A 72,089-nucleotide genomic window follows, 5' to 3' on the forward strand; every position below is an offset into this window, starting at 1 on the left:
CAAATATATCTTATATACTGTACATAAAATATCAAAAAGTACAGTAAATATAATTCATATATTGTACATATAATATTAACTAAAAGTTCACCAAATACATTTTATATACTGTGAATAAAATATCAAAAAGTACTGTAAATGTATATTACATACTGTACATAAAATATCAAAAAGTACACCAAATATGTGTTATATATACTGTAAATAAACTATCGAAAACTACAGTAATTATATTTAATATACTGTACATAAAATATCAAAAATTACACCAAATGTACATTATATACTGTAAATAAAATATTAAAAAGGACAGTAAATATATATGACACACCCTATGTAAAATATCAAAATCTACAACACATATATATTATATAATTTACATAAAATATAAAAAGTACACCAAATATATATTATATACTGTACATAAAATATCAAAATTTACAGTAAATATATTTCATATATTGTACATATAAAATTAACTAAAAGTACACAAAATACATTTTATATACTGTAAATAAAATATAAAAATACAGTAAATATATATTACATACTGTACATAAAATATCAAATAGTACACCAAATATGTGTTATATATACTGTAAATAAACTATCATAAAGTACAGTAATTATATTTAATATACTGTACAGAAAATATCAAAAATTACACCAAATGTATATTATATACTGTAAAGAAAATATCAAAAAGGACAGTAAATATATACTACACACCCTATGTAAAATATCAAAAACTACACCAAATATATATTATATAATTTACATAAAATATCAAAATGTCACCAAATATATCTTATACACCGTACATAAAATATCAAAAAGTACAGTAAATATATTTCATATATTGAACATATAATATTAAATAAAGTACACCAAATACATTTTATATACTGGAAATTAAATATCAAAAAGTACAGTAAATATATATTACAGACAGTACATAAAATATCAAGAAGTACTCCAAATATGTGTTATATATACAGTAAATAAACTATCAAAAACTACAGTAATTATATTTCAAATATTGTACATATAATATTAACTAAAAGTACACCAAATACATTGTATATACTGTAAATAAAATATCAAAAATACAGTAAATATATATTACATACACTACATAAAATATCAAAAAGTACACCAAATATGTGTTATAGATACTGTAAATAAACTATCAAAAACTACAGTAATTATATTTAATATACTGTACATAAAATATCAAAATTTACACCAAATGTATATTATATACGGTAAATAAATATCAAAAAGTACAGTAAATATATACTACACACCCTATGTAAAATATCAAAAACTACACCAAATACGTATTATATAATTTACATAAAATAACAAAAGGACACCATATATATTTTATATACTGTACATAAAATATCGAAAAGTACAGTAAATATATTTCATATATTCTACATGTAATATTAACTAAAAGTACACCAAATACATTTTATATATTGTAAATAAAATATCAAAAATTACAGTAAATATATATTACTTACAGTACATAAAATATCAAGAAGTACACCAAATATGTGTTATATATACTGTAAATAAACTATCAAAAACTACAGTAATTATATTTCATATATTGTACATATAATATTAACTAAAAGTACACCAAATACATTTTATATACTGTAAATAAAATATCAAAAAGTACAGTAAATATATATTACATACTGTACATAAAATATCAAATAGTAAACCAAATATGTGTTATATATACTGTAAATAAACTATCAAAATCTGCAGTAATTATATTTAATATACTGTACATAAAATATCAAAAATTACACCAAATGTATATTTTAGACTGTAAATAAAATATCAAAAAGGAAAGTAAATATATAGTACACACCCTATGGAAAATATAAAAAACTACACCAAATTTATGTTATATAATTAACATAAAATATGAAAAGGACACCAAATATATCTTATATACTGTACATAAAATATCAAAATGTACAGTAAATATAATTCATATATTGTACATATAATATTAACTAAAAGTACACCAAATACATTTTATATACTGTGAATAATATATCAAAAAGTACTGTAAATGTATATTACATACTGTACATAAAATATCAAAAAGTACACCAAATATGTGTTATATATACTGTAAATAAACTATCAAAAACTACAGTAATTATATATAATATACTGTACATAAAATATCAAAAATTACACCAAATGTACATTATATACTGTAAATAAAATATTAAAAAGGACAGTAAATATATATGACACACCCTATGTAAAATATCAAAATCTACACCAAATATATATTATATAATTTACATAAAATATCAAAAGTACACCAAATGTATATTATATACTGTACATAAAATATCAAAATTTACAGTAAATATATTTCATATATTGTACATATAAAATTAACTAAAAGTACACAAAATACATTTTATATACTGTAAATAAAATATCAAAATACAGTAAATATATATTACATACTGTACATAAAATATAAAATAGTACACCAAATATGTGTTATATATACAGTAAATAAACTATCATAAACTACAGTAATTATATTTAATATACTGTACATAAAATATCAAAAATTACACCAAATGTATATTATATACAGTAAATAAAATATCAAAAAGGACAGTAAATATATACTACACACCCTATGTAAAATATCAAAATCTACACCAAATATATATTATATAATTTACAAAAAATATCAAAAGGTCACCAAATATATCTTATACACCGTACATAAAATATCAAAAAGTACAGTAAATAGATTTCATATATTGTACATATAATATTAAATAAAGTACTCCAAATACATTTTATATACTGTAAATAAAATATCAAAAGGTACAGTAAATATATATTACATACAGTACATAAAATATCAAGAAGTACACCAAATATGTGTTATATATACTGTAAATAAACTATCAAAAACTACAGTAATTATATTTCATATATTGTACATATAATATTAACTAAAAGTACACCAAATACATTTTATATACTGTAAATAAAATATCAAAAAGTACAGTAAATATATATTACATGCACTACATAAAATATCAAAAAGTACACCAAATATGTGTTATATATACTGTAAATAAACTATCAAAAACTACAGTAATTATATTTAATATACTGTACATAAAATATCAAAAATTACACCAAATATATATTATATACTCTAAATAAAATATCAAAAAGACAGTAAATATATACTACACACCCTATGTAAAATATCAAAAACTACACCAAATACATATTATATAATTTACAAAAAATAACAAAAGGACACAAAATATATATTATATACTGTACATAAAATATCGAAAAGTACAGTAAATATATTTCATATTTTCTACATGTAATATTAACTAAAAGTACACCAAATACATTTTATATACTGTAAATAAAATATCAAAAAGTACAGTAAATATATATTACATACTGTACATAAAATATCAAATAGTACACCAAATAAGTGTTATATATACTGTAAATAAACTATCAAAATCTACAGTAATTATATTTAATATACTGTACATAAAATATCAAAAATTACACCAAATGTATATTTTAGACTGTAAATAAAATATCAAAAAGGAAAGTAAATATATAGTACACACCCTATGTAAAATATAAAAAACTACACCAAATTTCTGTTATATAATTAACATAAAATATGAAAAGGACACGAAATATATCTTATATACTGTACATAAAATATCAAAAAGTACAGTAAATATAATTCATATATTGTACATATAATATTAACTAAAAGTACACCAAATACATTTTATATACTGTGAATAAAATATCAAAAAGTACTGTAAATGTATATTACATACTGTACATAAAATATCAAAAAGTACACCAAATATGTGTTATATATACTGTAAATAAACTATCAAAAACTACAGAAATTATATTTAATATACTGTACATAAAATATCAAAAATTACACCAAATGTACATTATATACTGTAAATAAAGTATTAAAAAGAACAGTAAATATATAAGACACACCCTATGTAAAATATCAAAATCTACACCAAATATATATTATATAATTTACATAAAATATCAAAAGGTCACCAAATATATATTATATACTGTACATAAAATATCAAAAAGTACAGTAAATATATTTCATATATTGTACATATAATATTAATTAAAGTACGCAAAATACATTTTATATACTCTAAATAAAATATCAAAATACAGTAAATACATATTACATACTCTACATAAAATATCAAAAAGTACACCAAATATGTGTTATATATACTGTAAATAAACTATCATAAACTACAGTAATTATATTTAATATACTGTACATAAAATATCAAAAATTACACCAAATGTTTATTATATACTGTAAATAAAATATCAAAAAGACAGTAAATATATACTACACACCCTATGTAAAATATCAAAAACTACATCAAATATATATTATATAATTTACATAAAATATCAAAAGTTCACCAAATATATCTTATACACCGTACATAAAATATCTAAAAGTACAGTAAATAGGTTTCATATATTGTACATATAATATTAAATAAAGTACACCAAATACATTTTATATACTGTAAATAAAATATCAAAAAGTACAGTAAATATATATTACATACAGTACATAAAATATCAAGAAGTACACCAAATATGTGTTATATATACTGTAAATAAACTATCAAAAACTACAGTAATTATATTTCATATATTGTACATATAATATTAACTAAAAGTACACCAAATACATTTTATATACAGTAAATAAAATATCAAAAAGTACAGTAAATATATATTACATACACTACATAAATTATCAAAAAGTACACCAAATATGTGTTATATATACTGTAAATAAACCATCAAAAACTACAGTAATTATATTTAATATACTGTACATAAAATATCAAAAATTACAGCAGATGTATATTATATACTGCAAATAAAATATCAGAAAGACAGTAAATATATACTACACACCCTATGTAAAATATCAAAAACTACACCAAATACGTATTATATAATTTACATAAAATAAAAAAAGGACACCAAATATATATTATATACTGTACATAAAATATCGAAAAGTACAGTAAATATATTTCATATATTCTACATGTAATATTAACTAAAAGTACACCAAATACATTTTATATACTGTAAATAAAATATTAAAAAGTACAGTAAATATATATTACATACTGTACTTAAATATCAAATAGTACACCAAATATGTATTATAAATACTGTAAATAAACTATTAAAATCTACAGTAATTATATTTAATATACTGTACATAAAATATCAAAAATTACACCAAATGTATATTTTAGACTGTAAATAAAATATCAAAAATGAAAGTAAATATATAGTACACACCCTATGTAAAATATCAAAAACTACACGAAATTTATGTTATATAGTTAACATAAAATATGAAAAGGACACCAAATATATCTTATATACTGTACATAAAATATGAAAAATTACAGTAAATATAATTCATATATTGTATATATAATATTAACTAAAAGTACACCAAATACATTTTATATACTGTGAATAAATTATGAAAAAGTACTGTAAATGTATATTACATACTGTACATAAAATATCAAAAATTACACCAAATGTACATTATATACTGTAAATAAAATATTAAAAAGGACAGTAAATATATATGACACACCCTATGTAAAATATGAAAATCTACACCAAATATAAATTATATAATTTACATAAAATATCAAAAGGTCACCAAATATATATTATATACTGTACATAAAATATCAAAAAGTACAGTAAATATATTTCATATATTGTACCTATAATATTAACTAAAAGTACGCAAAATACATTTTATATACTCTAAATAAAATATCAAAATACAGTAAATATATATTACATACTCTACATAAAATATCAAAAAGTACACCAAATATGTGTTATATATACTGTAAATAAACTATCATAAACTACAGTAATTATATTTAATATACTGTACATAAAATATCAAAAATTACACCAAATGTATATTTTAGACTCTAAATAAAATATCAAAAAGGAAAGTAAATATATAGTACACATCCTATGTAAAATAACAAAAGCTACACCAAATTTATGTTATATAATTAACATAAAATATGAAAAGGACACCAAATATATCTTATATACTGTACATAAAATATGAAAATCTACAGTAAATATAATTCATATATTGTACATATAATATTAACTAAAAGTACACCAAATACATTTTATGTACTGTGAATAAAATACTACAAGTACTGTAAATGTATATTACATACTGTACATAAAATATCAAAAAGTACACCAAATATGTGTAATATATACTGTAAATAAACTATCAAAAACTACAGTAATTATATTTAATATACTGTACATAAAATATCAAAAATTACACCAAATGTACAATATATACTGTAAATAAAATATTAAAAAGGACAGTAAATATATATGACACACCCTATGTAAAATATCAAAATCTACACCAAATATATATTATATAATTTACATAAAATATCAAAAGTACACCAAATATATATTATATACTATACATAAAATATCAAAAAGTACAGTAAATATATTTCATATATTGTACATATAATATTAACTAAAAGTACACAAAATACATTTTATATACTGTAAATAAAATATCAAAATACAGTAAATATATATTACATACAGTACATAAAATATCAAGAAGAACACCAAATATGTGTTATATATACCGTAAATTAACTACCAAAAACTACAGTAATTATATTTCATATATTGTCCATATAATATTAACTAAAAGTACACCAAACCCATTTTATATACTGTAAATAAAATATCAAAAACTTCAGTAAATATATATTACATACAGTACATAAAATATCAAGAAGTACACCAAATATGTGTTATATATACTGTAAATAAACTATCAAAAATTACAGTAATTATATTTAATATACTGTACATAAAATATCAAAAATTACACCAAATGTATATTATATACTGTAAATGAAATATCAAAAAGTACAGTAAATATATAGTACACACCCTATGTAAAATATCAAAAACTACACAAAATACATATTATATCAATTACATAAAATAACAAAAGCACACCAAATATATATTATATACTGTACATAAAATATCAAAAAGTACAGTAAAGATATTTCATATATTCTACATGTAATATTAACTAAAAGTACACCAAATACATTTTATATAGTGTAAATAAAATATCAAAAATTACAGTAAATTTATATTACATACTGTACATAAAATATCAAATAGTACACCAAATATGTGTTATATATACTGTAAATAAACTATCAAAATCTACAGTAATTATATTTTATATACTGTACATAAAATATCAAAAATTACACCAAATGTACGTTATTTACTGTAAATAAATTATTAAAAAGGACAGTAAATATATATGACACATCCTATGTAAAATATCAAAATCTACACCAAATATATATTATATAATTTACATAAAATATCAAAAGGTCACCAAATATATATTATATACTGTACATAAAATATCAAAAATTACACCAAATGTACAATATATACTGTAAATAAAATATTAAAAAGGACAGTAAATATATATGACACACCCTATGTAAAATATCAAAATCTACACCAAATATATATTATATAATTTACATAAAATATCAAAAGTACACCAAATATATATTATATACTGTACATAAAATATCAAAAAGTACAGTAAATATATTTCATATATTGTACATATAATATTAACTAAAAGTCCACAAAATACATTTTATATACTGTAAATAAAATATCAAAATACAGTAAATATATATTACATACAGTACATAAAATATCAAGAAGTACACCAAATATGTGTTATATATACTCTAAATCAACTATCAAAAACTACAGTAATTATATTTAATATACTGTACATAAAATATCAAAAATTACACCAAATGTACGTTATTTACTGCAAATAAATTATTAAAAAGGACAGTAAATATATATGACACACCCTATGTAAAATATCAAAATCTACACCAAATATATATTATATAATTTACATAAAATATCAAAAGTTCACCAAATACATATTATATACTGTACATAAAATATCAAAAAGTACAGCAAATATATTTCATATATTGTACATTTAATATTAACTATAAGTACACCACATATATTTTATATAATGTAAATAAAATATCAAAAATTACAGTAAATGTACATTACATACTGTACATAAAATATCAAAAAGTACACCAAATATGTGTTATATATACTGTAAATAAACTATCAAAAACTGCAGTAATTATATGTAATATAATGTACATAAAATATCAAAAATTACACCAAATGTATATAATACTGTAAATAAAATATCAAAATTACAGTAAATATATATTACATACACTACATAAAATATCAAAAAGTACAACAAATATGTGTTATATATACTGTAAATAAACTATCAAAAACTACAGTAATTATATTTAATATACTGTACATAAAATATCGAAAATTACACCAAATGTATATTATATACTGTAAATAACATAGCAAAAAGTACAGTAAATATATACTACACTCCCTATGTAAAATATCAAAAACTACACCAAATATATATTATATAATTTACATAAAATACAAAATGGACACCAAATATATATTATATACTGTACATAATATATCGAAAATTACAGTAAATATATTTCATATATTCTACATGTAATATTAACTAAAAGTATACCAAATACATTTTATATACTGTAAATAAAATATCAAAAAGTACAGTAAATATATATTACATACTGTACATAAAATATCAAATAGTACACCAAATATGTGTTATATATACTGTAAATAAACTATCAAAATCTACACTAATTATATTTAATATACTGTACATAAAATATTAAAAATTACACCAAATGTATATTTTAGACTGTAAATAAAATATCAAAAAGGAAAGTAAATATATAGTACACACCCTATGTAAAATATCAAAAACTACACCAAATTTATATAATATAATTTACATAAAATAACAAAAGGACACCAAATATAGATTATATACTGTACATAAAATATCAAAAAGTACATTAAATATATTTCATATATTGTACATATAATATTAACTAAAAGTACACCAAATACATTTTATATGCTGTAAATAAAATATCAAAATACAGTAAATATATATTACATACTCTACATAAAATATCAAAAAGTACACCAAATATGTGTTATATATACTGTAAATAAACTATCAAAAACTACACTAATTATATTTAATATACTCTACATAAAATATCAAAAATTACACCAAATATTTGTTATATATACTGTAAATAAGCTATCAAAAACTACAGTAAATATATTTAATATACTGTACATAAAATATAAAATATTACACCAAATGTATATTATATACTGTAAATAAAATATCAAAAAGGAAAGTAAATATATATGACACACCCTATGTAAAATATCAAAAACTACGCCAAATATATATTATATAATTTATATAAAATATCAAAAGCACACCAGATATATCTTATATACTGTACATAAAATATCAAAAAGTACAGTAAATACATTTCATGTATTGTGCATATAATATTAACTAAAAGTACACCAAATACACTTTATATACTGTAAATAAAATATCAAAAAGGACAGTAAATATATATTACATACTGTACATAAAATATCAAAAGTACACCAAATATGTGTTATATATACTGTAAATAAACTATCAAAAACTACAGAAATTATATTTCATATATTGTACATATAATATTAACTAAAAGTACACCAAATACATTTTATATACTCTAAATAAAGTATCATAAAGTACAGTAAGTATATATTACATACACTACATAAAATATCAAAAAGTACACCAAATATGTGTTATATATACTGTAAATAAACTATCAAAAACTACAGTAATTATATTTAATATACTGTACATAAAATATAAAAAATTACACCAAAATAATATTATATACTGTAAATAAAATATCAAAATACAGTAAATATATATGACCCACCCTATGTAAAATATCAAAATGTACACCTAATATATATTACATGATTTACATAAAATATCAAAAGTACACCAATTATATATTATATACTGTACATAAAATATCAAAATTTACAGTAAATGTATTTCATATATTGTACATATTATATTAACTAAAAGTAAACCAAATACATTTTATATACTGTAAATAAAATATCAAAATTCAGTAAATATATATTACATACACTACATAAAATATCAAAAAGTACACCAAATATGTGTTTTATACACTGTAAATAAACTATCAAAAGCTACAGTAATTATATTTAATATACTGTACATGAAATATCAAAAATTACACCAAATGTATATTATATACTGTAATTAAATTATCAAAAATTACAGTAAATATATATTACACACCCTATGTAAAATATCAAAAACTACACCAAATATATATTATATAATTTACAAAAAATATCAAAAGGCCACCAAATATATCTTATATACTGTACATAAAATATCAAAATGTACAGTAAATATGTTTCATATATTGTACACATAATATTAACTAAAAGCACACTAAATATATTTTATATACTGTATATAAAATTTCAAAAAGTACAGTAAATATATATTACATACTGTACATAAAATATCAAAAAGTACACCAAATATGTGTTATATATACTGTAAATAAACTATCAAAAACTATAGTAATTATATTTAATATACTGTACTTAAAATATCAAAAATTACACCAAATGTATATTATATACTATAAATAAATATGAAAAAGGACAGTAAATATATATTACACACTATGCAAACTATCAAAAACTACACCAAATGTATATTATATAAATTACATAAAATATCAAAAGGACAACAAATATAGACTATATACTGTACATAATATATCAAAAAGTACATTAAATATATTTCATATATTGTACATATGATATTAACTAAAGTACAACAAATACATTTTATATACTGTAAATAAAATATCAAAAAGTACAGTGAATATGTATTACATACAGTACATAAAATATCAAGTAGTACACCAAATATGTGTTATATATACTGTAAATAAACTATCAAAAACTACAGTCATTATATTTCATATATTGTACATATAATATTAACTAAAAGAACACCAAATACATTTTATATACTGTAAATAAAATATCAAAAAGCACAGTAAATATATATTACATACACTACATAAAATATCAAAAAGTACACCAAATATGTGTTATATATACTGTAAATAAACTATCAATAACTACAGTAATTATATTTAATATACTGTACATAAAATATCAAAAATTACACCAAATGTATATTATATACTGTAATTAAATTTTCAAAAAGTACAGTAAATATATATTACACACCCTATGTAAAATATCAAAAACTACACCAAATATATATTATATAATTTACATAAAATATCAAAAGGCAACCAAATATATCTTATATACTGTACATAAAATATCAAAAAGTACAGTAAATATGTTTCATATATTGTACATATAATATTAACTAAAAGTATACCAAATACATTTTATATAGTGTAAATAAAATTTCAAATGTACAGTAAATATATATTACATACTGTACATAAAATATCAAAAAGTACACCAAGTATGTGTTATATATACTGTAAATAATGTATCAAAAACTAGAGTAATTATATTTAATATACTGTACATAAAATACCAAAAATTACACCAAATCTATATTATATACTGTAAATAAAATATCAAAAACGACCGTAAATATATACTACACACCCTATGTAAAATATCAAAAACTACACCAAATATATATTATATAATTTACATAAAATATCAAAAGGTCACCAAATATATCTTATACACCGTACATAAAATATCAAAAACTACAGTAAATATATTTCTTATATTGTACATATAATATTAAATAAGTACACCAAATACATTTTATATACTGTAAATAATATATGAAAAAGTACAGTAAATATATATTACATACAGTACATAAAATATCAAGAAGTACACCAAATATGTGTTATATATACTGTAAATAAACTATCAAAAACTACAGTAATTATATTTCATATATTGTACATATAATATTAACTAAAAGTACACCAAATACATTTTATATATTGTAAATAAAATATCAAAAAGTACAGTAAATATATATTACATACACTACATAAAATATCAAAAAGTACACCAAATATGTGTTATATAGACTGTAAATAAACAGTCAAAAACTACAGTAATTTTATTTAATATACTGTATATAAAATATCAAAAATTACACCAAATGTATATTATATACGGTAAATAAAATATCAAAAAGACAGTAAATATATACTACACACCATATGTAAAATATCAAAAACTACACCAAATACCTATTATATAATTTACAAAAAATAACAAAAGGACACCAAATATATATTATATACTGTACATAAAATATCGAAAAGTACTGTAAATATATTTCATATATTCTTCATGTAATATTAACTAAAAGTACACCAAATACATTTTATATACTGTAAATAAAATATCAAAAAGTACAGTAAATATATGTTACATACTGTACATAAAATATCAAATAGTACACCAAATAGGTGTTAAATATACTGTAAATAAACTATCAAAATCTCCAGTAATTATATTTAATATACTGTACATAAAATATCAAAAATTCCACCAAATGTATATTTTAGAATTTAAATAAATATCAAAAAGGAAAGTAAATATATAGTACACACCCTATGTAAAATATCAAAAACTACACCAAATTTATGTTATATAATTAACATAAAATATGAAATGGACACCAAATATATCTTATATACTGTACATAAAATATAAAAACTACAGTAAATATAATTCATATATTGTACATATAATATTAACTGAAAGTACACCAAATACATTTTATATACTGTGAATAAAATATCAAAAATTACTGTAAATGTATATTACATATTGTACATAAAATATCAAAAAGTACAACAAATATGTGTTATATATACTGTAAATAAACTATCAAAATCTACAGTACTTATATTTAATATACTGTACATAAAATATCAAAAATTACACCAAATGTACATTATATACTGTAAATAAAATATTAAAAAGGACAGTAAATATATATGACACACCCTATGTAAAATATCAAAATCTACACCAAATATATATTTTATAATTTACATAAAATATCAAAAGGTCACCAAATATATATTATATACTGTACATATAATATCAAAAGGTGCTGTAAATATATATTACATACAGTACATAAAATATCAAGAAGTACACCAAATATGTGTTATATATACTGTAAATAAACTATCAAAAACTACAGTAATTATATTTAATATACTCTACATAAAATATCAAAAATTACACCAAATGTATATTATATACTGTAAAAAATATATCAAAAATTACAGTAAATATATACTACACACCCTATGTAAAATATCAAAAACTACACCAAATACATATTATATAATTTACATAAAATAACAAAAGGACACCAAATATATATTATATACTGTACATAAAATATCGAAAAGTACAGTAAATATATTTCATATATTCTACATGTAATATTAACTAAAAGTACACCAAATACATTTTATATACTGTAAATAAAATATCAAAAAGTACAGTAAATATATATTACATACTGTACATAAAGTATCAAATAGTACACCAAATATGTGTTATATATACTGTAAATAAACTATCAAAATCTACAGTAATTATATTTAATATACTGTACATAAAATATCAAAAATTACACCAAATGTATATTTTAGACTGTAAATAAAATATCAAAAAGGAAAGTAAATATATAGTACACACCCTATGTAAAATATCAAAAACTACACCAAATTTATGTTATATAATTAAGATAAAATATGAAAAGGACACCAAATATATCTTATATACTTTACATAAAATATGAAAAAGTACAGTAAATATAATTCATATATTGTACATATAATATTAACCAAAAGTACACCAAATACATTTTATGTACTGTGAATAAAATACAAAAAGTACTGTAAATGTATATTTCATACTGTACATAAAATATAAAAAGTACACCAAATATGTGTTATATATACTGTAAAGAAACTATCAAAAACTACAGTAATTATATTTAATATACTGTACATAAAATATCAAAAATTACAATAAATGTACATTATATACTGTAAATAAAATCTTAAAAAGGACAGTAAATATATATGACACACCCTATGTAAAATATCAAAATCTACACCAAATATATATTATATAATTTACATAAAATATCAAAAGTACACCAAATATATATTATATACTGTACATAAAATATCAAAAAGTACAGTAAATATATTTCATATATTGTACATATAATGTTAACTAAAAGTACACAAAATACATTTTATATACTGTAAATAATATATCAAAATACAGTAAATATATATTACATGCTGTACATAAAATATAAAATAGTACACCAAATATGTGTTATATATACTGTAAATAAACTATCATAAACTACAGTAATTATATTTAATATACTGTACATAAAATATCAAAAATTACACCAAATGTATATTATATACTGTAAATAAAATATCAAAAAGGACAGTAAATATATCCTACATACCCTATGTAAAATATCAAAAAATACACCAAATACATATTATATAATTTACATAAAATAACAAAAGGACAGCATATATATATTATATACTGTACATAAAATATCGAAATGTACAGTAAATATATTTCATATATTCTACATGTAATATTAACTAAAAGTACACCAAATACATTTTATATACTGTAAATAAAATATCAAAAATACAGTAAATATATATTACATACTGTACATAAATTATCAAATAGTACACCAAATATGTGTTATATATACTGTAAATAAACTATCAAAATCTACAGTAATTATATTTAATATACTGTACATAAAATATCAAAAATTACACCAAATGTGTATTTTAGACTGTAAATAAAATATCAAAAAGGAAAGTAAATATATACTACACACCCTATGTAAAATATCAAAAACTACACCAAATTTATGTTATATAATTAACATAAAATATGAAAAGGACACCAAATATATCTTATATACGGCACATAAAATATCAAAAAGTACAGTAAATATAATTCATATATTGTACATATAATATTAACTAAAAGTACTCCAAATACATTTTATATACTGTGTATAAAATATCAAAAAGTACTGTAAATGTATATTACATACTGTACATAAAATATCAAAAAGTACACCAAATATGTGTTATATATACTGTAAATAAACTATCAAAAACTACAGTAATTATATTTAATATACTGTACATAAAATATCAAAAATTACAAAAAATGTATATTATTTACTGTAAATAAAATATCAAAACGTACAGTAAATATATATGACACACCATATGTAAAATATCACAATCTACACCAAATATATATTATATAATTTACATAAAATATCAAAAGTACACCAAATGTATATTATATACTGTACATAAAATATCAAAATTTACAGTAAATATATTTCATATATTGTACATATAAAATTAACCAAAAGTACACAAAATACATTTTATATACTGTAAATAAAATATCAAAATACAGTAAATATATATTACATACTGTACATAAAATATAAAATATTACACCAAATATGTGTTATATATACTGTAAATAAACTATCATAAACTACAGTAATTATATTTAATATACTGTACATAAAATATCAAAAATTACACCAAATGTATATTATATACAGTAAATAATATATCAAAAAGTACAGTAAATATATACTACACACCCTATGTAAAATATCAAAAACTACACCAAATATATATTATATAATTTACATAAAATATCAAAAGGTCACCAAATATATCTTATACACCGTACATAAAATATCAAAAAGTACAGTAAATAGATTTCATATATTGTACATATAATATTAAATAAAGTACTCCAAATACATTTTATATACTGTAAATAAAATATCAAAAGGTACAGTAAATATATATTACATACAGTACATAAAATATCAAGAAGTACACCAAATATGTGTTATATATACTGTAAATAAACTATCAAAAACTACAGTAATTATATTTCATATATTGTACATATAATATTAACTAAAAGTACACCAAATACATTTTATATACTGTAAATAAAATATCAAAAAGTACAGTAAATATATATTACATGCACTACATAAAATATCAAAAAGTACACCAAATATGTGTTATATATACTGTAAATAAACTATCAAAAACTACAGTAATTATATTTAATATACTGTATATAAAATATCAAAAATTACACCAAATATATATTATATACTGTAAATAAAATATCAAAAAGACAGTAAATATATACTACACACCCTATGTAAAATATCAAAAACTACACCAAATACATATTATATAATTTACAAAAAATAACAAAAGGACACCAAATATATATTATATACTGTACATAAAATATCGAAAAGTAAAGTAAATATATTTCATATATTCTACATGTAATATTAACTAAAAGTACACCAAATACATTTTATATACTGTAAATAAAATATCAAAAAGTACAGTAAATATATATTACATACTGTACATAAAATATCAAATAGTACACCAAATAAGTGTTATATATACTGTAAATAAACTATCAAAATCTACAGTAATTATATTTAATATACTGTACATAAAATATCAAAAATTACACCAAATGTATATTTTAGACTGTAAATAAAATATCAAAAAGGAAAGTAAATATATAGTACACACCCTATGTAAAATATAAAAAACTACACCAAATTTCTGTTATATAATTAACATAAAATATGAAAAGGACACCAAATATATCTTATATACTGTACATAAAATATCAAAAAGTACAGTAAATATAATTCATATATTGTATATATAATATTAACTAAAAGTACACCAAATACATTTTATATACTGTGAATAAAATATCAAAAAGTACTGTAAATGTATATTACATACTGTACATAAAATATCAAAAAGTACACCAAATATGTGTTATATATACTGTAAATAAACTATCAAAAACTACAGTAATTATATTTAATATACTGTACATAAAATATCAAAAATTACACCAAATGTACATTATATACTGTAAATAAGTATTAAAAAGGACAGTAAATATATATGACACACCCTATGTAAAATATCAAAATCTACACCAAATATATATTATATAATTTACATAAAATATCAAAAGGTCACCAAATATATATTATATACTGTACATAAAATATCAAAAAGTACAGTAAATATATTTCATATATTGTACATATAATATTAATTAAAGTACGCAAAATACATTTTATATACTCTAAATAAAATATCAAAATACAGTAAATACATATTACATACTCTACATAAAATATCAAAAAGTACACCAAATATGTGTTATATATACTGTAAATAAACTATCATAAACTACAGTAATTATATTTAATATACTGTACATAAAATATCAAAAATTACACCAAATGTTTATTATATACTGTAAATAAAATATAAAAAAAGACAGTAAATATATACTACACACCCTATGTAAAATATCAAAAACTACACCAAATATATATTATATAAATTACATAAAATATCAAAAGTTCACCAAATATATCTTATACACCGTACATAAAATATCTAAAAGTACAGTAAATAGATTTCATATATTGTACATATAATATTAAATAAAGTACACCAAATACATTTTATATACTGTAAATAAAATATCAAAAAGTACAGTAAATATATATTACATACAGTACATAAAATATCAAGAAGTACACCAAATATGTGTTATATATACTGTAAATAAACTATCAAAAACTACAGTAATTATATTTCATATATTGTACATATAATATTAACTAAAAGTACACCAAATACATTTTATATACAGTAAATAAAATATCAAAAAGTACAGTAAATATATATTACATACACTACATAAATTATCAAAAAGTACACCAAATATGTGTTATATATACTGTAAATAAACCATCAAAAACTACAGTAATTATATTTAATATACTGTACATAAAATATCAAAAATTACAGCAAATGTATATTATATACTGCAAATAAAATATCAAAAAGACAGTAAATATATACTACACACCCTATGTAAAATATCAAAAACTACACCAAATACGTATTATATAATTTACATAAAATAAAAAAGGACACCAAATATATATTATATAGTGTACATAAAATATCGAAAAGTGCAGTAAATATATTTCATATATTCTACATGTAATATTAACTAAAAGTACACCAAATACATTTTATATACTGTAAATAAAATATCAAAAGTACAGTAAATATATATTACATACTGTACTTAAATATCAAATAGTACACCAAATATGTATTATAAATACTGTAAGTAAACTATTAAAATCTACAGTAATTATATTTAATATACTGTACATAAAATATCAAAAATTACAACAAATGTATATTTTAGACTGTAAATAAAATATCAAAAAGGAAAGTAAATATATACTACACACCCTATGTAAAATATCAAAAACTACACCAAATTTATGTTATATAGTTAACATAAAATATGAAAAGGACACCAGATATATCTTATATACTGTACATAAAATATGAAAAAGTACAGTAAATATAATTCATATATTGTATATATAATATTAACTAAAAGTACACCAAATACATTTTATACACTGTGAATAAATTATCAAAAAGTACTGTAAATGTATATTACATACTGTACATAAAATATCAAAAAGTACACCAAATATGTGTTATATATAGTGTAAATAAACTATCAAAAACTACAGTAATTATATTTATTATACTGTACATAAAATATCAAAAATTACACCAAATGTACATTATATACTGTAAATAAAATATTAAAAAGGACAGTAAATATATATGACACACCCTATGTAAAATATCAAAATCTACACCAAATATATATTATATAATTTACATAAAATATCAAAGGTCACCAAATATATATTATATACTGTACATAAAATATCAAAAAGTACAGTAAATATATTTCATATATTGTACCTATAATATTAACTAAAAGTATGCAAAATACATTTTATATACTCTAAATAAAATATCAAAATACAGTAAATATATATTACATACTCTACATAAAATATCAAAAAGTACACCAAATATGTGTTATATATACTGTAAATAAACTATCATACACTACAGTAATTATATTTAATATACTGTACATAAAATATCAAAAATTACACCAAATGTATACTATATACTGTAAATAAAATATCAAAAAGACAGTAAATATATACTACACACCCTATGTAAAATATCAAAAACTACACCAAATACATATTATATAATTTACAAAAAATAACAAAAGGACACCAAATATATATTATATACTGTACATAAAATATTGAAAAGTACAGTAAATATATTTCATATATTCTACATGTAATATTAACTAAAAGTACACCAAATACATTTTATATACTGTAAATGATATATCAAAAAGTACAGTAAATATATATTACATGCTGTACATAAAATATCAAATAGTACACCAAATATGTGTTATATATACTGTAAATAAACTATCAAAATCTACAGTAATTATATTTAATATACTGTACATAAAATATCAAAAATTACATCAAATGTATATTTTAGACTGTAAATAAAATATCAAAGAGGAAAGTAAATATATTGTACACACCCTATGTAAAATATCAAAAACTACATCAAATTTATGTTATATAATTAAAATAAAATATGAAAAGGACACCAAATATATCTTATATACTGTACATAAAATATCAAAAAGTACAGTAAATATAATTCATATATTGTACATATAATATTAACTAAAAGTACACCAAATACATTTTATATACTGTGAATAATATATCAAAAAGTACTGTAAATGTATATTACATACTGTACATAAAATATCAAAAAGTACACCAAATATGTGTTATATATACTGTAAATAAACTATCAAAAACTACAGTAATTATATATAATATACTGTACATAAAATATCAAAAATTACACCAAATGTACATTATATACTGTAAATAAAATATTAAAAAGGACAGTAAATATATATGACACACACTATCTAAAATATCAAAATCTACACCAAATATATATGATATAATTTACATAAAATATCAAAAGTACACCAAATATATATTATATACTGTACATAAAATATCAAAATTTACAGTAAATATATTTCATATATTGTACATATAAAATTAACTAAAAGTACACAAAATACATTTTATATACTGTAAATAAAATATAAAAATACAGTAAATATATATTACATACTGTACATAAAATATCAAATAGTACACCAAATATGTGTTATATATACTGTAAATAAACTATCATAAAGTACAGTAATTATATTTAATATACTGTACAGAAAATATCAAAAATTACACCAAATGTATATTATATACTGTAAATAAAATATCAAAAAGGACAGTAAATATATATGACACACCCTATGTAAAATATCAAAATCTACACCAAATATATATTTTATAATTTACATAAAATATCAAAAGGTCACCAAATATATATTATATACTGTACATATAATATCAAAAGGTGCAGTAAATATATATTACATACAGTACATAAAATATCAAGAAGTACACCAAATATGTGTTATATATACTGTAAATAAACTATCAAAAACTACAGTAATTATATTTAATATACTCTACATAAAATATCAAAAATTACACCAAATGTATATTATATACTGTAAAAAATATATCAAAAATTACAGTAAATATATACTACACACCCTATGTAAAATATCAAAAACTACACCAAATACATATTATATAATTTACATAAAATAACAAAAGGACACCAAATATATATTATATACTGTACATAAAATATCGAAAAGTACAGTAAATATATTTCATATATTCTACATGTAATATTAACTAAAAGTACACCAAATACATTTTATATACTGTAAATAAAATATCAAAAAGTACAGTAAATATATATTACATACTGTACATAAAGTATCAAATAGTACACCAAATATGTGTTATATATACTGTAAATAAACTATCAAAATCTACAGTAATTATATTTAATATACTGTACATAAAATATCAAAAATTACACCAAATGTATATTTTAGACTGTAAATAAAATATCAAAAAGGAAAGTAAATATATAGTACACACCCTATGTAAAATATCAAAAACTACACCAAATTTATGTTATATAATTAAGATAAAATATGAAAAGGACACCAAATATATCTTATATACTTTACATAAAATATGAAAAAGTACAGTAAATATAATTCATATATTGTACATATAATATTAACCAAAAGTACACCAAATACATTTTATGTACTGTGAATAAAATACAAAAAGTACTGTAAATGTATATTTCATACTGTACATAAAATATAAAAAGTACACCAAATATGTGTTATATATACTGTAAAGAAACTATCAAAAACTACAGTAATTATATTTAATATACTGTACATAAAATATCAAAAATTACAATAAATGTACATTATATACTGTAAATAAAATCTTAAAAAGGACAGTAAATATATATGACACACCCTATGTAAAATATCAAAATCTACACCAAATATATATTATATAATTTACATAAAATATCATAAGTACACCAAATATATATTATATACTGTACATAAAATATCAAAAAGTACAGTAAATATATTTCATATATTGTACATATAATATTAACTAAAAGTACACAAAATACATTTTATATACTGTAAATAATATATCAAAATACAGTAAATATATATTACATGCTGTACATAAAATATAAAATAGTACACCAAATATGTGTTATATATACTGTAAATAAACTATCATAAACTACAGTAATTATATTTAATATACTGTACATAAAATATCAAAAATTACACCAAATGTATATTATATACTGTAAATAAAATATCAAAAAGGACAGTAAATATATCCTACATACCCTATGTAAAATATCAAAAAATACACCAAATACATATTATATAATTTACATAAAATAACAAAAGGACAGCATATATATATTATATACTGTACATAAAATATCGAAATGTACAGTAAATATATTTCATATATTCTACATGTAATATTAACTAAAAGTACACCAAATACATTTTATATACTGTAAATAAAATATCAAAAATACAGTAAATATATATTACATACTGTACATAAATTATCAAATAGTACACCAAATATGTGTTATATATACTGTAAATAAACTATCAAAATCTACAGTAATTATATTTAATATACTGTACATAAAATATCAAAAATTACACCAAATGTGTATTTTAGACTGTAAATAAAATATCAAAAAGGAAAGTAAATATATACTACACACCCTATGTAAAATATCAAAAACTACACCAAATTTATGTTATATAATTAACATAAAATATGAAAAGGACACCAAATATATCTTATATACGGCACATAAAATATCAAAAAGTACAGTAAATATAATTCATATATTGTACATATAATATTAACTAAAAGTACTCCAAATACATTTTATATACTGTGTATAAAATATCAAAAAGTACTGTAAATGTATATTACATACTGTACATAAAATATCAAAAAGTACACCAAATATGTGTTATATATACTGTAAATAAACTATCAAAAACTACAGTAATTATATTTAATATACTGTACATAAAATATCAAAAATTACAAAAAATGTATATTATTTACTGTAAATAAAATATCAAAACGTACAGTAAATATATATGACACACCATATGTAAAATATCACAATCTACACCAAATATATATTATATAATTTACATAAAATATCAAAAGTACACCAAATGTATATTATATACTGTACATAAAATATCAAAATTTACAGTAAATATATTTCATATATTGTACATATAAAATTAACCAAAAGTACACAAAATACATTTTATATACTGTAAATAAAATATCAAAATACAGTAAATATATATTACATACTGTACATAAAATATAAAATATTACACCAAATATGTGTTATATATACTGTAAATAAACTATCATAAACTACAGTAATTATATTTAATATACTGTACATAAAATATCAAAAATTACACCAAATGTATATTATATACAGTAAATAATATATCAAAAAGTACAGTAAATATATACTACACACCCTATGTAAAATATCAAAAACTACACCAAATATATATTATATAATTTACATAAAATATCAAAAGGTCACCAAATATATCTTATACACCGTACATAAAATATCAAAAAGTACAGTAAATAGATTTCATATATTGTACATATAATATTAAATAAAGTACTCCAAATACATTTTATATACTGTAAATAAAATATCAAAAGGTACAGTAAATATATATTACATACAGTACATAAAATATCAAGAAGTACACCAAATATGTGTTATATATACTGTAAATAAACTATCAAAAACTACAGTAATTATATTTCATATATTGTACATATAATATTAACTAAAAGTACACCAAATACATTTTATATACTGTAAATAAAATATCAAAAAGTACAGTAAATATATATTACATGCACTACATAAAATATCAAAAAGTACACCAAATATGTGTTATATATACTGTAAATAAACTATCAAAAACTACAGTAATTATATTTAATATACTGTATATAAAATATCAAAAATTACACCAAATATATATTATATACTGTAAATAAAATATCAAAAAGACAGTAAATATATACTACACACCCTATGTAAAATATCAAAAACTACACCAAATACATATTATATAATTTACAAAAAATAACAAAAGGACACCAAATATATATTATATACTGTACATAAAATATCGAAAAGTAAAGTAAATATATTTCATATATTCTACATGTAATATTAACTAAAAGTACACCAAATACATTTTATATACTGTAAATAAAATATCAAAAAGTACAGTAAATATATATTACATACTGTACATAAAATATCAAATAGTACACCAAATAAGTGTTATATATACTGTAAATAAACTATCAAAATCTACAGTAATTATATTTAATATACTGTACATAAAATATCAAAAATTACACCAAATGTATATTTTAGACTGTAAATAAAATATCAAAAAGGAAAGTAAATATATAGTACACACCCTATGTAAAATATAAAAAACTACACCAAATTTCTGTTATATAATTAACATAAAATATGAAAAGGACACCAAATATATCTTATATACTGTACATAAAATATCAAAAAGTACAGTAAATATAATTCATATATTGTATATATAATATTAACTAAAAGTACACCAAATACATTTTATATACTGTGAATAAAATATCAAAAAGTACTGTAAATGTATATTACATACTGTACATAAAATATCAAAAAGTACACCAAATATGTGTTATATATACTGTAAATAAACTATCAAAAACTACAGTAATTATATTTAATATACTGTACATAAAATATCAAAAATTACACCAAATGTACATTATATACTGTAAATAAGTATTAAAAAGGACAGTAAATATATATGACACACCCTATGTAAAATATCAAAATCTACACCAAATATATATTATATAATTTACATAAAATATCAAAAGGTCACCAAATATATATTATATACTGTACATAAAATATCAAAAAGTACAGTAAATATATTTCATATATTGTACATATAATATTAATTAAAGTACGCAAAATACATTTTATATACTCTAAATAAAATATCAAAATACAGTAAATACATATTACATACTCTACATAAAATATCAAAAAGTACACCAAATATGTGTTATATATACTGTAAATAAACTATCATAAACTACAGTAATTATATTTAATATACTGTACATAAAATATCAAAAATTACACCAAATGTTTATTATATACTGTAAATAAAATATAAAAAAAGACAGTAAATATATACTACACACCCTATGTAAAATATCAAAAACTACACCAAATATATATTATATAAATTACATAAAATATCAAAAGTTCACCAAATATATCTTATACACCGTACATAAAATATCTAAAAGTACAGTAAATAGATTTCATATATTGTACATATAATATTAAATAAAGTACACCAAATACATTTTATATACTGTAAATAAAATATCAAAAAGTACAGTAAATATATATTACATACAGTACATAAAATATCAAGAAGTACACCAAATATGTGTTATATATACTGTAAATAAACTATCAAAAACTACAGTAATTATATTTCATATATTGTACATATAATATTAACTAAAAGTACACCAAATACATTTTATATACAGTAAATAAAATATCAAAAAGTACAGTAAATATATATTACATACACTACATAAATTATCAAAAAGTACACCAAATATGTGTTATATATACTGTAAATAAACCATCAAAAACTACAGTAATTATATTTAATATACTGTACATAAAATATCAAAAATTACAGCAAATGTATATTATATACTGCAAATAAAATATCAAAAAGACAGTAAATATATACTACACACCCTATGTAAAATATCAAAAACTACACCAAATACGTATTATATAATTTACATAAAATAAAAAAGGACACCAAATATATATTATATAGTGTACATAAAATATCGAAAAGTGCAGTAAATATATTTCATATATTCTACATGTAATATTAACTAAAAGTACACCAAATACATTTTATATACTGTAAATAAAATATCAAAAGTACAGTAAATATATATTACATACTGTACTTAAATATCAAATAGTACACCAAATATGTATTATAAATACTGTAAGTAAACTATTAAAATCTACAGTAATTATATTTAATATACTGTACATAAAATATCAAAAATTACAACAAATGTATATTTTAGACTGTAAATAAAATATCAAAAAGGAAAGTAAATATATACTACACACCCTATGTAAAATATCAAAAACTACACCAAATTTATGTTATATAGTTAACATAAAATATGAAAAGGACACCAGATATATCTTATATACTGTACATAAAATATGAAAAAGTACAGTAAATATAATTCATATATTGTATATATAATATTAACTAAAAGTACACCAAATACATTTTATACACTGTGAATAAATTATCAAAAAGTACTGTAAATGTATATTACATACTGTACATAAAATATCAAAAAGTACACCAAATATGTGTTATATATAGTGTAAATAAACTATCAAAAACTACAGTAATTATATTTATTATACTGTACATAAAATATCAAAAATTACACCAAATGTACATTATATACTGTAAATAAAATATTAAAAAGGACAGTAAATATATATGACACACCCTATGTAAAATATCAAAATCTACACCAAATATATATTATATAATTTACATAAAATATCAAAGGTCACCAAATATATATTATATACTGTACATAAAATATCAAAAAGTACAGTAAATATATTTCATATATTGTACCTATAATATTAACTAAAAGTATGCAAAATACATTTTATATACTCTAAATAAAATATCAAAATACAGTAAATATATATTACATACTCTACATAAAATATCAAAAAGTACACCAAATATGTGTTATATATACTGTAAATAAACTATCATACACTACAGTAATTATATTTAATATACTGTACATAAAATATCAAAAATTACACCAAATGTATACTATATACTGTAAATAAAATATCAAAAAGACAGTAAATATATACTACACACCCTATGTAAAATATCAAAAACTACACCAAATACATATTATATAATTTACAAAAAATAACAAAAGGACACCAAATATATATTATATACTGTACATAAAATATTGAAAAGTACAGTAAATATATTTCATATATTCTACATGTAATATTAACTAAAAGTACACCAAATACATTTTATATACTGTAAATGATATATCAAAAAGTACAGTAAATATATATTACATGCTGTACATAAAATATCAAATAGTACACCAAATATGTGTTATATATACTGTAAATAAACTATCAAAATCTACAGTAATTATATTTAATATACTGTACATAAAATATCAAAAATTACATCAAATGTATATTTTAGACTGTAAATAAAATATCAAAGAGGAAAGTAAATATATTGTACACACCCTATGTAAAATATCAAAAACTACATCAAATTTATGTTATATAATTAAAATAAAATATGAAAAGGACACCAAATATATCTTATATACTGTACATAAAATATCAAAAAGTACAGTAAATATAATTCATATATTGTACATATAATATTAACTAAAAGTACACCAAATACATTTTATATACTGTGAATAATATATCAAAAAGTACTGTAAATGTATATTACATACTGTACATAAAATATCAAAAAGTACACCAAATATGTGTTATATATACTGTAAATAAACTATCAAAAACTACAGTAATTATATATAATATACTGTACATAAAATATCAAAAATTACACCAAATGTACATTATATACTGTAAATAAAATATTAAAAAGGACAGTAAATATATATGACACACACTATCTAAAATATCAAAATCTACACCAAATATATATGATATAATTTACATAAAATATCAAAAGTACACCAAATATATATTATATACTGTACATAAAATATCAAAATTTACAGTAAATATATTTCATATATTGTACATATAAAATTAACTAAAAGTACACAAAATACATTTTATATACTGTAAATAAAATATAAAAATACAGTAAATATATATTACATACTGTACATAAAATATCAAATAGTACACCAAATATGTGTTATATATACTGTAAATAAACTATCATAAAGTACAGTAATTATATTTAATATACTGTACAGAAAATATCAAAAATTACACCAAATGTATATTATATACTGTAAAGAAAATATCAAAAAGGACAGTAAATATATACTACACACCCTATGTAAAATATCAAAAACTACACCAAATATATATTATATAATTTACATAAAATATCAAAATGTCACCAAATATATCTTATACACCGTACATAAAATATCAAAAAGTACAGTAAATATATTTCATATATTGTACATATAATATTAAATAAAGTACACCAAATACATTTTATATACTGGAAATTAAATATCAAAAAGTACAGTAAATATATATTACAGACAGTACATAAAATATCAAGAAGTACACCAAATATGTGTTATATATACAGTAAATAAACTATCAAAAACTACAGTAATTATATTTCAAATATTGTACATATAATATTAACTAAAAGTACACCAAATACATTGTATATGCTGTAAATAAAATATCAAAAATACAGTAAATATATATTACATACACTACATAAAATATCAAAAAGTACACCAAATATGTGTTATAGATACTGTAAATAAACTATCAAAAACTACAGTAATTATATTTAATATACTGTACATAAAATATGAAAATTTACACCAAATGTATATTATATACTGTAAATAAATATCAAAAACTACAGTAAATATATACTACACACCCTATGTAAAATATCAAAAACTACACCAAATACGTATTATATAATTTACATAAAATAACAAAAGGACACCATATATATATTATATACTGTACATAAAATATCGAAAAGTACAGTAAATATATTTCATATATTCTACATGTAATATTAACTAAAAGTACACCAAATACATTTTATATACTGTAAATAAAATATCAAAATGTACAGTAAATATATATTACATACAGTACATAAAATATCAAGAAGTACACCAAATATGTGTTATATATACTGTAAATAAACTATCAAAAACTACAGTAATTATATTTCATATATTGTACATATAATATTAACTAAAAGTACACCAAATACATTTTATATACTGTAAATAAAATATCAAAAATACAGTAAATATATATTACATACCGTACATAAAATATCAAATAGCACACCAAATATGTGTTATATATACTGTAAATAAACTATCAAAATCTACAGTAATTATATTTAATATACTGTACATAAAATATCAAAAATTACACCAAATGTATATTTTAGACTGTAAATAAAATATCAAAAAGGAAAGTAAATATATAGTACACACCCTATGGAAAATATAAAAAACTACACCAAATTTATGTTATATAATTAACATAAAATATGAAAAGGACACCAAATATATCTTATATACTGTACATAAAATATCAAAAAGTACAGTAAATATAATTCATATATTGTACATATAATATTAACTAAAAGTACACCAAATACATTTTATATACTGTGAATAAAATATCAAAAAGTACTGTAAATGTATATTACATACTGTACATAAAATATCAAAAAGTACACCAAATATGTGTTAGATATACTGTAAATAAACTATCGAAAACTACAGTAATTATATTTAATATACTGTACATAAAATATCAAAAATTACACCAAATGTACATTATATACTGTAAATAAAATATTAAAAAGGACAGTAAATATATATGACACACCCTATGTAAAATATCAAAATCTACACCGAATATATATTATATAATTTACATAAAATATCAAAAGGTCACCAAATATATATTATATACTCTACTTAAAATATCAAAAAGTACAGTAAATATATTTCATATATTGTACATTTTATATTAACTACAATACGCAAAATACATTTTATATACTGTAAATAAAATATCAAAATACAGTAAATATATATTACATACTGTACATAAAATATCAAAAAGTACACCAAATATGTGTTATATATACTGTAAATAAACTATCGAAAACTACAGTAATTACATTTAATATAGTGTACATAAAATATCCAAAATTACACCAAATGTATATTATATACTGTAAATAAAATATCAAAAAGGACAGTAAATATATACTACACACCCTATGTAAAATATCAAAAACTACACCAAATATATATTATATAATTTACATAAAATATCAAAATGTCACCAAATATATCTTATACACCGTACATAAAATATCAAAAAGTACAGTAAATATATTTCATATATTGTACATATAATATTAAATAAAGTACAACAAATACATTTTATATACTGTAAATTAAATATCAAAAAGTACAGTAAACATATATTACAGACAGTACATAAAATATCAAGAAGTACACCAAATATGTGTTATATATACCGTAAATTAACTATCAAAAACTACAGTAATTATATTTCATATATTGTACATATAATATTAACTAAAAGTACACCAAACACATTTTATATACTGGAAATAAAATATCAAAAAGTACAGTAAATATATATTACATACAGTGCATAAAATATCAAGAAGTACACCAAATATGTGTTATATATGCTGTAAATAAACTATCAAAGGCTACAGTAATTATATTTAATATACTGTACATAAAATATCAAAATTTACACCAAATGTATATTATATACTGTAAATAAATATCAAAAAGTACAGTAAATATATACTACACACCCTATGTAAAATATCAAAAACTACACCAAATACATATTATATAATTTACAAAAAATAACAAAAGGACACCAAATATATATTATATACTGTACATAAAATATCGAAAAGTACAGTAAATATATTTCATATATTCTACATGTAATATTAACTAAAAGTACACCAAATACATTTTATATACTGTAAATAAAATATCAAAAAGTACAGTAAATATATATTACATACTGTACATAAAATATCAAATAGTACACCAAATAAGTGTTATATATACTGTAAATAAACTATCAAAATCTACAGTAATTATATTTAATATACTGTACATAAAATATCAAAAATTCCACCAAATGTATATTTTAGACTGTAAATAATATATCAAAAAGGAAAGTAAATATATAGTACACACCCTATGTAAAATATCAAAAACTACACCAAATTTATGTTATATAATTAACATAAAATATGAAAAGGACACCAAATATATCTTATATACTGTACATAAAATATAAAAACTGCAGTAAATATAATTCATATATTGTACATATAATATTAACTGAAAGTACACCAAATACATTTTATATACTGTGAATAAAATATCAAAAAGTACTGTAAATGTATATTACATATTGTACATAAAATATCAAAAAGTACAACAAATATGTGTTATATATACTGTAAATAAACTATCAAAATCTTCAGTACTTATATTTAATATACTGTACATAAAATATCAAAAATTACACCAAATGTACATTATATACTGTAAATAAAATATTAAAAAGGACAGTAAATATATATGACACACCCTATGTAAAATATCAAAATCTACACCAAATATATATTTTATAATTTACATAAAATATCAAAAGGTCACCAAATATATATTATATACTGTACATATAATATCAAAAGGTGCAGTAAATATATATTACATACAGTACATAAAATATCAAGAAGTACACCAAATATGTGTTATATATACCGCAAATTAACTATCAAAAACTACAGTAATTATATTTCATATATTGTAAATATAATATTAACTAAAAGTACACCAAACACATTTTATATACTGTAAATAAAATATGAAAAAGTACAGTAAATATATATTTCATACAGTACATAAAATATCAAGAAGTACACCAAATATGTGTTATATATACTGTAAATAAACTATCAAAAACTACAGTAATTATATTTTATATACTGTACATAAAATATCAAAAATTACACCAAATGTATATTATATACTGTAAATAAAATATCAAAAAGGACAGTAAATATATACTACACACCCTATGTAAATTATCAAAAACTACACCAAATATATATTATATAATTTACATAAAATATCAAAATATCACCAAATATATCTTATACACCGTTCATAAAATATCAAAAAGTACAGTAAATATATTTCATATATTGTACATATAATATTAAATAAAGTACACCAAAAACATTTTATATACTGTAAATTAAATATCAAAAATACAGTAAATATATATTACAGACAGTACATAAAATATCAAGAAGTGCACCAAATATGTGTTATATATACAGTAAATAAACTATCAAAAACTACAGTAATTATATTTCATATATTGTACATATAATATTAACTAAAAGTACACCAAATACATTTTATGTACTGTGAATAAAATACTAAAAGTACTGTAAATGTATATTACATACTGTACATAAAATATCAAAAAGTACACCAAATATGTGTTATAGATACTGTAAATAAACTATCAAAAACTACAGTAATTATATTTAATATACTGTACATAAAATATCAAAAATTACACCAAATGTATATTATATACTGTAAATAAAATATCAAAAAGTACAGTAAATATATACTACACACCCTATGTAAAATATGAAAAACTACACCAAATACGTATTATATAATTTACATAAAATAACAAAAGGAGAGCAAATATATATTATATACTGTACATAAAATATCGAAAAGTACTGAAAATATATTTCATATATTCTACATGTAATATTAACTAAAAGTACCCCAAATATATTTTATATACTGTAAATAAAATATCAAAAAGTACAGTAAATATATAACATACTGTACATAAACTATCAAATAGTACACCAAATATGTGTTATATATACTGTAAATAAACTATCAAAATCTACAGTAATTATATTTAATATACTGTACATAAAATATCAAAAATTACACCAAATGTATATTTTAGACTGTAAATAAAATATCAAAAAGGAAAGTAAATATATAGTACACACCCTATGTAAAATATCAAAAACTACACCAAATTTATGTTATATAACTAACATAAAATATGAAAAGGACACCAAATATATCTTATATACTGTACATAAAATATCAAAAAGTACAGTAAATATAATTCATATATTGTACATATAATATTAACTAAAAGTACACCAAATACATTTTATGTACTGTGAATAAAATACTAAAAGTACTGTAAATGTATATTACATACTGTACATAAAATATCAAAAAGTACACCAAATATGTGTTATATATACTGTAAATAAACTACCAAAAACTACAGTAATTATATTTAATATACTGTACATAAAATATCAAAAATTACAACAAATGTACATTATATACTGTAAATAAAATATTAAAAAGGACAGTAAATATATATGACACACCCTATGTAAAATATCAAAATCTACACCAAATATATATTATATAATTTACATAAAATATCAAAAGTACACAAAATATATATTATATTCTGTACATAAAATATCAAAAAGTACAGTAAATATATTTCATATATTGTACATATAATATTAACTAAAAGTAAACAAAATGCATTTTATATACCGTAAATAAAATATCAAAACACAGTAAATATATATTACATACTGTACATAAAATATAAAATAGTACACCAAATATGTGTTATATATACTGTAAATAAACTATCATAAACTACAGTAATTATATTTTATATACTGAACATAAAATATCAAAAATTACACCAAATGTATATTATATACCGTAAATAAAATATCAAAAAGGACAGTAAATATATACTACACACCCTACGTAAAATATCAAAAACTACACGAAATATATATTATATAATTTATATAAAATATCAAAAGGTCACCAATTATATCTTATACACCCTACATAAAATATCAAAAAGTACAGTAAATAGATTTCATATATTGTACATATAATATTAAATAAAGTACACCAAATACATTTTATATACTGTAAATAAAATATCAAAAGTACAGTAAATATATATTACATACTGTACATAAAATATCAAGAAGTACACCAAATATGTGTTATATATACTGTAAATAAACTATCAAAAACTACAGTAATTATATTTCATATTTTGTACATATAATATTAACTAAAAGTACACCAAATACATTTTATATACTGTAAATAAAATATCAAAAAGTACAGTAAATATATATTACATACACTACATAAAATATCAAAAAGCACACCAAATATGTGTTATATATACTGTAAATAAACTATCAAAAACTACAGTAATTATATTTAATATACTGTACATAAAATATCAAAAATTACACCAAATGTATATTATATACTGTAAATAAAATATCAAAAAGACAGTAAATATATACTACACACCCTATGTAAAATATCAGAAACTACACCAAATACATATTATATAATTTACAAAAAATAACAAAAGGACACCAAATATATATTATATACTGTACATAAAATATCGAAAAGTACAGTAAATATATTTCATATATTCTACATGTAATATTAACTAAAAGTACACCAAATACATTTTATATACTGTAAATAAAATATCAAAAAGTACAGTAAATATATATTACATACTGTACATAAAATATCAAATAGTACACCAAATATGTGTTATATATACTGTAAATAAACTATCAAAATCTACAGTAATTATATTTAATATACTGTACATAAAATATCAAAAATTCCACCAAATGTATATTTTAGACTGTAAATAAAATATCAAAAAGGAAAGTAAATATATAGTACACACCCTATGTAAAATATCAAAAGCTACACCAAATATATATTATATAACTTACATAAAATAACAAAAGGACACCAAATATACCTTATGTACTGTACATAAAACATCAAAAGGTACAGTAAATATATTTCATATATTGTACATATAATATTAACTAAAAGTACACCAAATACATTTTATATAGTGTAAATAAAATATCAAAAATTACAGTGAATATATATTGCATACTGTAAATATAATATCAAAAAGTACACCAAATATGTGTTATATATATACTGTAAATAAACTATCAAAAACTACAGTAATTATATTTAATATACTGTACATGAAATATCAAAAATTACACCAAATGTATATTATTTACTGTAAATAAAATACCAAAAATACAGCAAACATATATTACACACCCTATGTAAAATATCACAAACTACACCAAGTATATATTATATAATTAACATAAAATACCAAAAGGACACCAATTATACCTTATATACTGTACATAAAATATCAAAATGTACAGTAAATATAGTTCATATATTGTACATATAATATTAACTAAAAGTACACCAAATACATTTTATATAGTGTAAATAAAATATCAAAAATTATAGTGAATATATATTACATACTGTACATAAAATATCAAAAAGTACACCAAATATGTGTTATATATACTGTAAATAAACTATCAAAAACTGCAGTAATTATATTTAATATACGGTACATAAAATATCAAAAATTACACCAAATGTATATTATTTACTGTAAATAAAATATCAAAAAGTACAGTAAATATATCTTACACACCATATGTAAAATATCACAATCTACACCAAATATATATTATATAATTTACATAAAATATCAAAAGGACACCAAATATATATAATGTACTGTACATAAAATATCCAAATGTACAGTAAATGTATTTCATATATTGTACATATAATATTAACTAAAAGTACACCAAATACATTTTATATACTGTAAATAAAATATCATAAAGTACAGTAAATATATATTACATACTGTACATAAAATATCAAAAAGTATACCAAATATGTGTTATATATACTGTAAATAAACTATCAAAAACTACAGTAATTATATTTAATATACTGTACATACAATATCAAAAATTACACGAAATGTATATTATTTACTCTAAATAAAATATCAGAATGTACAGTAAATATATGTGACACACCATATGTAAAATATCACAATCTACACCAAATTTATATTATATAATTTACATAAAATATCAAAAGGACACCAAATATATCTTCTGTACTGTACATAAAATATCAAAATGTACAGTAAATATATTTCATATATTGTACATATAATATTAACTAAAAGTACACCAAATATATTTAATATAGTGTAAATAAAATATCAAATATTACAGTGAATATATATTACATACTGTACATAAAATATCAAAAAGTACACCAAATATGTGTTATATATACTGTAAATAAACTATCGAAAATGACAGTAATTATATTTAATATACTGTACATAAAATATCAAAAATTACAACAAATGTATATTATTTACTGTAAATAAAATACCAAAAATTACAGTAGACATATATTACACACCCTATGTAAAATATCACAAACTACACCAAATATATATTATATAATTTACATAAAATTCCAAAAGGACACCAAATATACCTTATATACTGTACATAAAATATCAAAATGAACAGTAAATATATTTCATATATTGTACATATAATATTAACTAAAAGTACACCAAATACATTTTATATAGTGTAAATAAATTATCAAAAATTACAGTGAATTTATATTACATACTGTACATAAAATATCAAAAAGTACACCAAATATGTGTTATATATACTGTAAATAAACTATCAAAAACTACAGTAATTATATTTAATATACTGTACATAAAATATCAAAAATTACAACAATTGTATATTATTTACTGTAAATAATATAGCAAAAAGTACAGTAAATATATATTACACACCCTATGTAAAATATCAGAAACTACACAAAATGTATATTTTATAATTTACATAAAATATCAAAAGGACACCAAATATATTTATATACTGTACAAAAAATATCAAAATGAACAGTAAATATATTCCATATATTGTACATATAATATTAACTAAAAGTACACCAAATACATTTTATATACTGTAAATAAAATATCAAAATTACAGTAAATATATATTACATACTGTACATAAAATATCGAAAAGTACACCAAATATGTGTTATATATATTGTAAATAAAATATCAAAAACTGCAGTAATTATATTTAATACACTGTACATAAAATATCAAAAATTACACCAAATGTATATTATTTAGTGTAAATAAAATATCAAAAAGTACAGTAAATATATCTTACACACCATATGTAAAATATCACAATTTACACCAAATACATATTATATAATTTACAAAAAATATCAAAAGGACACCAAATATATCTTTTATACTGTACATGTAATATCAAAATGTACAGTAAATGTATTTCATATATTGTACATATAATATTAACTAAAAGTACACCAAATACATTTTATATACTGTAAATAAAATATCATAAAGTACAGTAAATATATATTACATACTGTACATAAAATATCAAAAAGTACACCAAATATGTGTTATATATACTGTAAATAAACTATCAAAAACTACAGTAATTATATTTAATATCCTGTACATACAATATCAAAAATTACACCAAATGTATATTATTTACTGTAAATAAAATATCAAAACGTACAGTAAATATATATGACACACCATATGTAAAATATCACAATCTACACCAAATATATATTATATAATTTACATAAAATATCAAAAGTTCACCAAATATATCTTATACACCGTACATAAAATATCAAAAAGTACAGTAAATAGATTTCATATATTGGACATATAATATTAAATAAAGTACTCCAAATACATTTTATATACTGTAAATAAAATATCAAAAGGTACAGTAAATATATATTACATACAGTACATAAAATATCAAGAAGTACACCAAATATGTGTTATATATACTGTAAATAAACTATCAAAAACTACAGTAATTATATTTCATATATTGTACATATAATATTAACTAAAAGTACACCAAATACATTTTATATACTGTAAATAAAATATCAAAAAGTACAGTAAATATATATTACATGCACTACATAAAATATCAAAAAGTACACCAAATATGTGTTATATATACTGTAAATAAACTATCAAAAACTACAGTAATTATATTTAATATACTGTACATAAAATATCAGAAATTACACCAAATATATATTATATACTGTAAATAAAATATCAAAAATACAGTAAATATATACTACACACCCTATGTAAAATATCAAAAACTACACCAAATACATATTATATAATTTACAAAAAATAACAAAAGGACACAAAATATATATTATATACTGTACATAAAATATCGAAAAGTACAGTAAATATATTTCATATATTCTACATGTAATATTAACTAAAAGTACACCAAATACATTTTATATACTGTAAATAAAATATCAAAAAGTACAGTAAATATATATTACATACTGTACATAAAATATCAAATGGTACACCAAATAAGTGTTATATATACTGTAAATAAACTATCAAAATCTACAGTAATTATATTTAATATACTGTACATAAAATATCAAAAATTACACCAAATGTATATTTTAGACTGTAAATAAAATATCAAAAAGGAATGTAAATATATAGTACACACCCTATGTAAAATATAAAAAACTACACCAAATTTCTGTTATATAATTAACATAAAATATGAAAAGGACACCAAATATATCTTATATACTGTACATAAAATATCAAAAAGTACAGTAAATATAATTCACATATTGTACATATAATATTAACTAAAAGTACACCAAATACATTTTATATACTGTGAATAAAATATCAAAAAGTACTGTAAATGTATAGTACATACTGTACATAAAATATCAAAAAGTACACCAAATATGTGTTATATATACTGTAAATAAACTATCAAAAACTACAGTAATTATATTTAATATACTGTACATAAAATATCAAAAATTACACCAAATGTACATTATATACTGTAAATAAAGTATTAAAAAGGACAGTAAATATATATGACACACCCTATGTAAAATATCAAAACCTACACCAAATATATATTATATAATTTACATAAAATATCAAAAGGTCACCAAATATATATTATATACTGTACATAAAATATCAAAAAGTACAGTAAATATATTTCATATATTGTACATATAATATTAATTAAAGTACGCAAAATACATTTTATATACTCTAAATAAAATATCAAAATACAGTAAATACATATTACATACTCTACATAAAATATCAAAAAGTACACCAAATATGTGTTATATATACTGTAAATAAACTATCATAAACTACAGTAATTATATTTAATATACTGTACATAAAATATCAAAAATTACACCAAATGTTTATTATATACTGTAAATAAAATATCAAAAAGACAGTAAATATATACTACAAACCCTATGTAAAATATCAAAAACTACACCAAATATATATTATATAATTTACATAAAATATCAAAAGGTCACAAATTATATCTTATACACCGTACATAAAATATCAAAAAGTACAGTAAATATATTTCATATATTGTACATATAATATTAAATAAAGTAACCCAAATACATTTTATATACTGTGAATAAAATATCAAAAAGTACAGTAAATATATATTACATACAGTACATAAAATATCAAGAAGTACACCAAATATGTGTTATATATACTGTAAATAAACTATCAAAAACTACAGTAATTATATTTAATATACTGTACATAAAATATCAAAAATTACACGAAATGTACATTATATACTGTAAAAAATATATTAAAAAGGACAGTAAATATATATGACACACCCTATGTAAAATATCAAAATCTACACCAAATATATATTATATAACTTACATAAAATATCAAAAGTACACCAAATATATATTATATACTGTACATAAAATGTCAAAAAGTATAGTAAATATATTTCATATATTGTACATATAATATTAACTAAAAGTACACAAAATACATTTTATATACTGTAAATAAAATATCAAAATACAGTAATTATATATTACATACTCTACATAAAATATCAAAAAGTACACCAAATATGTGTTATATATACTGTAAATAAACTATCAAAAACTACAGTAATTATATTTCATATATTGTACATATAATAATAACTAAAAGTACACCAAACACATTTTATATACTGTAAATAAAATACCAAAAAGTACAGTAAATATATATAACATACACTACATAAAATATCAAAAGTACACCAAATATGTGTTATATATACTGTAAATAAACTATCAAAAACTACAGTAATTATATTTAATATACTGTACATAAAATATCAAAAATTACACAAAATGTATATTTTATACTGTAAATAAAATATCAAAATGAACAGTAAATATATACTACACACCCAATGTAAAATATCAAAAACTACAACAAATACATATTATATAATTTACATAAAATAACAAAAGGACACCAAATATATATTATATACTGTACATAAATTATCGAAATGTACAGTAAATATATTTCATATATTCTAATTGTAATATTAACTAAAAGTACACCAAATACATTTTATATACTGTAAATAAAATATCAAAATGTACAGTAAATCTATTTCACATATTGTACATATAATATTACCTGAAAGTACACCAAATACATTTTATATAATGTAAATAAAATATCAAAAATTACAATAAATATATCTTACACACCATATGTAAAATATCACAATCACCTCCAAATATATATTATATAATTTACATAAAATATCAAAAGGACACCAAATGTACCTTATATACTGAACATAAAATATCAAAACCTACAGTGAATATATTTCATATATTGTACATATAATATTAACTAAAAGTACACCAAATACATTTTATATAGTGTAAATAAAGTATCAAAATGTACAGTAAATATATAACACACCATATATAAACTATCACAATCTACACCAAATATATATTATATAATTTACATAAAATATCAAAAGGACACCAAATATATATTATATACTGTATATAAAATATCAAAATGTACAGTAAATATATTTCATATATTGTACATATAATATTAACTAAAAGTACACCAAATACATTTTATATAGTGCATATAAAATATCAAAAATTACAGTGAATATATATTACATACTGTACATAAAATGTCAAAATGTACACCAAATATGTGTTATATATACTGTAAATAACCTATCAAAAACTACAGTAATTATATTTAATATACTGTACATAAAATATCAAAAATTACACCCAATGTATATTCTTTACTGTAAATAAAATACCAAAAAGTACAGCAAACATATATTACACACCCAATGTAAAATATCACAAACTACACCAAATATATCTTATATAATTTACATAAAATACCAAAAGGACACCAAATATACCTTATATACTGTACATAAAATATCAAAAAGTACAGTAAATGTATTTCATATATTGTACATATAATATTAACTAAAAGTACACCAAATACATTTTATATACTGTAAATAAAATACCAAAAATTACAGTAAATATATATTACATACTGTACATAAAATGTCCAAAAGTACAACAAATATGTGTTATATATACTGTAAATAAACTATCAAAAACTACAGTAATTATATTTAATATACTGTACATAAAATTTCAAATATTACACCAAATGTATATTATTTACTGTAAATGAAATATCAAAAAGTACAGTAAATATATATTACACACCATATGTAAAATATCAAAATCTACACCAAATATATATTATATAATTTACATAAAATATCAAAAGGACACCAAATATATCTTATATACTGTACATAAAATATCAAAATTACAGTAAATCTATTTCATATATTGTACATATATTATTAACTAAAAGTACACCAAATACATATTATATAGTGTAAATAAAATATCAAAATGTACAGTAAATATATATTACACACCATATGTAAACTATCACAATCTACACCAAGCATATAGTATATAATTTTTAATAAAATATCAAAAGAACACCAAATATATCTTATATACTGTACATAAAATATCAAAAGGTAGAGTAAATATATTTCATATATTGTACATATAATATTAACTAAAAGTACACCAAATACATTTTATATACTGTAAATAAAATATCAAAATACAGTAAATATATATTACATACTCTACATAAAATATCAAAAAGTACACCAAATATGTGTTATATATACTGTAAATAAACTATCGAAAACTACAGTAATTATATTTAATATACTGTACATAAAATATAAAAAATTACACCAAATGTATATTATATACTGTAAATAAAATATCAAAAAGGACAGTAAATATATACTACACACCCTATGTAAAATATCAAAAACTACACCAAATATATATTATATAATTTACATAAAATATCAAATTGTCACCAAATATATCTTATACACCGTACATAAAATATCAAAAAGTACAGTAAATATATTTCATATATTGTACATATAATATTAAATAAAGTACACCAAATACATTTTATATACTGTAAATTAAATATCAAAAAGTACAGTAAATATATATTACAGACAGTACATAAAATATCAAGAAGTACACCAAATGTGTGTTATATATACAGTAAATAAAGTATCAAAAACTACAGTAATTATATTTCATATATTGTACATATAATATTAACCAAAAGTACACCAAATACATTTTATATACTGTAAATAAAATATCAAAAATTACAGTAAATATATATTACATACACTACATAAAATATCAAAAAGTACACCAAATATGTGTTATATATATTGTAAATAAACTATCAAAAACTACAGTAATTATATTTAATATACTGTACATAAAATATCAAAAATTACACCAAATGTACAATATATACTGTAAATAAAATATGAAAAAGGACAGTACAAATATATGACACACCCTATGTAAAATATCAAAATCTACACCAAATATATATTATATAATTTACATAAAATATCAAAAGTACACCAAATATATATTATATACTGTACATAAAATATGAAAATGTACAGTAAATATATTTCATATATTCTACATGTAATATTAACTAAAAGTACACGAAATACATTTTATATACTGTAAATAAAATATCAAAAAGTACAGTAAATATATATTACATACTCTACATAAAATATCAAATAGTACACCAAATATGTGTTATATATACTGTAAATAAACTATCAAAATCTACAGTAATTATATTTAATATACTGTACATAAAATATCAAAAATTACACCAAATGTATATTTTAGACTGTAAATAATATATCAAAAAGGAAAGTAAATATATAGTATACAACCTATGTAAAATATCAAAAACTACACCAAATTTATGTTATATAATTAACATAAAATATGAAAAGGACACCAAATATATCTTATATACTTTACATAAAATATGAAAAGTACAGTAAATATAATTCATATATTGTACATATAATATTAACCAAAAGTACACCAAATACATTTTTTGTACTGTGAATAAAATACTAAAAGTACTGTAAATGTATATTACATACTGTACATAAAATATCAAAAAGTACACCAAATATGTGTTATATATACTGTAAATAAACTATCAAAAACTACGGTAATTATATATAATATACTGTACATAAAATATCAAAAATTACACCAAATGTACATTATATACTGTAAATAAAATATTAAAAAGGACAGTAAATATATATGACACACCCTATGTAAAATATCTAAATCTACACCAAATATATATTATATAATTTACATAAAATATCAAAAGTACACCAAATGTATATTATATACTGTACATAATATATCAAAATTTACAGTAAATATATTTCATATATTGTACATATAAAATTAACTAAAAGTACACAAAATACATTTTATATACTGTAAATAATATATCAAAATACAGTAAATATATATTACATACTGTACATAAAATATAAAATAGTACACCAAATATGTGTTATATATACTGTAAATAAACTATCATAAACTACAGTAATTATATTTAATATACTGTACATAAAATATCAAAAATTACACCAAATGTATATTATATACAGTAAATAAAATATCAAAAAGTACAGTAAATATATACTACACACCCTATGTAAAATATCAAAATCTACACCAAATATATATTATATAATTTACATAAAATATCAAAAGGTCACCAAATATATCTTCTCCACCGTACATAAAATATCAAAAAGTACAGTAAATAGATTTCATATATTGTACATATAATGTTAAATAAAGTACTCCAAATACATTTTATATACTGTAAATAAAATATCAAAAGGTACAGTAAATATATATTACATACAGTACATAAAATATCAAGAAGTACACCAAATATGTGTTATATATACTGTAAATAAACTATCAAAAACTACAGTAATTATATTTCATATATTGTACATATAATATTAACTAAAAGTACACCAAATACATTTTATATACTGTAAATAGAATATCAAAAGTACAGTAAATATATATTACATGCACTACATAAAATATCAAAAAGTACACCAAATATGTGTTATATATACTGTAAATAAACTATCAAAAACTACAGTAATTATATTGAATATACTGTACATAAAATATCAAAAATTACAACAAATGTACATCATATACTGTAAATAAAATATTAAAAAGGACAGTAAATATATATGACACACCCTATGTAAAATATCAAAATCTACACCAAATATATATTATATAATTTACATAAAATATCAAAAGTACACCAAATGTATATTATATACTGTACATAAAATATCAAAATTTACAGTAAATATATTTCATATATTGTACATATAAAATTAACTAAAAGTACACAAAATACATTTTATATACTGTAAATAAAATATCAAAATACAGTAAATATATATTACATACTGTACATAAAATATCAAATAGTACACCAAATATGTGTTATATATACTGTAAATAAACTATCATAAAGTACAGTAATTATATTTAATATACTGTACAGAAAATATCAAAAATTACACCAAATGTATATTATATACTGTAAAGAAAATATCAAAAAGGACAGTAAATATATACTACACACCCTATGTAAAATATCAAAAACTACACCAAATATATATTATATAATTTACATAAAATATCAAAATGTCACCAAATATATCTTATACACCGTACATAAAATATCAAAAAGTACAGTAAATATATTTCATATATTGAACATATAATATTAAATAAAGTACACCAAATACATTTTATATACTGGAAATTAAATATCAAAAAGTACAGTAAATATATATTACAGACAGTACATAAAATATCAAGAAGTACTCCAAATATGTGTTATATATACAGTAAATAAACTATCAAAAACTACAGTAATTATATTTCAAATATTGTACATATAATATTAACTAAAAGTACATCAAATACATTGTATATACTGTAAATAAAATATCAAAAATACAGTAAATATATATTACATACACTACATGAAATATCAAAAAGTACACCAAATATGTGTTATAGATACTGTAAATAAACTATCAATAACTACAGTAATTATATTTAATATACTGTACATAAAATATCAAAATTTACACCAAATGTATATTATATACGGTAAAAAAATATCAAAAAGTACAGTAAATATATACTACACACCCTATGTAAAATATCAAAAACTACACCAAATACGTATTATATAATTTACATAAAATAACAAAAGGACACCATATATATTTTATATACTGTACATAAAATATCGAAAAGTACAGTAAATATATTTCATATATTCTACATGTAATATTAACTAAAAGTACACCAAATACATTTTATATATTGTAAATAAAATATCAAAAATTACAGTAAATATATATTACTTACAGTACATAAAATATCAAGAAGTACACCAAATATGTGTTATATATACTGTAAATAAACTATCAAAAACTACAGTAATTATATTTCATATATTGTACATATAATATTAACTAAAAGTACACCAAATACATTTTATATACTGTAAATAAAATATCAAAAAGTACAGTAAATATATATTACATACTGTACATAAAATATCAAATAGTACACCAAATATGTGTTATATATACTGTAAATAAACTATCAAAATCTGCAGTAATTATATTTAATATACTGTACATAAAATATCAAAAATTACACCAAATGTATATTTTAGACTGTAAATAAAATATCAAAAAGGAAAGTAAATATATAGTACACACCCTATGGAAAATATAAAAAACTACACCAAATTTATGTTATATAATTAACATAAAATATGAAAAGGACACGAAATATATCTTATATACTGTACATAAAATATCAAAATGTACAGTAAATATAATTCATATATTGTACATATAATATTAACTAAAAGTACACCAAATACATTTTATATACTGTGAATAATATATCAAAAAGTACTGTAAATGTATATTACATACTGTACATAAAATATCAAAAAGTACACCAAATATGTGTTATATATACTGTAAATAAACTATCAAAAACTACAGTAATTATATATAATATACTGTACATAAAATATCAAAAATTACACCAAATGTACATTATATACTGTAAATAAAATATTAAAAAGGACAGTAAATATATATGACACACCCTATGTAAAATATCAAAATCTACACCAAATATATATTATATAATTTACATAAAATATCAAAAGTACACCAAATGTATATTATATACTGTACATAAAATATCAAAATTTACAGTAAATATATTTCATATATTGTACATATAAAATTAACTAAAAGTACACAAAATACATTTTATATACTGTAAATAAAATATCAAAATACAGTAAATATATATTACATACTGTACATAAAATATAAAATAGTACACCAAATATGTGTTATATATACTGTAAATAAACTATCATAAACTACAGTAATTATATTTAATATACTGTACATAAAATATCAAAAATTACACCAAATGTATATTATATACAGTAAATAAAATATCAAAAAGGACAGTAAATATATACTACACACCCTATGTAAAATATCAAAATCTACACCAAATATATATTATATAATTTACAAAAAATATCAAAAGGTCACCAAATATATCTTATACACCGTACATAAAATATCAAAAAGTACAGTAAATAGATTTCATATATTGTACATATAATATTAAATAAAGTACTCCAAATACATTTTATATACTGTAAATAAAATATCAAAAGGTACAGTAAATATATATTACATACAGTACATAAAATATCAAGAAGTACACCAAATATGTGTTATATATACTGTAAATAAACTATCAAAAACTACAGTAATTATATTTCATATATTGTACATATAATATTAACTAAAAGTACACCAAATACATTTTATATACTGTAAATAAAATATCAAAAAGTACAGTAAATATATATTACATGCACTACATAAAATATCAAAAAGTACACCAAATATGTGTTATATATACTGTAAATAAACTATCAAAAACTACAGTAATTATATTTAATATACTGTACATAAAATATCAAAAATTACACCAAATATATATTATATACTCTAAATAAAATATCAAAAAGACAGTAAATATATACTACACACCCTATGTAAAATATCAAAAACTACACCAAATACATATTATATAATTTACAAAAAATAACAAAAGGACACAAAATATATATTATATACTGTACATAAAATATCGAAAAGTACAGTAAATATATTTCATATATTCTACATGTAATATTAACTAAAAGTACACCAAATACATTTTATATACTGTAAATAAAATATCAAAAAGTACAGTAAATATATATTACATACTGTACATAAAATATCAAATAGTACACCAAATAAGTGTTATATATACTGTAAATAAACTATCAAAATCTACAGTAATTATATTTAATATACTGTACATAAAATATCAAAAATTACACCAAATGTATATTTTAGACTGTAAATAAAATATCAAAAAGGAAAGTAAATATATAGTACACACCCTATGTAAAATATAAAAAACTACACCAAATTTCTGTTATATAATTAACATAAAATATGAAAAGGACACGAAATATATCTTATATACTGTACATAAAATATCAAAAAGTACAGTAAATATAATTCATATATTGTACATATAATATTAACTAAAAGTACACCAAATACATTTTATATACTGTGAATAAAATATCAAAAAGTACTGTAAATGTATATTACATACTGTACATAAAATATCAAAAAGTACACCAAATATGTGTTATATATACTGTAAATAAACTATCAAAAACTACAGAAATTATATTTAATATACTGTACATAAAATATCAAAAATTACACCAAATGTACATTATATACTGTAAATAAAGTATTAAAAAGGACAGTAAATATATAAGACACACCCTATGTAAAATATCAAAATCTACACCAAATATATATTATATAATTTACATAAAATATCAAAAGGTCACCAAATATATATGATATACTGTACATAAAATATCAAAAAGTAGAGTAAATATATTTCATATATTGTACATATAATATTAATTAAAGTACGCAAAATACATTTTATATACTCTAAATAAAATATCAAAATACAGTAAATACATATTACATACTCTACATAAAATATCAAAAAGTACACCAAATATGTGTTATAGATACTGTAAATAAACTATCAAAAACTACAGTAATTATATTTAATATACTGTACATAAAATATCAAAAATTACACCAAATGTTTATTATATACTGTAAATAAAATATCAAAAAGACAGTAAATATATACTACACACCCTATGTAAAATATCAAAAACTACACCAAATATATATTATATAATTTACATAAAATATCAAAAGTTCACCAAATATATCTTATACACCGTACATAAAATATCTAAAAGTACAGTAAATAGATTTCATATATTGTACATATAATATTAAATAAAGTACACCAAATACATTTTATATACTGTAAATAATATATCAAAAATTACAGTAAATATATATTACATGCTGTACATAAAATATCAAATAGTACACAAAATATGTGTTATATATACTGTAAATAAACTATCAAAATCTACAGTAATTATATTTAATATACTGTACATATAATATTAACTAAAAGTACACCAAATACATTTTATATACTGTAAATAAAATATCAAAAAGTTCAGTAAATATATATTACATACTGTTCATAAAATATCAAATAGTACACCAAATATGTGTTATATATACTGTAAATAAACTATCAAAATCTACAGTAATTATATTTAATATACTGTACATAAAATATCAAAAATTACACCAAATGTATATTTTAGACTGTAAATAAAATATCAAAAAGGAAAGAAAATATAGAGCACACACCCTATGGAAAATATAAAAAACTACACCAAATTTATGTTATATAATTAACATAAAATATGAAAAGGACACCAAATATATCTTATATACTGTACATAAAATATCAAAAAGTACAGTAAATATAATTCATATATTGTACATATAATATTAACTAAAAGTTCACCAAATACATTTTATATACTGTGAATAAAATATCAAAAAGTACTGTAAATGTATATTACATACTGTACATAAAATATCAAAAAGTACACCAAATATGTGTTATATATACTGTAAATAAACTATCGAAAACTACAGTAATTATATTTAATATACTGTACATAAAATATCAAAAATTACACCAAATGTACATTATATACTGTAAATAAAATATTAAAAAGGACAGTAAATATATATGACACACCCTATGTAAAATATCAAAATCTACAACACATATATATTATATAATTTACATAAAATATAAAAAGTACACCAAATATATATTATATACTGTACATAAAATATCAAAATTTACAGTAAATATATTTCATATATTGTACATATAAAATTAACTAAAAGTACACAAAATACATTTTATATACTGTAAATAAAATATAAAAATACAGTAAATATATATTACATACTGTACATAAAATATCAAATAGTACACCAAATATGTGTTATATATACTGTAAATAAACTATCATAAAGTACAGTAATTATATTTAATATACTGTACAGAAAATATCAAAAATTACACCAAATGTATATTATATACTGTAAAGAAAATATCAAAAAGGACAGTAAATATATACTACACACCCTATGTAAAATATCAAAAACTACACCAAATATATATTATATAATTTACATAAAATATCAAAATGTCACCAAATATATCTTATACACCGTACATAAAATATCAAAAAGTACAGTAAATATATTTCATATAATGTACATATAATATTAAATAAAGTACACCAAATACATTTTATATACTGGAAATTAAATATCAAAAAGTACAGTAAATATATATTACAGACAGTACATAAAATATCAAGAAGTACACCAAATATGTGTTATATATACAGTAAATAAACTATCAAAAACTACAGTAATTATATTTCAAATATTGTACATATAATATTAACTAAAAGTACACCAAATACATTGTATATACTGTAAATAAAATATCAAAAATACAGTAAATATATATTACATACACTACATAAAATATCAAAAAGTACACCAAATATGTGTTATAGATACTGTAAATAAACTATCAAAAACTACAGTAATTATATTTAATATACTGTACATAAAATATGAAAATTTACACCAAATGTATATTATATACTGTAAATAAATATCAAAAAGTACAGTAAATATATACTACACACCCTATGTAAAATATCAAAAACTACACCAAATACGTATTATATAATTTACATAAAATAACAAAAGGACACCATATATATATTATATACTGTACATAAAATATCGAAAAGTACAGTAAATATATTTCATATATTCTACATGTAATATTAACTAAAAGTACACCAAATACATTTTATATACTGTAAATAAAATATCAAAATGTACAGTAAATATATATTACATACAGTACATAAAATATCAAGAAGTACACCAAATATGTGTTATATATACTGTAAATAAACTATCAAAAACTACAGTAATTATATTTCATATATTGTACATATAATATTAACTAAAAGTACACCAAATACATTTTATATACTGTAAATAAAATATCAAAAATACAGTAAATATATATTACATACCGTACATAAAATATCAAATAGCACACCAAATATGTGTTATATATACTGTAAATAAACTATCAAAATCTACAGTAATTATATTTAATATACTGTACATAAAATATCAAAAATTACACCAAATGTATATTTTAGACTGTAAATAAAATATCAAAAAGGAAAGTAAATATATAGTACACACCCTATGGAAAATATAAAAAACTACACCAAATTTATGTTATATAATTAACATAAAATATGAAAAGGACACCAAATATATCTTATATACTGTACATAAAATATCAAAAAGTACAGTAAATATAATTCATATATTGTACATATAATATTAACTAAAAGTACACCAAATACATTTTATATACTGTGAATAAAATATCAAAAAGTACTGCAAATGTATCTTACATACTGTACATAAAATATCAAAAAGTACACCAAATATGTGTTAGATATACTGTAAATAAACTATCGAAAACTACAGTAATTATATTTAATATACTGTACATAAAATATCAAAAATTACACCAAATGTACATTATATACTGTAAATAAAATATTAAAAAGGACAGTAAATATATATGACACACCCTATGTAAAATATCAAAATCTACACCAAATATATATTATATAATTTACATAAAATATCAAAAGGTCACCAAATATATATTATATACTCTACTTAAAATATCAAAAAGTACAGTAAATATATTTCATATATTGTACATTTTATATTAACTACAATACGCAAAATACATTTTATATACTGTAAATAAAATATCAAAATACAGTAAATATATATTACATACTGTACATAAAATATCAAAAAGTACACCAAATATGTGTTATATATACTGTAAATAAACTATCGAAAACTACAGTAATTACATTTAATATAGTGTACATAAAATATCCAAAATTACACCAAATGTATATTATATACTGTAAATAAAATATCAAAAAGGACAGTAAATATATACTACACACCCTATGTAAAATATCAAAAACTACACCAAATATATATTATATAATTTACATAAAATATCAAAATGTCACCAAATATATCTTATACACCGTACATAAAATATCAAAAAGTACAGTAAATATATTTCATATATTGTACATATAATATTAAATAAAGTACAACAAATACATTTTATATACTGTAAATTAAATATCAAAAAGTACAGTAAACATATATTACAGACAGTACATAAAATATCAAGAAGTACACCAAATATGTGTTATATATACCGTAAATTAACTATCAAAAACTACAGTAATTATATTTCATATATTGTACATATAATATTAACTAAAAGTACACCAAACACATTTTATATACTGGAAATAAAATATCAAAAAGTACAGTAAATATATATTACATACAGTGCATAAAATATCAAGAAGTACACCAAATATGTGTTATATATGCTGTAAATAAACTATCAAAGGCTACAGTAATTATATTTAATATACTGTACATAAAATATCAAAATTTACACCAAATGTATATTATATACTGTAAATAAATATCAAAAAGTACAGTAAATATATACTACACACCCTATGTAAAATATCAAAAACTACACCAAATACATATTATATAATTTACAAAAAATAACAAAAGGACACCAAATATATATTATATACTGTACATAAAATATCGAAAAGTACAGTAAATATATTTCATATATTCTACATGTAATATTAACTAAAAGTACACCAAATACATTTTATATACTGTAAATAAAATATCAAAAAGTACAGTAAATATATATTACATACTGTACATAAAATATCAAATAGTACACCAAATAAGTGTTATATATACTGTAAATAAACTATCAAAATCTACAGTAATTATATTTAATATACTGTACATAAAATATCAAAAATACCACCAAATGTATATTTTAGACTGTAAATAATATATCAAAAAGGAAAGTAAATATATAGTACACACCCTATGTAAAATATCAAAAACTACACCAAATTTATGTTATATAATTAACATAAAATATGAAAAGGACACCAAATATATCTTATATACTGTACATAAAATATAAAAACTGCAGTAAATATAATTCATATATTGTACATATAATATTAACTGAAAGTACACCAAATACATTTTATATACTGTGAATAAAATATCAAAAAGTACTGTAAATGTATATTACATATTGTACATAAAATATCAAAAAGTACAACAAATATGTGTTATATATACTGTAAATAAACTATCAAAATCTTCAGTACTTATATTTAATATACTGTACATAAAATATCAAAAATTACACCAAATGTTCATTATATACTGTAAATAAAATATTAAAAAGGACAGTAAATATATATGACACACCCTATGTAAAATATCAAAATCTACACCAAATATATATTTTATAATTTACATAAAATATCAAAAGGTCACCAAATATATATTATATACTGTACATATAATATCAAAAGGTGCAGTAAATATATATTACATACAGTACATAAAATATCAAGAAGTACACCAAATATGTGTTATATATACCGCAAATTAACTATCAAAAACTACAGTAATTATATTTCATATATTGTAAATATAATATTAACTAAAAGTACACCAAACACATTTTATATACTGTAAATAAAATATGAAAAAGTACAGTAAATATATATTTCATACAGTACATAAAATATCAAGAAGTACACCAAATATGTGTTATATATACTGTAAATAAACTATCAAAAACTACAGTAATTATATTTTATATACTGTACATAAAATATCAAAAATTACACCAAATGTATATTATATACTGTAAATAAAATATCAAAAAGGACAGTAAATATATACTACACACCCTATGTAAATTATCAAAAACTACACCAAATATATATTATATAATTTACATAAAATATCAAAATATCACCAAATATATCTTATACACCGTTCATAAAATATCAAAAAGTACAGTAAATATATTTCATATATTGTACATATAATATTAAATAAAGTACACCAAAAACATTTTATATACTGTAAATTAAATATCAAAAATACAGTAAATATATATTACAGACAGTACATAAAATATCAAGAAGTGCACCAAATATGTGTTATATATACAGTAAATAAACTATCAAAAACTACAGTAATTATATTTCATATATTGTACATATAATATTAACTAAAAGTACACCAAATACATTTTATGTACTGTGAATAAAATACTAAAAGTACTGTAAATGTATATTACATACTGTACATAAAATATCAAAAAGTACACCAAATATGTGTTATAGATACTGTAAATAAACTATCAAAAACTACAGTAATTATATTTAATATACTGTACATAAAATATCAAAAATTACACCAAATGTATATTATATACTGTAAATAAAATATCAAAAAGTACAGTAAATATATACTACACACCCTATGTAAAATATGAAAAACTACACCAAATACGTATTATATAATTTACATAAAATAACAAAAGGAGAGCAAATATATATTATATACTGTACATAAAATATCGAAAAGAACTGAAAATATATTTCATATATTCTACATGTAATATTAACTAAAAGTACCCCAAATATATTTTATATACTGTAAATAAAATATCAAAAAGTACAGTAAATATATAACATACTGTACATAAACTATCAAATAGTACACCAAATATGTGTTATATATACTGTAAATAAACTATCAAAATCTACAGTAATTATATTTAATATACTGTACATAAAATATCAAAAATTACACCAAATGTATATTCTGACTGTAAATAAAATATCAAAAAGGAAAGTAAATATATAGTACACACCCTATGTAAAATATCAAAAACTACACCAAATTTATGTTATATAACTAACATAAAATATGAAAAGGACACCAAATATATCTTATATACTGTACATAAAATATCAAAAATTACAGTAAATATAATTCATATATTGTACATATAATATTAACTAAAAGTACACCAAATACATTTTATGTACTGTGAATAAAATACTAAAAGTACTGTAAATGTATATTACATACTGTACATAAAATATCAAAAAGTACACCAAATATGTGTTATATATACTGTAAATAAACTACCAAAAACTACAGTAATTATATTTAATATACTGTACATAAAATATCAAAAATTACAACAAATGTACATTATATACTGTAAATAAAATATTAAAAAGGACAGTAAATATATATGACACACCCTATGTAAAATATCAAAATCTACACCAAATATATATTATATAATTTACATAAAATATCAAAAGTACACAAAATATATATTATATACTGTACATAAAATATCAAAAAGTACAGTAAATATATTTCATATATTGTACATATAATATTAACTAAAAGTAAACAAAATGCATTTTATATACTGTAAATAAAATATCAAAACACAGTAAATATATATTACATACTGTACATAAAATATAAAATAGTACACCAAATATGTGTTATATATACTGTAAATAAACTATCATAAACTACAGTAATTATATTTTATATACTGAACATAAAATATCAAAAATTACACCAAATGTATATTATATACCGTAAATAAAATATCAAAAAGGACAGTAAATATATACTACACACCCTACGTAAAATATCAAAAACTACACGAAATATATATTATATAATTTATATAAAATATCAAAAGGTCACCAAATATATCTTATACACCCTACATAAAATATCAAAAAGTACAGTAAATAGATTTCATATATTGTACATATAATATTAAATAAAGTACACCAAATACATTTTATATACTGTAAATAAAATATCAAAAGTACAGTAAATATATATTACATACAGTACATAAAATATCAAGAAGTACACCAAATATGTGTTATATATACTGTAAATAAACTATCAAAAACTACAGTAATTATATTTCATATTTTGTACATATAATATTAACTAAAAGTACACCAAATACATTTTATATACTGTAAATAAAATATCAAAAAGTACAGTAAATATATTTCATATATTGTACATATAATATTAATTAAAGTACGCAAAATACATTTTATATACTCTAAATAAAATATCAAAATACAGTAAATACATATTACATACTCTACATAAAATATCAAAAAGTACACCAAATATGTGTTATATATACTGTAAATAAACTATCATAAACTACAGTAATTATATTTAATATACTGTACATAAAATATCAAAAATTACACCAAATGTTTATTATATACTGTAAATAAAATATCAAAAAGACAGTAAATATATACTACAAACCCTATGTAAAATATCAAAAACTACACCAAATATATATTATATAATTTACATAAAATATCAAAAGGTCACAAATTATATCTTATACACCGTACATAAAATATCAAAAAGTACAGTAAATATATTTCATATATTGTACATATAATATTAAATAAAGTAACCCAAATACATTTTATATACTGTGAATAAAATATCAAAAAGTACAGTAAATATATATTACATACAGTACATAAAATATCAAGAAGTACACCAAATATGTGTTATATATACTGTAAATAAACTATCAAAAACTACAGTAATTATATTTAATATACTGTACATAAAATATCAAAAATTACACGAAATGTACACTATATACTGTAAAAAATATATTAAAAAGGACAGTAAATATATATGACACACCCTATGTAAAATATCAAAATCTACACCAAATATATATTATATAACTTACATAAAATATCAAAAGTACACCAAATATATATTATATACTGTACATAAAATGTCAAAAAGTATAGTAAATATATTTCATATATTGTACATATAATATTAACTAAAAGTACACAAAATACATTTTATATACTGTAAATAAAATATCAAAATACAGTAATTATATATTACATACTCTACATAAAATATCAAAAAGTACACCAAATATGTGTTATATATACTGTAAATAAACTATCAAAAACTACAGTAATTATATTTCATATATTGTACATATAATAATAACTAAAAGTACACCAAACACATTTTATATACTGTAAATAAAATACCAAAAAGTACAGTAAATATATATAACATACACTACATAAAATATCAAAAGTACACCAAATATGTGTTATATATACTGTAAATAAACTATCAAAAACTACAGTAATTATATTTAATATACTGTACATAAAATATCAAAAATTACACAAAATGTATATTTTATACTGTAAATAAAATATCAAAATGAACAGTAAATATATACTACACACCCAATGTAAAATATCAAAAACTACAACAAATACATATTATATAATTTACATAAAATAACAAAAGGACACCAAACATATATTTTATACTGTACATAAATTATCGAAATGTACAGTAAATATATTTCATATATTCTAATTGTAATATTAACTAAAAGTACACCAAATACATTTTATATACTGTAAATAAAATATCAAAATGTACAGTAAATCTATTTCACATATTGTACATATAATATTAACTGAAAGTACACCAAATACATTTTATATAATGTAAATAAAATATCAAAAATTACAATAAATATATCTTACACACCATATGTAAAATATCACAATCACCTCCAAATATATATTATATAATTTACATAAAATATCAAAAGGACACCAAATGTACCTTATATACTGAACATAAAATATCAAAACCTACAGTGAATATATTTCATATATTGTACATATAATATTAACTAAAAGTACACCAAATACATTTTATATAGTGTAAATAAAGTATCAAAATGTACAGTAAATATATAACACACCATATATAAACTATCACAATCTACACCAAATATATATTATATAATTTACATAAAATATCAAAAGGACACCAAATATATATTATATACTGTATATAAAATATCAAAATGTACAGTAAATATATTTCATATATTGTACATATAATATTAACTAAAAGTACACCAAATACATTTTATATAGTGCATATAAAATATCAAAAATTACAGTGAATATATATTACATACTGTACATAAAATGTCAAAATGTACACCAAATATGTGTTATATATACTGTAAATAACCTATCAAAAACTACAGTAATTATATTTAATATACTGTACATAAAATATCAAAAATTACACCCAATGTATATTCTTTACTGTAAATAAAATACCAAAAAGTACAGCAAACATATATTACACACCCAATGTAAAATATCACAAACTACACCAAATATATCTTATATAATTTACATAAAATACCAAAAGGACACCAAATATACCTTATATACTGTACATAAAATATCAAAAAGTACAGTAAATGTATTTCATATATTGTACATATAATATTAACTAAAAGTACACCAAATACATTTTATATACTGTAAATAAAATACCAAAAATTACAGTAAATATATATTACATACTGTACATAAAATGTCCAAAAGTACAACAAATATGTGTTATATATACTGTAAATAAACTATCAAAAACTACAGTAATTATATTTAATATACTGTACATAAAATTTCAAATATTACACCAAATGTATATTATTTACTGTAAATGAAATATCAAAAAGTACAGTAAATATATATTACACACCATATGTAAAATATCAAAATCTACACCAAATATATATTATATAATTTACATAAAATATCAAAAGGACACCAAATATATCTTATATACTGTACATAAAATATCAAAATTACAGTAAATCTATTTCATATATTGTACATATATTATTAACTAAAAGTACACCAAATACATATTATATAGTGTAAATAAAATATCAAAATGTACAGTAAATATATATTACACACCATATGTAAACTATCACAATCTACACCAAGCATATAGTATATAATTTTTAATAAAATATCAAAAGAACACCAAATATATCTTATATACTGTACATAAAATATCAAAAGGTAGAGTAAATATATTTCATATATTGTACATATAATATTAACTAAAAGTACACCAAATACATTTTATATACTGTAAATAAAATATCAAAATACAGTAAATATATATTACATACTCTACATAAAATATCAAAAAGTACACCAAATATGTGTTATATATACTGTAAATAAACTATCGAAAACTACAGTAATTATATTTAATATACTGTACATAAAATATAAAAAATTACACCAAATGTATATTATATACTGTAAATAAAATATCAAAAAGGACAGTAAATATATACTACACACCCTATGTAAAATATCAAAAACTACACCAAATATATATTATATAATTTACATAAAATATCAAATTGTCACCAAATATATCTTATACACCGTACATAAAATATCAAAAAGTACAGTAAATATATTTCATATATTGTACATATAATATTAAATAAAGTACACCAAATACATTTTATATACTGTAAATTAAATATCAAAAAGTACAGTAAATATATATTACAGACAGTACATAAAATATCAAGAAGTACACCAAATATGTGTTATATATACAGTAAATAAAGTATCAAAAACTACAGTAATTATATTTCATATATTGTACATATAATATTAACCAAAAGTACACCAAATACATTTTATATACTGTAAATAAAATATCAAAAATTACAGTAAATATATATTACATACACTACATAAAATATCAAAAAGTACACCAAATATGTGTTATATATATTGTAAATAAACTATCAAAAACTACAGTAATTATATTTAATATACTGTACATAAAATATCAAAAATTACACCAAATGTACATTATATACTGTAAATAAAATATTAAAAAGGACAGTACAAATATATGACACACCCTATGTAAAATATCAAAATCTACACCAAATATATATTATATAATTTACATAAAATATCAAAAGTACACCAAATATATATTATATACTGTACATAAAATATGAAAATGTACAGTAAATATATTTCATATATTCTACATGTAATATTAACTAAAAGTACACCAAATACATTTTATATACTGTAAATAAAATATCAAAAAGTACAGTAAATATATATTACATACTCTACATAAAATATCAAATAGTACACCAAATATGTGTTATATATACTGTAAATAAACTATCAAAATCTACAGTAATTATATTTAATATACTGTACATAAAATATCAAAAATTACACCAAATGTATATTTTAGACTGTAAATAATATATCAAAAAGGAAAGTAAATATATAGTATACAACCTATGTAAAATATCAAAAACTACACCAAATTTATGTTATATAATTAACATAAAATATGAAAAGGACACCAAATATATCTTATATACTTTACATAAAATATGAAAAGTACAGTAAATATAATTCATATATTGTACATATAATATTAACCAAAAGTACACCAAATACATTTTTTGTACTGTGAATAAAATACTAAAAGTACTGTAAATGTATATTACATACTGTACATAAAATACCAAAAAGTACACCAAATATGTGTTATATATACTGTAAATAAACTATCAAAAACTACAGTAATTATATTTAATATACTGTACATAAAATATCAAAAATTACAACAAATGTACATTATATACTGTAAATAAAATATTAAAAAGGACAGTAAGTATATATGACACACCCTATGTTAAATATCAAAATCTACACCAAATATATATTATATAATTTACATAAAATATCAAAAGTACACCAAATATATGTTTTATACTGTACATAAAATATCAAAAAGTACAGTAAATATATTTCATATATTGTACATATAATATTAACTAAAAGTACACAAAATACATTTTATATACTGTAAATAAAATATCAAAACACAGTAAATATATATTACATACTCTACATAAAATATAAAATAGTACACCAAATATGTGTTATATATACTATAAATAAACTATCATAAACTACAGTAATTATATTTAATATACTGAACATAAAATATCAAAAATTACACCAAATGTATATCATATACCGTAAATAAAATATCAAAAACGACAGTAAATATATACTACACACCCTATGTAAAATATCAAAAACTACACGAAATATATATTCTGTAATTTACATAAAATATCAAAAGGTCACCAAATATATCTTATACACCGTACATAAAATATCAAAAATTACAGTAAATAGATTTCATATATTGTACATATAATATTAAATAAAGTACAGCAAATACATTTTATATACTGTAAATAAAATATCAAAAAGTACAGTAAATATATATTACATACAGTACATAAAATATCAAGAAGTACACCAAATATGTGTTATATATACTGTAAATAAACTATCAAAAACTACAGTAATTATATTTCATATATTGTACATATAATATTAACTAAAAGTACACCAAATACATTTTATATACTGTAAATAAAATATCAAAAAGTACAGTAAATATATATTACATATACTACATAAAATATCAAAAAGTCACCAAATATGTGTTATATATACTGTATATAAACTATCAAAAACTACAATAATTATATTTAATATACTGTACGTAAAATATCAAAAATTACACCAAATGTATATTATATACTGTAAATAAAATATCAAAAAGACAGTAAATATATACTACACACCCTATGTAAAATATCAAAAACTACACCAAATACATATTATATAATTTACAAAAAATAACAAAAGGACACCAAATATATATTATATACTGTACATAAAATATCGAAAAGTACAGTAAATATATTTCATATATTCTACATGTAATATTAACTAAAAGTACACCAAATACATTTTATATACTGTAAATAAAATATCAAAAAGTACAGTAAATATATATTACATACTGTACATAAAATATCAAATAGTACACCAAATATGTGTTATATATACTGTAAATAAACTAACAAAATCTACAGTAATTATATTTAATATACTGTACATAAAATATAAAAAATTACACCAAATGTTTATTTTAGACTGTAAATAAAATATCAAAAAGGAAATTAAATATATAGTACACACCCTATGTAAAATATAAAAAAACTACACCAAATTTATGTTATATAATTAACATAAAATATGAAAAAGACACCAAATATATCTTATATACTGTACATAAAATATCAAAAAGTACAGTAAATATAATTCATATATTGTACATATAATATTAACTAAAAGTACACCAAATACATTTTATATACTGTGAATAAACTATCAAAAAGTACTGTAAATGTATATTACATACTGTACATAAAATATCAAAAAGTACACCAAATATGTGTTATATATACTGTAAATAAACTATCAAAAACTACAGTAATTATATTTAATATACTGTACATAAAATATCAAAAATTACACCAAATGTACATTATATACTGTAAATAAAATATTAAAAAGGACAGTACAAATATATGACACACCCTATGTAAAATATCAAACTCTAAACCAACTATATATTATATAATTTACATAAAATATCAAAAGTACACCAAATATATATTATATACTGTACATAAAATATTAAAAAGGACAGTAAATATATTTCATATATTGTACATATAATATTAACTAAAAGTACACAAAATACATTTTATATACTGTAAATAAAATATCAAAATACAGTAAATATATATTACATAGTCTACATAAAATATCAAAAAGTACACCAAATATGTGTTATATATACTCTAAATAAACTATCGAAGACTACAGTAATTATATTTAATATACTGTACATAAAATATCAAAAATTACACCAAATGTATATTATATACTGTAAATAAAATATCAAAAAGGACAGTAAATATATAATTCACACCCTGTGTAAAATATCAAAAACTACACCAAATATATATTATATAATTTACATAAAATATCAAAATGTCACCAAATATATCTTATACACCATATATAAAATATCAAAAAGTACAGTAAATATATTTCATATATTGTACATATAATATTAAATAAAGTACACCAAATATATTTTATATAATGTAAATTAAATATCAAAAAGTACAGTAAATATATATTACAGACAGCACATAAAATATCAAGAAGTACACCAAATATGTGTTATATATACAGTAAATAAACTATCAAATCTACAGTAATTATATTTTGTATATTGTACATATAATATTAACTAAAAGTACACCAAATACATTTTATATACTGTAAATAAAATATCAAAAAGTACAGTAAATATATATTACATACACTACATAAAATATCAAAAAGTACACCAAATATGTGTTATATATACTGTAAATAAACTATCAGAAACTGCAGTAATTATATTTAATATACGGTACATAAAATATCAAAAATTACACCAAATGTATATTATTTACTGTAAATAAAATATCAAAAATACAGTAAATATATCTTACACACCATATGTAAAATATCACAATTTACACCAAATACATATTATATAATTTACATAAAATATCAAAAGGACACCAAATATATCTTTTATACTGTACATAAAATATCAAAATGTACAGTAAATGTATTTCATATATTGTACATATAATATTAACTAAAAGTACACCAAATACATTTTATATACTGTAAATAAAATATCATAAAGTACAGTAAATATATATTACATACTGTACATAAAATATCAAAAAGTACACCAAATATGTGTTATATATACTGTAAATAAACTATCAAAAACTACAGTAATTATATTTAATATCCTGTACATACAATATCAAAAATTACACCAAATGTATATTATTTACTGTAAATAAAATATCAAAAATTACAGTAAATATATATGACACGCCATATGTAAAATATCACAATCTACAACAAATATATATTATTTAATTTACATAAAATATCAAAAGGACACCAAATATACCTTATATAGTGTACATAAAATATCAAAATGTACAGTAAATATATTTCATATATTGTACATATAATATTAACTAAAAGTACACCAAATACATTTTATATAGTGTAAATAAAATATCAAAATGTACAGTAAATATGTATTACACACCATATGTAAACTATCACAATCTACACCAAGTATATATTATATAATTTACATAAAATATCAAAAGGACACCAAATATATCTTATATACTGTACATAAAATTTCAAAAAGTACAGTAAATATATTTCATATATTGTACATATAATATTAAGTAAAAGTACACCAAATACATTTAATATAGTGTAAATAAAATATCAAAAATTACAGTGTATATATATTACATACTGTACATAAAATATCAAAAAGTACACCAAATATGTCTTATATATACTGTAAATAAACTATCAAAAACAACAGTAATAATATTTAATATACTGTACATAAAATATCAAAAATTACACCAAATGTATATTTTTTACTGTAAATAAAATACCAAAAATTACAGTAAACCTATATTACAAACCCTATGTAAAATATCACAAACTACACCAAATATATATTTTATAATTTACATAAAATACATAAAGGACACCAAATATACCTTATATACTGTACATAAAATATCAAAATGTACAGTAAATATATTTCATATATTGTACATATAATATTAACTAAAAGTACACCAAATACATTTTATATAGTGTAAATAAAATATCAAAAATTATAGTGAATATACATTACATACTGTACGTAAAATATCAAAAAGTACACCAAATATGTGTTATATATACTGTAGATAAACTATCAAAAACTAGAGTAATTATATTTAATATACTGTACATAAAATATCAAAAATTACATCAAATGTATATTATTTACTGTAAATAAAATACTAAAAAGTACACTAAGTATATATTACACACCCTATGTAAAATATCACAAACTACACCAAATATATATTATATAATTTACATAAAATATCAAAAGGACACCAAATATACCTTATATACTCTACAAAAAATATCAAAAAGTACAGTAAATATATTTCATATATTGTACATATAATATTAAGTAAAAGTACACCAAATACATTTAATATAGTGTAAATAAAATATCAAAAATTACAGTGTATATATATTACATACTGTACATAAAATATCAAAAAGTACACCAAATATGTCTTATATATACTGTAAATAAACTATCAAAAACAACAGTAATTATATTTAATATACTGTACATAAAATATCAAAAATTACACCAAATGTATATTTTTTACTGTAAATAAAATACCAAAAATTACAGTAAACCTATATTACACACCCTATGTAAAATATCACAAACTACACCAAATATATATTTTATAATTTACATAAAATACCTAAAGGACACCAAATATACCTTATATACTGTACATAAAATATCAAAATGTACAGTAAATATATTTCATATATTGTACATATAATATTAACTAAATGTACACCAAATACATTTTATATAGTGTAAATAAAATATCAAAAATTATAGTGAATATACATTACATACTGTACATAAAATATCAAAAAGTACACCAAATATGTGTTATATATACTGTAAATAAACTATCAAAAACTAGAGTAATTATATTTAATATACTGTACATAAAATATCAAAAATTACATCAAATGTATATTATTTACTGTAAATAAAATACCAAAAAGTACAGTAAGTATATATTACACACCCTATGTAAAATATCACAAACTACACCAAATATATATTATATAATTTACATAAAATATCAAAAGGACACCAAATATACCTTATATACTGTACAAAAAATATCAAAATGTACAGTAAATATATTTCATATATTGTACATATAATATTAACTAAAAGTACACCAAATACATTTTATATACTGTAAATAAAATATCAAAATTACAGTAAATATATATTACATACTGTACATAAAATATCAAAAATTACACCAAATATGTGTTATATATACTGTAATAAACTATCAAAAACTGCAGTAATTATATTTAATATAGTGTACATAAAATATCAAAAATTACTCCAAATGTATATTATTTACTGTAAATAAAATATCAAAAAGTACAGTAAATATTTCTTACACACCATATGTAAAATATCACAATCTACACCAAATATATATCATATAATTTACATAAAATATCAAAAGGACACCAAACATATCTTATATACTGTACATAAAATATCAAAAGGTACAGCAAAGGTATTTCATATATTGTACATATAATATTAACTAAAAGTTCACCAAATACATTTTATATACTGTAAATAAAATATCATAAAGTACAGTAAATATATATTACATACTGTACATAAAATATCAAAAAGTACACCAAATATATGTTATATATACTGTAAATAAACTATCAAAAACTACAGTAATTTTAATTAATATACTGTACATACAATATCAAAAATTACACCAAATGTATATTATTTACTGTAAATAAAATATCAAAATGTACAATAAATATATATTACACACCATCTGTAAACTATCACAATCTGCACCAAGTATATATTATATAATTTACATAAAATATTAAAAGGACACCAAATATATCTTATATACTGTACATAAAATATCAAAAGGTAGAGTAAATATATTTCATATATTGTACATATAATATTAACTAAAAGTACACCAAATACATTTTATATACTGTAAATAAAATATCAAAAATTACAGTGAATATATATTACATACTGTACATAAAATATCAAAAAGTACACCAAACATGTGTTATATATACTGTAAATAAACTATCAAAAACTACAGTAATTATATTTAATATACTGCACATAAAATATCAAAAATTACACCAAATGTATATTATTTAATGTAAATAAAATACCAAAAAGTACAGTAAACATATATTACACACCCTATGTAAAATATCACAAACTACACCAAATATATATTATATAACTTACATAAAATAACAAAAGGACACCAAATATACCTTATATACTGTACATAAAACATCAAAAGGTACAGTAAATATATTTCATATATTGTACATATAATATTAACTAAAAGTACACCAAATACATTTTATATAGTGTAAATAAAATATCTAAAATTACAGTGAATATATATTGCATGCTGTAAATAAAATATCAAAAAGTACACCAAATATGTGTTATATATACTGTAAATAAACTATCAAAAACTACAGTAATTATATTTAATATACTGTACATAAAATATCAAAAATTACACCAAATCTATATTATTTACTGTAAATAAAATACCAAAAATACAGCAAACATATATTACACACCCTATGTAAAATATCACAAACTACACCAAGTATATATTATATAATTAACATAAAATACCAAAAGGACACCAATTATACCTTATATACTGTACATAAAATATCAAAATGTACAGTAAATATATTTCATATATTGTACATATAATATTAACTAAAAGTACACCAAATACATTTTATATAGTGTAAATAAAATATCAAAAATTATAGTGAATATATATTACATACTGTACATAAAATATCAAAAAGTACACCGAATATGTCTTATATATACTGTAAATAAACTATCAAAAACTGCAGTAATTATATTTAATATACGGTACATAAAATATCAAAAATTACACCAAATGTATATTATTTACTGTAAACAAAATATCAAAAAGTACAGTAAATATATCTTACACACCATATGTAAAATATCACAATCTACACCAAATATATATTATATAATTTACATAAAATATCAAAAGGACACCAAATATATATTATGTACTGTACATAAAATATCAAAATGTACAGTAAATGTATTTCATATGTTGTACATATAATATTAACTAAAAGTACACCAAATACATTTTATATACTGTAAATAAAATATCATAAAGTACAGTAAATATATATTACATACTGTACATAAAATATCAAAAAGTATACCAAATATGTGTTATATATACTGTAAATAAACTATCAAAAACTACAGTAATTATATTTAATATACTGTACATACAATATCAAAAATTACACGAAATGTATATTATTTAATCTAAATAAAATATGAGAATGTACAGTAAATATATGTGACACACCATATGTAAAATATCACAATCTACACCAAATTTATATTATATAATTTACATAAAATATCAAAAGGACACCAAATATATCTTATATACTGTACATAAAATATCAAAATGTACCGTAAATATATATTACACACCATATGTAAACTATCACAATCTACACCAAATATATATTATATAATTTACATAAAATATCAAAAGGACACCAAATATATCTTCTGTACTGTACAAAAAATATCAAAAAGTACAGTAAATATATTTCATATATTGTACATATAATATTAACTAAAAGTACACCAAATATATTTAATATAGTGTAAATAAAATATCAAATATTACAGTGAATATATATTACATACTGTACATAAAATATCAAAAAGTACACCAAATATGTGTTATATATACTGTAAATAAACTATCGAAAACGACAGTAATTATATTTAATATACTGTACATAAAATATCAAAAATTACAACAAATGTATATTATTTACTGTAAATAAAATACCAAAAATTACAGTAGACATATATTACACACCCTATGTAAAATATCACAAACTACACCAAATATATATTGTATAATTTACATAAAATTCCAAAAGGACACCAAATATACCTTATATACTGTACATAAAATATCAAAATGAACAGTAAATATATTTCATATATTGTACATATAATATTAACTAAAAGTACACCAAATACATTTTATATAGTGTAAATAAATTATCAAAAATTACAGTGAATTTATATTACATACTGTACATAAAATATCAAAAAGTACACCAAATATGTGTTATATATACTGTAAATAAACTATCAAAAACTACAGTAATTATATTTAATATACTGTACATAAAATATCAAAAATTACAACAATTGTATATTATTTACTGTAAATAATATAGCAAAAAGTACAGTAAATATATATTACACACCCTATGTAAAATATCAGAAACTACACAAAATATATATTTTATAATTTACATAAAATATCAGAAGGACACCAAATATATTTATATACTGTACAAAAAATATCAAAATGAACAGTAAATATATTCCATATATTGTACATATAATATTAACTAAAAGTACACCAAATACATTTTATATACTGTAAATGAAATATCAAAATTACAGTAAATATATATTACATACTGTACATAAAATATCGAAAAGTACACCAAATATGTGTTATATATACTGTAAATAAACTATCAAAAACTGCAGTAATTATATTTAATACACTGTACATAAAATATCAAAAATTACACCAAATGCATATTATTTAGTGTAAATAAAATATCAAAAAGTACAGTAAATATATCTTACACACCATATGTAAAATATCACAATTTACACCAAATACATATTATATAATTTACAAAAAATATCAAAAGGACACCAAATATATCTTTTATACTGTACATAAAATATCAAAATGTACAGTAAATGTATTTCATATATTGTACATATAATATTAACTAAAAGAACACCAAATACATTTTATATACTGTAAATAAAATATCATAAAGTACAGTAAATATATATTACATACTGTACATAAAATATCAAAAAGTACACCAAATATGTGTTATATATACTGTAATCTATCAAAAACTACAGTAATTATATTTAATATCCTGTACATACAATATCAAAAATTACACCAAATGTATATTATTTACTGTAAATAAAATATCAAAAAGTACAGTAAATATATATGACACACCATATGTAAAATATCACAATCTACACCAAATATATATTATATAATTTACATAAAATATCAAAAGGACACCAAATATATCTTATATACTGTACAAAAAATATCAAAATATACAGTAAACATATTTCATATATTGTACATATAATATTAACTAAAAGTACACCAAATACATTTTATATAGTGTAAATAAAATATCAAAATGTACAGTAAATATATATTACACACCATATGTAAACTATCACAATCTACACCAAGTATATATTATATAATTTACATAAAATATCAAAAGGACACCAAATATATCTTATATACTGTACATAAAATTTCAAAAAGTACAGTAAATATATTTCATATATTCTACATATAATATTAAGTAAAAGTACACCAAATACATTTAATATAGTGTAAATAAAATATCAAAAATTACAGTGAATATATATTACATACTGTACATAAAATATCAAAAAGTACACCAAATATGTGTTATATATACTGTAAATAAACTATAAAAAACTACAGTAATTATATTTAATATACTGTACATAAAATATCAAAAATTATACCAAATGTATATTATATAGTGTAAATAAAATATCAAAAAGAACAGTAGATATATATTACACTCTATGTAAAATATCAAAAACTACAAATATATATTTTATAATTTACATAAAATATCAAAAGGACAAAAAATATATCTGATATACTACACGTAAAATATCAAAAAGTTCAGTAAATATATTTCATATATTGTATATATAATATTAACTAAAAGTACACCAAATACATTTTATATACTGTAAATAAAATATCTAAATGTACAGTAAATATATATTACATACTGTACATAAAATATCAAATAGTACACCAAATATGTGTTATATATACTGTAAATAAACCATCAAAAACTACAGTAATTACATTTAATATACTGAATATAAAATATCAAAAATTACACCAAATGTATATTATATACTCTAAATAAAATATGAAAAAGTACAGTAAATATATATTACGCACACTATGTATATTATCAAAAACTACACAAAATATATATTATATAATTTACATAAAATATCAAAAGTACACCAAATATATATTATATACTCTACATAAACTATGAAAAATACAGTTAATATATTTCATATATTGTACATATAATATTAACTAAAAGTACACCAAATACATTTTATATACTGTAAATAAAATATCAAAAGGTACAGTAAATATATATTACTTACAGTACATAAAATATAAAAAAGTACACCAAATATGTGTTATATATACTGTAAATATACTATCAAAAACTACAGTAATTATATTTAATATACAGTATATAAAATATCAAAAATTACACCAAATGTATATTATATAATGTAAATAAAATATCAAAAGGACAGTAAATATACACTACACACCCTATGTAAAATATCAAAAACTACACCAAATATATATTATATAATTTACATAAAATATCAAAAGGACACTAAATATATCTTATATACTGTACACAAAATATCAAAAAGTACAGTAAATATATTTCATATATTGTGCATATAATATTAACTAAAAGTACACCAAATACATTTTATGTACTTTAAATAGAATATCAAAAACTACAGTAAATATATAACATACTGAACATAAAATATCGAAAAGTACACCAAATATGTGTTATATATAGTGTAAATAAACTATCAAAAACTAAAATAATTATATTTAATATACTGTACATAAAATATAAAAAATTACAACAAATGTAAAATATACTGTAAATAAAATATCAAAAAGTACAGTAAATATATAATACACACCCTATGTAAATTATCACAAACTACACCAAATATATATTATATAATTTACATAAAATATCTAAAGGACACCAAATATATCTTATATACTGTACATAAAATTTCAAAATGTAGAGTAAATATATTTCATATATTGTACATATAATATTAACTAAAAGTACCACAAATACATTCTATATAATGTAAATAAAGTACCAAAAATTACAGTAAATATATATTGCATACTGTACATAAAATATCAAAAAGTACACCAAATATGTGTTATATATACTGTAAATAAACTATCATATCTACAGTAATTATATTTAATATACTGTACATAAAATATCAAAAATTACACCTAATGTATAATATTTACTGTAAAAAAAAATCAAAAAGTACAGCAAATATATATTACACACCATATGTAAAATATCACAATCTACACCAAATATATATTATATAATTTACATAAAATATCAAAAGGACACCGAATATATCTTATATACTCT

The sequence above is a fragment of the Pan paniscus genome, chromosome 17 (assembly GCF_029289425.2).
Source record: "Pan paniscus chromosome 17, NHGRI_mPanPan1-v2.0_pri, whole genome shotgun sequence".
NCBI lineage: Eukaryota > Metazoa > Chordata > Mammalia > Primates > Hominidae > Pan > Pan paniscus.